Below are 72,089 nucleotides of genomic sequence, written 5' to 3' on the forward strand. Positions count from 1 at the left end.
AATCAATAAGTTATTTTTCACTCAATTAGTTGTTTTTCAAATCAATTAGTTGTTTTTCTAACAAAATTCTATTATGAATTCCAAAATATTTTTAAATATTTCTAACTGCTTTTGATTAATGATCTAATAGTTTTAATCCTTTTTTGAGTCCATATAAAAACTGTTTTATGATCATTTGAAATGAACAAGAAAGAGGGTTTATTAAAAACATTTTCAAGAGAATATTGAGAGCTTTTGGATCATTGCTTGTGTGTGAAATGGGAACTGGATTTTCTATTCATTTTTACTACTTCTTTGTAAAACCCAGGTGTATTCTAATTCCTTCTTTGAATACTATAATTGTGTGTAAGTCAGTTTCTGAAAGGGTTTCTGGAAACTATGGCGTTGCTAAGGAGTGTTGTGTGTTCTTGAGGGGTTCAAGATTAACATTCTTGGTTAAGAGTAAACCAGTATAAATCTATGTGTGAATCTCTATTTCCCCGATCTTATACACTACTTTATATTCCGCTCTTTGTTTTCTGGTATAAACAATTAGTTGTTTCGATAAAACAACTAATTGATTTTTCATAAAGAATTGTTAATATGAAATTTTATCCATTTGAACAGAAAATCTATTGACTACTTTTACAAAACTTTTCATTCTACTTCCAATCTTTGCGGAAATCTTGTGAAAAAATTCACCCCCTCTTGTTTGGCCATACATTCTAACACATACTGATGCAAAACTAGCTTGTTTTGGCTTTTTCTTTGTTGTAGTTTTGTATGTTGCGAAAGAATGGACTTGAAAGTGACATCAATGGTTGAATTGAAGTGTGGAGAAGATGAAATGAAAAGAAGAAGTAGAAGCTTAGAAGAGGTGAGGCCAACTTCTAAGAAGATTCAAGCAAAATAGTAATAGAAGTGCAAACTTGAGAGTGAAAATTTGAAGATAAATGAGCTAGCAATTTGGGCAGCATTTCATTATCAATTCAAATATGAAAATTACATGTCTAAGCACCTTTATTTATAGTCTAAAATGGTGCCAACAATCTGATTATACTCTCCACTTAAATCTTGACAAATGTCACTCTATAATTGGAGCAAATCCTCTCCATTCATAGTGAGACAAGTGACGGTTTGTAAGTGGAGAGGAATCCTATCAAATGAGGTGCAACTATGTGTCACTCATGCTTTCCATGTGTTGGTTCAGCTGGCCATTCACACTTCCCTTGCCATGTAAGTCCCACCCATGCCTCCTTAGAATGCTTTCCAAAACCCTAAATTGTCTAGGTTTTATTTTGGGCCAAAAGAAGCCCAAATGTGACTCTATCTAGGTTTTTCTATCTTATTTACATCCTATTCTACTAGGCCCAATACATGGCTAAAAAAAATAGGCCCTATACCTGGCTCAAATACAAGCCCAAATAAATCCTACACCACTCTTTACAAAACTTACAAGGCTAAAAATAAGAAAAAGACTTTACAATCTCTTCAATAAGTCTCGATCTTTGTCTGTCGTCTTAGCCGAAAGTTTTGAGGTCGGATGATTTTCATCATCTACAACTTCAAATGGAGAAATGTTAGTAGTCTTATGGACCACTCTATTGTATGCAAACTCTATATGGGGAAGGTACTCATCCCAAAATTTGTGATTTCCTTTCATGATTGACCTTAGCGTAGTTGATAGAGACCTATTGAATACCTTTATTTGTCCATCAGTTTGAGGATGAAAAGAGGTTGAAAAATTAGTTTTGTTCCTAGCCTTTCCCAGAGAGTTTTCCATAAATGATTAACAAATTTTGGATCTTTATTTAAAATTATAGTGTTAGGTAGTCCATGAAGTCATACCGCTTCTCTAAAGAAGAGTTTAGAGATGTTGTTAGCATCATCCACTTTATGGCAAAGTATAAAACGTGTCATCTTGCTAAATATATCCACTACCATACAGATGGATGTCTCAGAAAGCCCTAAAATAAAATGCATGATGATGTCTTCCCATGGGGCACATGCAAGAGGTAGAGGAATATAAAGTCCATGAGGCATTGTCTTAGACTTAGCTTTTAAACAAAAAATACATCTATGACATTGTCTTTGGACATCTTTTCTCATATGGAGTCAAAATAAATTTTCTTTTAAAAGATCTAGAGTTTTATCAACTCCAAAATGATTCATAAGACCTTCTTCTTGTGACTTTTTGACAAGGAATTTTCTATATGTTCCTTGAGGTATACACAATTTTCCTTCTCTAAAAAAATACCCCTAAAAAAAATGTAGAAATCTCCTTGTGCCCTATGTGTGCAATTAACAAAGGTTGCTGCAAAATCTTGATCATGCTCATAAAGCTCAGGTATGTTTTCAAATCCAAGAATTTGGGCTCCAAATTAGAAAATAAGGCATGTCTCCGAGATAAAGCATCAACCATAATGTTTATATTTCCCTTGTATTTGATAACATGAGGAAATTGCTCTAGAAATTCCATCATTCACTTTGCATGGCGTTTGTTCAATTTACGCTGACCCTTAAGATACTTTAGTGATTATTATGAATAAAAAATTCTTTTGAAACCAACTAGTGTTCCCTAGTATGCAGGGTCCTCTCAAGTGCATATAACTATTTATCATAGGTGGGGGTAATTGAGCGCTGCACCATGTATTTTTTCACTAAAATAAGAAATTGGGTGCCCACCCTGCAATAACACTGCTCCTATGCGTACTCCCGATGCATCACACTCTAGGTCAAAAGTTTTTGAAAAGTTTGGAAGTACTAGAATGAGTGCATTGATGAGTTGAGCTTTCAGCCATTAAAAGACTTTCTCATGTTTCTCACTCCAACATAATGGAATGTCTTTCTTCACCAATTCATTGAGAGGTGAAGCTAGACTTGAGAAGTTGGGAACAAAACGTCTATAAAAACTTGCTAAACCATGAAATATCCTAACATCTCCTATATTCTATGGTGTTGGCCACTTTTGGACGACTTTGATTTTTGCGGGGTCAACATGTACCCCATTTTTGTTAACTATAAAACGTACAAAAACTACACTATCAACACAAAAAGTGCATTTCTCTACATTAGCAAGTAAATTATTATTCCTAAGAACTAATAAAACTTCCCTAAGATGAACTAAATGTGATTCTAGACTATGACTAAAAACTAGAATATCATCAAATTAAACTACTACATATTTACCTATACAATCCCTAAAGACATGATTCATAAGTCTCATGAATGTGCTAGGTGCATTTGTAAGACCAAAAGGCATTACTAACCATCAAATTTGGTCTTAAAAGCAGTTTTCCACTCATCACCCTCTTTAATTCTAATTTGATGATAACTACTTTTGAGATCAATTTTAGAAAACATAGTGGACCCATGCAATTCATTAAACATATCCTCAAGTCTAGGAATTGGATGCTTGTATTTGATGGTGATATTATTGATGGCTCTACAATCACAACACATTCTCCATTTTTCCATCTTTCTTAGGCACCAATAAAACAGGTACAACACAATGACATAGACTTTTTTACACTCAACCATTCTCCAACAATTCCTGAACTTAGGATTCTATCTACTTAATTTCTTTTGAATTAGTTTTGTATGTTGGTCTATTTGGTAGACTAGCTCCAAGCACTAAATCTATTTTATGTTCCATGCCCCTACAAGGTGGAAATCCAATTGGGCCTTCCTTAGAGAACACATCACCAATTTTTTTAAAAGAATTTTGACTCCAGGAGGTAAAACACTGGATTTTGAAAGTGTGGTAGTGCATGTAAGTGCTCATTTACAAAGAAGAAGGCTTGGAGGTTGTTAACATAGAATAATTTTCTTAATTTTTTTTATCACATTTGTTTCTATCTAAATGACCTCGTGGGAAGGGACACTCTTCTCCCACGCCTCAGCATTATCCCTAAGAACTACCCTTTGATTTTCGAGGATTTTTTTTTCTTCAGTCTTTTTATTTTCATGTGTACTTGATCCTCCACTACTTGTGAAGGTGTTAGAGGAAAAAAAGTACAAACTTTTTATTATTATGGGTAAAAGTAATCTTGTTGGTAAGTTCATTATGCATAATTTTCTTATCAAATTTCCAATACCTTCCTAATAAGATATGACAAGCTTCTATGGGTACTATATCATATAAAATGTTGTCATTATACCCACAAAAAGATTGACTTTTACCTCTTTATTTACAGTTAAATCCCTCTCTTCATTTAACCACTATACTTATAAGGCTTGGGGTGGGGAATAACTAGTAGGTTAAGTTTTTCAACCAACCTAATGCTACAACAATTGCAACAAGAGCCACTGTCAACAATGAGATAACAAGTGTATGAAAGATGTTCTCTCTATGACTCTTGTTTCACAATAGGTTGATTGTTGAAGGTTCTTTTAATCATCAATAATTCTTTCTCACAAGGATATGCACCCTCACTCTTTTCTTTATCAGACACTACAATATCACTAGTTTTTTCCTCTTGGCTACTATATTCATCTTTGCCGCTTAAGATCATAGTTTTTCTATTGAGACATTGAGATGCTACATGACCTCTACCAAGACATTTAAAACATTGAATTTACCTAATGTGTGTATGTGGGGTTTGCACATCTTCTCCCTATCTATACTTTTGGGAGTTTCTAGTTTGGTTTGATCTTTAGGATAACTCTCCTCCCTTTTACACTCTCTTTTATACTTTTTCTTGGGATAAGAGTTAGAGTAAGAACTTTCTTATGACTTAATCCTTTTCTTAAATTTTGTTGTTCAACTTTGATACAAAGTTGGACCAAGTCATTAAGATCCCTCTAGGGCAGAAGTTCTACTTTATCCCTTATCTCAAGACTGAGACCACCTAAAAACCTATATATGGTGGTAGTTTTTTCCTATCTAATGGATGCTTTCATCATATACATCTCCATTTTTTACTTATATTCTTTTACACTCATATGCTTTTGTTGGAGTCTTTGGAGCTTGTCCATTAACTCCCTATTATAGTAAGAAGGAATATGGTGACTCCTCAAGGCTCCCTAAGATCATTCTAATATGTAATGGGAGGTTACTTATGAAGGCGTCTATCTCTTTCTAGGGATGTCCACTAATACATAGTATTATTCTGAAAGCTTAAGGTTGTCACATGTACTTTTCTTTCCTCACTAACATGGTGACATGCAAATTGTTGTTATACTTTCATTTCCCAATCTAAGTAGATTTCAACATTTTCCTTCCCATAGAAATGTGGTAAGTCAACTATGGTTTCTATTCTAGTGCTTTCTCTTCTAATTATTCTAGGTGTAGTTTGATAATAGTCATGCATTCTAAGACTCCTTTCTTCAGAGTGGGAATCACTAAACCTAGAACTAGAGGGTTGAGTTTTTTTAAGTTTTTTCAATATAATCAACTCTTTCTCTGATCATTCTTAACTCCTCCTCTAAAATTACAAGATGAAAATCTCTTTCTCTTTTCCCTTCAATAATTTGATTCTCATGTTGTAATTTCCTTAGCTAAAGTGACAGGAGATCTTGAGCCATTTCTTTTAAAAAGGTTTTTGTAGAACTTAAGTCACTTTCACTAAGGTGAGTAGTATGTTTAAACATGATAAAAGCTTGTGTTAAAAACAATTCCCAAAGAGAAAAGCTAAGTTTAGTGCACTAGGTAGTTTCTCAGAGAAGGGAGGTGGACCACTGAGGATCACTAAAGTACCAAGACTTTCCTAGCCAAATACTATCCCAATACACTTCACAAATTTCTCTCTAAGCAAATTATGAAAAACACAACAAGATGTAAACATTAATAAAAACAAGAAATTGAAAGCAAAAAAGAAAAGCTCTAATATTATATGGATAACATATTAATTCATATTTCAAAAGTATTACAAACTCAAGTAGTATATCAACTGTGAATATGTCTCCTCCAACATACCATATATTTGATGTAGTAACATACCTTGAATCACCTACATTTCCATATTGAAGTGTATTGCAAACTAGTTAACAACGTTTAAACTATGACAATGTTTGGGTTTCAAAACACATTTGGTACTTTTGTGTTTTGAATTTTTCTAACTTTTTCTAAACTTTCTCAAAATTTTATATGTTGCAGGGCCTTAAAGAGGTATCTTGTCATGATAGTGTTGGTTTGAAGAGAATGGGGGAGCTTGATAGTAGACCATTCCTTGAAGCTATGAAGAAAAAAAAATACAATGATGAGGATGCGAAAGATAGAGCTTTAGAACTATGTTCATTGTGGGAAGAGTTTACAATGGAAATAGGGTGGTATCCATTTACAATTACCATAATTGAAGGGAAAGATCACGTGTGCCTTACTTAAGCTTATAGATATTACTATTTAGTCTTAATCAAATATGGCATTTTCTGTTACAAGCACTTTGAAGTCTACTTAATTAGAAATAATGAATATTGAGAAGTTTAATCCTTGTACCTTTGATACCTATATACTTGGTTAAAATTATTTTGGCTCGGGAACATGTATTTCTTTGATCATATGTTTGAAGGGTTGATTTTACCTACCTTCATCCATATATGTACTTTTCATGGTTACACAATTAAAAGAAAAATAATGTAGAATGACATTGTTATATGAACTATTATGACCAGTATGTAGATTATATAATGATGTTAGATGATTAATTTTAGAACTAAGATAAACAGTGCCTATATTTAGGAAAGTCAGCCAGAATGTCTTTAAATGAGGTCATAATATGTTTGGAACAGGGTATCTTCAACTTTCATTCTGATGTGCTTAACCAACTTGCATGACTCATTACCCTAGTTTGGGACCATATCTTTTCAATATAGTGATTTGATCTATACAATGGTTTCATTATTTTTTCTATTATATGTTTTTCTAGCAGAGATACATGGCGACTCCTAAAGAAAAAGTGGTGAAAAAACAAGAAGAATTTGTCACACCAGTAACATGCTACGGAAAAAGAGTAGGCAAAGGAAGATGATGATGATAATAGCACACCAAAGCAATTACAATTAACAAGTACACCATGAAAACAACTCAACTCATAACTAATCAGTGTCAGAACAAGTAGAACACATACCTGAACACATATATATCAAATCAAGAAATTCCAAATGCTATCTCACCTCCAAGTGATCCCAGTCTCAATTCAAAATCCCAAACACTCCAGATCCATTTGGCTTCCAAGGAGAAAATGTCCTAGCGCGTGAAAAAATTCAATTCAAAATACTAAAATCAAAGTATCGAAATCAAAAAAACAATAAATTTTTTTTATTCAAACAAACCTAACAAGTGAGGAACGCGAGACACACGGAGAAAGATGGTGAGGAAGAACGTATAGTGAGAACAGAGGAAAAATGCATATTTAGTGAGAGGGAAACGCCGTGTATTAAATGCATTTTTCACGAGAGTGTAAAAAAAAAATGTGTTCGCAAAATTGTATATATTTTAATTCAGATTTTTTAACCCATCATAAGGTCACACATATAATCATGACTTAAAATATCAACGAATTTATACTAATGACTTAAAGTATCAACATTTTTATATTCGTGACTTAAAAAATTACACATGTGTGTATAGTCTTTAAGCCAAATCTCTACAACTGAACCTCTTCTATATTTAGGCAACCATCTTTTTTTAATGTTTTTTAAAATAAAAAATGTTGTAGTGTGTGATGGAAGTGGAAATTGCTTTAGTATGACAACTATCTTGTAATGGTGCTAAATATTGTGCCATTGTCATTGTGCTGAATTTTTTTTCCTCAAAGCATCTTTAGTTTTTTATTTGTTGCTTCTAAGTTGTTGTTCATCTTATTATCTATACATACTATGGTTAACAGGTGCATTTGTTTATTTATTCTTGTGTACTTATTGATTCATTTCTTTCTATCTTTTAATATGGTGTATTTTTTTTTTTAATTTGTGGAGCATTTAGTTATTTATTGTTGTGTACTTATGACTCATTTCTTCCTATCTTTCAAAATTATTTAATTTTTTTCTAATTTGGAGTTTGATAAAAAAAAAGAGATTTTATACTTTGATAAGGGATTCTTTTTCAAAAAATTATTTATGTTTTAAAACTTCTCCTAAAAGAAATCTAAACGTGGTCGTTTTCAAAGGGGGAAAATTGGGAGCGTGAGCGAGAGAAAGAAACGACAGTGGTGGTATAAAAAGGTAGCTACATTTCTTGAAGAAAAGGAGATGAGTGAAGAAACGTCGCAGCGAGCGATGTCGGAAGAAGATTTGGATTTCGAGAAGAAGGTCTCGTTAAAGGAGACGATGGAGGTTGATCCACCCAAAGTCCTTCTGCTGCTTCGCGATTTCCTTGCAATTCAGCAACGCAGGGCCGAAGCATATTCCAAGCTCAAAAGGTTAATAAATTTCTTACAAAGCTTTTTGGATTCCGTCAAATGAAGTGTCAAATCAGTTTTTTCTGCCAGTTATTTGAACCCATGGCTCCGTTAATGTTACTGATATTTAGGGTTCATAATTTGAGCTTTAGGGAAAAATAGTTATTTGTTTTCTATTTTCATTTTCGTTTTTTCAGTTTCTCTTTTTAGTTACACATCCGCCACTTGTTCTCACTGTTCCCTGTTTTCAGAGACTTGTACAGAGAACAAAAAACAAAACAAGAAAAAGTTTCTTTCACATTCTTGTAAATCTTTGAAAATGGGAAAATATATCATATTAAGGTGACAATTTTGTGATTAAAAAGTGGAAATAGAAATGAAAAAGGAAAATAGAAGTACAAGGAAATGAACCCTTAGGTATCTTTTTTTCCATTTAATTTATTTTTTCTTTTACTGAATTATAATTCGTTGTCATCCAATCATAGATTAACATGCATTGAAAGATTGCTCTTTGTTAACTATTACTTTAAAAGTTATGAATATAATTTAGATGCCGCGGTTTACGCAGTTATCCTATTAAAGTTTGACATGTGAGGTAAGTTTGTTGAGTTTTATAATAACTGCTTTAAATTTCGTCGCTATAATGAGTTTTGATAATTTGAGAATGTAATTTTTCTATAGAAATTAAACCCCTAAGCTAGCCAATGTTACTTTTCCATGACAAGTTTAATAGTTAGAGTTTGTCATTATAGTGTTTACTAGCTTTAATTACATTGGAATTTGAGACTTTGGTTGGATGTCTAACTTGTCAGGGGGTTTTCTGACTACATGGCTAATGGAGGGGAATTGGCTTATAAGCAGCTTTGCAGTGAAATGACAATAGAGTTTAATGATTGCTCGAAAAAAGTATGACCACGATCCAAACATTATTTGTTTCTTAACTTAACAAAAAATGGGGTTTTGTTTAATTTTACTGCATTTGTTCAACTCTTTTCTTTTTTCTGATTTAGCATAGGTCCTTGAAATGGAGGGATTGTTTAGGAGCTCTGATTACTGCCGAGAAGATCTAGCACAGCTCCTTAGAGCTGTTCAAGATCAAGAAAAGCAGAATCTGCTTCTGGTATGTAACTGGTTCATTTTATGAATAGAATAGTTCCTTTATTGAAATAAAATTCAGTTTTGTAATTGTTTTTATTGTTTTAAAAAATCTATCTTGTACTTTGCTTTACCTTCTATCTTTCTGGAAATTGATTATCAGACTAAAGCATGTTACCAAAGATGTTTTGGATTTAATTTGTTCTGTGCTATCTGGATATCAACTAAGCATACTTTGTCCATTGATATCCAGCTGTTGTTATACTGTTTTAATTTGTTGAAGTGTTTCATTTAGGTTTGTAAGTGTAGAAATCCTGCTTAATTCACTATAAGTAGTTATATATTAAATTTATGTTGTTAGAGCGTTTCTTCCAGGTATACACACCTAAACCTAATATTATTTCTATTTTTTTCTTTCTTGGGACATCCATAACCAGTGTAAGCTTCAAACTACCTCTGTTGGGACGAAGTTTTTGCTCTCAGTAATACTCTTGGTTGGACTAGGTTTTTCTCCTACTTAATAACTGAAACCTGTCATGATTCAAATTGAGACAGCAGCACTTCAGGCATATTTTATTGTGTAGTAACCTGCTTGTGATTTTAGAATTGTTCCATGTACTTGAACTGCAATTTTTCAAAGAGGAATACACTGACCACTAAATCTTATCATGAGTAATGAAGATTAAAATACATTCGCGAGTTCTTAAAAATGTCATAAAATTTTCAAGTGATGTAATCACGTGGGTTTAAAAATATGGTTGTATTTAGTCACGTAAAATTACTTTCTGAGCAGATACATGCCCTAGTATTAGTTTATAAGGTAAAAGAAGGATAATTTTGTTGAATGGAATGATTTTATTTTGTCTGTCCTCTTTCTGGTTGGTGGTGTTAATTGTGACTTGTACAAAAAAGTCTTTGCTGACAGATGACTTTACTTTATAGACTGTCACCATTCAGATGTTAAAGAAAGCAGGTCGCCCATCTGAACGTCTGGTGAGCCATGAGAACTGCAAATTTACAAAACCAACAGAGCATGAGTGTGTTAATGTTCAGGAGATTACTGAAGCTTCTGGAACTGAAGAAGCAGAAGCAGATGCTGAGTATGATAATGCTCTAAATGAATCTATTAGAGGTGTTCAGGATGTTGTGATGACCATAAATGAACACCTAGAAGAAGTTAGATATGAAATTGCTGCCCTTGATAATGCAGAGTGATTCTTTTCGAAATATTTTCGAAATATTAGTGACTGTTATTCACATTCAATCAATCATTTGCTCATTTGTGGGTGAATGGATTGGTTCAGACGAACATTTGTATGTCTCCTGCAGTCCGTGAAATGTATATACACCTGAAAAGAAATGCAGCTCATGAATCTTGTCCAGTCGCCAACAAGTTAAAATGCATTTTGGTACTTCTGAGTTTTTTCTGTGTCAGAGGTTAAGGTTTGTTAATTTGTAAAGTCAAATTTGTACAATGTGTTTTATATCGACGGAAGACTGAACGAAAAAAAATATTTACATTCTTTTTTGTGACGAATTAACTCAGTTTGTGTGGGAAAATCACATTTTATGTGGTTTTGACATTGTGAGCTGGTTTGTTATTCGTTTTTTGGCATTTTGATTTATTACATTAAATAAGAAGAATAGAAAATTTTTGGGAAAAATTATAAAATAATTAATTGAAAAGTATTGTTTGAAGGAAATATTAAGGAAAATAAATAAATAATTATATTTAGTAAGTATATAAGATTTAGTTATTTAGAGAAGTAAATGAGATAAATAATTTTTTGAAAATATATATTTTAAAGAAATATAAATAAGCAAATTTTGTAAAGAATTAGGAGGTAATGGAATCATGTGATATAATTGAATGATTAAGTTAAAAAAATATATTAATTTTAAAACATAAGTGTATGTAATTGTACTGTTTGATCTACGACTCGATGAGGGCATGTTTGGCACATAGTGTAAACATTTGGGTTCCTAGTCCGGTACATGTGAGTTCCTAGTCCGGTCAATGTTGAGAACACCATAACTTTAGAAATCGGTCCAAACATGATAAGGCTCATTATCTCCAAAAGAACGTCCATTCTTCACTTCTGGTAAAATTAACACGGCCTAAACACCAAAAAGAATATTTTATCTGATTTCAGTTAGTTGTTGAAAGAAGAAGCAAGAACATTTACCCACTCTGAGACCATGCTCTGCAAAAAGATGTAACCCCAAAATATAAAATATTAAAGGATAAATTCCGCAGTTATCAATGTTTGACGACTACTATAAAAGGGCTGTGAGACCTTAACCACTATGTAAGTTGACTCTATGCTATATACATTGCATACTAATAAGTGTTCTCAATGATTTGATAGTCGAATTGTAATTTACAGGTGCAACATCATCGGTTGAGCTTTGAAGTCATAGTTGCGACAAAGACATAGTAAGGTAGTATCCACCACCAGTGCCCGACCCAGATCAGTTAACAAGAATAGTAATATATTAATATAGAGAAAGATGATAAAAGAAAATTATGTAGGTTTATTTTAAATGTGGAATAATAATGCGAGTAGGTCTTTTTATAAATAAAAAATGTTATTTAGGAAATGTTAAAAATTAGAAATTTGGAGTTGAAAAATAAATGCATTAATTTTAATTAAGGAATTAAAGTGAATATTTTATGGTATGTGTAATAGTGTTTTTCTACACATAAAAATGTTGAAAAATAAAATTTGTATGTAAAATTAGCAGTTGTAGTTTTTAATTTTGAAGAAATTGAAGTTAAAAAAACATGATAAACTAGGTCAACTTGCAGAACTTTCCTTTTTTAAAAATATGATGAGAACTTTTACATAAGACAATTACTCTCGCTATTACTGTATGATGTTTCATAATTCATGTCTACTGGTTCAACCTTCAGCAAATTCACAAAGAGTGGCAGAATGTAATATTGGAATGAGGAAACTTGGAATGCCACCAAATTATGTTTTGCATATTTTCATCTCTTGCAAGAAAAAAATATTAGAAGGTAGTGGTGACATGATAAAAAAAATATTCGTTTTTATATGTCATTTAGGAACCTATACAATGTAGATTTCTCACTTCCACAATCAATCGATCCAGGCACAAAATGAATGAATTATATGTGTTAAGGGTACCCATGAGTTACCCTGTGTATAAATTACTGCTTTATCAACACATTGTAATACACATCAGTTAATATGATAACCTTTCATTTTCTCTCTCTGAGTTACAATAACATGGTATCATGAGCTAGAGTTTTTTTTTTTCCCTTTTTCTTTCATGGCTTCCGATCCTTCTTCCTCCTCTTCTTCTACATCATCATCTTCGTCCACCCAGGTTATCTCCACCAAGAGTTCCTCCTCCGTCTCCCTACATCACCTTACCACTCCTATTCCGCTCAAACTGGATGACGAAAATTTTCTGTTGTGGAAACAACAGGTTCTGGCCACCGTTGATGGGTTGCTGCTCTCCTCGTTTCTTGACGGAACTAACGTTGCTCCGCGCTGTCTTTCTGCGGCCGATGGAACCCTCACTCCCAATCTTGCATTCCTCTCTTACAAGCAACAAGATAATTTGCTGATTGTGTGGCTTCTGGCGTCCATGACCACTCCGATTTTAACCCAAATGGTGGGTCTTACCTCTGCAACACAGATTTGGCAAACCCTAAACACATATTTTTCCTCTCATACGCGAGCCCAGATCAAGAAATTGAAACTCCTCTTAAAGAATCCAAAGAAAGATCGTTCTATTTCAGCATATGTTTTGGATATCAAACGCGCGGTGGATGCGCTGGCTGCCGTTGGTGCCCCAATCTCTGTTGAAGATCACATCGAAACCATTCTTGATGGTCTTCCTCCTGATTTTGATCCCTTTGTTGCTTCCATTCTGTCTAGAACTGATCCTTACAAGGTTGCAGAGATTGAAGCTCTGCTTCTGGTACAAGAAGAACGTCTTGAACGCCATCATCACCTCGATCCTCTCAGTTTTCCGGCCACTGCCGCTCTCTCAACTTGGACGCCTTCGAATCCCACCAATGACAGAGCCAATTTCAAGTTCCATAGCAATCGTGGTGGTCGTGGGTTTTCTCGCTCCCAAAATTTTGCACGTGGTTCTCGCTTTTCCCGTTCTCCAGCTCGTGGTTCTTGGACCTCTCCCAAACCAACGTGTCAAGTTTGTGGCAAATATGGTCATGCGGCTCTCCAGTGTTGGCAATGGTATGACCACAAACCCAATCCACCTCCTCGTGCTAATTTTTCTCAAGTTTCGATCTCAGATCCTGAACCCAGCGATGCGTCTCTTCTGGGCATTCATTCCACCACTAAGGATCCCCTTTGGTACCCTGACAGTGGTGCTACACATCATGTAACGAAAGATCCCACTGTCTACACAACCAAGCAACCTTACAACGGCACTGAAACTGTTAAAATGGGTAATGGCTCAGGTTTGTTTATTGCTAATACTGGGTCTGCAATTTTTCGTTCTTCTCTCACGGATAAACCCTTATTATTGCGCAATCTATTACATGTTCCGCTGATAACCAAGAACTTACTTAGTGTTTCTCAGTTTGCTCGTGACAATCATGTGTATTTTCAATTCCATGCTAACCATTGCTGTGTTGTTGATCAGGCTACGAACAAAGTTCTTCTTCGCGGCATTCTTAAGGATGGCCTCTACACCTTTCCAACCATGCACACTCCTCATATGTCCTCTGTTTTTCATACTTCTTTTGTAGATAATAAACTCACCGCCAATATCTGGCATGAACGTTTTGGTCATTGTCATTATGGCACATTAAAACAGATTTTACAGCATTGTAATATACGTTGTTCTTCTGATATCAAATTTTGCTCTGCTTGTATGCTTGGTAAAAATAAACAGCTTCCTTTTACTTCTTCTATTACCATTTATTCTCGTCCTTTGGAACTTGTGTTTGCTGATGTTTGGGGTCCTGCTCCTATACCTGCTTCCAATGGTGCAAGGTATTACATCTCTTTCCTTGATGCTTACACCAAATATACATGGATATATGTTCTGCATACTAAATCTCAGGTTTTCTCTGTGTTTAAAAAATTCAAAAGTTTTGCTGAAAACCAAACAAATTCTAAACTTTGCTCTATTCAAACTGATAATGCCAAAGAATTTCTTTGTCTTAAACCTTTCCTTGAAAATTGTGGCATTCACCATAGACTTACATGTCCCTACACCCATGAACAAAATGGATCTGTTGAACGAAAGCACAGACATATTGTTGATATGGGCCTAACGCTTCTTGCCACTGCCTCTTTGCCACGTCGTTTTTGGGCTGAAGCCTTCATCACTTCCACCCACATTATCAATGCTCTTCCCACCCCTGTGTTGAATGGTGATAACCCTTATGCTAGGTTGTTTAAACGCCAACCTGATTATAATGTTTTCAAAGTGTTTGGCTGTGCTTGTTATCCAAATTTACGTCCCTATAATACTAATAAGTTTGATTTTAGATCACAGTGTTCTCTCTTTCTTGGATACAGTCCAACTAATAGAGGTTATATCTGTCTCCTGCCCACTGGTAAGACTATTGTTTCTCGTCATGTTCGTTTTGATGAAACTACTTTTCCATATAATGAAGACTCGAATAATTTTGTTATGCCTGCTGTTTCTCATAAGCACACACATGATATTTCCCCCACTTTGACTGTTGTTCATACCAATACTGATTCTGTTAATGAGCATGTTGTTTCTGATAGCAATTCCACTCCTGACATTGGTGCTTCTGCAACTGGTACCATTGGCAATTCTGTTCCTGACATTGGTGCTTCTGCAACTGGTAATATTAATTTTCTTCCTTCTGTTCCTCCCCCTACTAACACTCATCCCATGACCACTCGTGCCAAGGTAGGCATCCTTAAACCCAAAATTTATACTGCTGTTTCTACTATTCCTTCTCCTCCTTCTTCTGTCAAGGAAGCTATGGCTTCTCCTGTATGGTCCCAAGCAATGACTGATGAGTATCAAGCTCTCCTCAAGAACAAAACGTGGACTCTCACTGCTCTCCCGTCCAATGCCTCTCTGGTAGGTTGTAAATGGATTTTTAAAACCAAATTGCATGCAGATGGTTCTTTTCAACGTTGCAAGGCACGCCTTGTTGCCAAAGGCTTCAATCAAACTGAGGGACTTGACTACAGTGAGACCTTCAGTCCTGTAGTCAAACCCACCACGATTCGTATTGTTCTTTCGCATGCTGTTACAAATAACTGGGCTATTCGTCAAGTGGACATTGATAATGCGTTCCTCCATGGTGATCTCAATGAACGTGTGTATATGCAGCAACCACCAGGTTTTATCTCTCATGATCCCACTCTTGTATGTCAATTACACAAGGCTATATATGGCCTTAAGCAAGCACCCAGGTCCTGGTTTTCTAAACTTAGCACAACTTTATGTGATCTTGGGTTTTGTCCTACAGTAAGTGATACCTCTGTGTTTACTAAATTCACGTCGTCTTATACTATGTTTGTCCTAGTTTATGTTGATGATATAATCATCACTGCATCTTCACCTACTGAAATTACTAACCTCATTACCACTTTGCGTTCTTCTTTTGCATTAAAAGATTTAGGTAGTCTTCATCATTTTTTAGGAATTCAAGTTTCTCGAACATCTACTGGTGACATGCATCTCTCTCAGGACCAGTACATACGTGAGCTGTTACAGAAAACAAATATGCTCCATGCTAAACCTCAACCCACGCCTATGACATCCTCTTCGCGTCTACAACAAGATTCTTCTGAATCATTCAATGATCCCTCCCTGTATAGGTCAGTTGTTGGTACACTTCAATATCTTCTTATAACTAGGCCTGAACTCTCTTACTCTGTTAATCGTGTTTGTCATTTTATGCATGATCCGAAACTTCACCATTGGCAAGCTGTGAAGAGAATTCTTCGTTATCTAGCTGGCACCATTACACATGGATTGCTTCTTCGCCCCAACTCGACGACCTCTCTTATTGGCTTTGCGGATGCAGATTGGGGTGCTGACGTTGACGACCGCAAATCCACAACTGGATACTGTATTTACATGGGGTCTAATCTTGTTTCCTGGTCATCTCACAAACAGAAAACAGTTTCCAGAAGTAGTACGGAAGCAGAATACCGAGCAGTTGCAGCTCTCGTTGCTGAAATTGTGTGGATTCAATCTCTTCTTTCTGAGTTGCGCATCCAAGGTTCCAAACCAAAGTTGTATTCGGATAATCTTGGAGCAGTTCTGCTAAGTGCAAATCCTGTTATGCACTCTAGAACGAAACATTTTGAACTGGACCTCCACTTTGTTCGTGATCAAGTTCGGAATCAAAAAATTCAGCTTCTTCATCTTCCAGCACGCTTTCAAGTTGCTGATCCCCTTACCAAGCCTGTTTCTGGCATATTGTTTCTGCATGTACGGGATAAACTCATGATTATGGCCAATCCAACCATGAGTTTAAGGGGGGGTGTTAAGGGTACCCATGAGTTACCCTGTGTATAAATTACTGCTTTATCAACACATTGTAATACACATCAGTTAATATGATAACCTTTCATTTTCTCTCTCTGAGTTACAATAACAATATGTATTCATTTCTTCAAAGTGAACTTTGAAATTACACATTATTCCATTTATCCAACTACACTCTTTTATAGTAAAAACACTTAAGGTGAGATATGATATAACTTTGGGTGGTTGTATAGCTCAAGACATGTCTTATCAGATAAACATATACATTTCCACATGTTTATAACTTGTCATAGTCATAGTTAAAATAATTTCTTTTGTCAATTTGAAGGAGAAATGAATAAAAGGAAATAAAACATAGATATGCAGATATGCTGTTGTTGAAAAGACTTTGAATTCATGGTGACTTGAAGTGGTGAGAAATGAGTGAAAAACCTTATAGCGTGTGTAACAAAAATAAAGTGTGGATGGAACTGAATGGTAACTGACCTGCCTAAAAGCTTTAATTTTTTTTTTATCAACAATAAATAAAAGAATTAATAGGAACATTTCAGGATGTCCCAATGGATACATGCTCAAAGGTTTATGCATCTTTGACAGAATTTAAGAACAGATATACCAGGAGCAAAATAGAACAAAACTCCTATAACCCGCATGACAGCTTGCAGTACCAAAGATACAAGTCCAGATCTTAATTCCTTTGGATAAACAAAAGCTAGATAGACTAAACTAATTCTTAGATCCATATGACTGTATCCGGGAAGTGCTGATGCTTCAGATCCATATTCCTACTATTAGAGCAATCTTCCATGAGGATCAAACTTCAAATTAATTCCTTGCCCCAAACAACGTTGTTAACTTGGAATCTAGATACCTCTGGAGTGTTGTCATACTGGACAATTTTGCTAGATCAATCCCAAGAACTGTGAGTCCTTATCACAACTTTAATCTTTCTACATGCATCGTGCAAAGAGCTTATTATTAGTATCAAGAACATCTAGCAATTTTGCAGCATATGGGCTTTAACTAACTGTGATATTTATTTTGTACATCCACTGAATGGAAGAGTTTTCTACCCCATTGAATCTATACATTGAAATCCCAGATTACGAAACAGCAAAGGCCAGACTGCTTCCAGATCATGTGATTGTAAAGAGTCCAGCTTACTCTTCTTTCACTACGTGGGTGGATTGGCCTGATTCGGGTCATTGCAAGCATGTCCTTATATTCTCCCTCTATTGGTAGCCAGGCTTTCTAGGATTACACCAGGATTCTTAATGATTTTCCTATTGTTCTTCAGCGGCAGCTATGCAGTTTGATGGTCTTGACTTGACTACACCAGGATTTCTCCTCTTTCACTAGCCCTGCTGTTATCCTTGCTGCTGCTCACTACTGCTGCTATGATTTATGCATCCCTCCTTAAAAGTGCAGAGCCTTGTTTGGTTTAAGAGACTATGGTTAATTTCTTCTTCCATTGTACTACACGATCCCTTCCTTCCACTTCTTCACTCCTGCATATATGAAAAACCTTTCCTAGCCTTTAGCTAAGACAGAGTATATTACACAGACACAACCCTTTAGCTATTGCTTTAATTGAACATGATAAGTTCTTCATGGCCTTGTGTACGCAACGGAGAGAAGAACAACAACAAAGAACCAAGATGGTTTTGGGTTTTCTATTAGAGATGTATAATATAATTCAACAAAATAGATGTTACATTATTAATTGTACTATCTGCACAAAGAGATGGTAACATTTTCTCAGTTTATCGATGGTGCAACTACAAATGTTTCTGTAACTACATTTTATTCATCCCCTACCCTTTAACTACATCTTTCTTTACTAGGCTCTGGAAGTTTAATTAGTTAATCACAAATTCAGTTCAAAACATATTATCTTAATTTGGCTTATTTATGATAAACCATAAATTTTGCATTCTGGCTTGATCTATTGGATTCACTCGATGAGCTTATTGATTTCAGTATAAATCTTATGCATGGTAACAAAATTGTAAGAGAGCAATTCTCCAATGTAAAAATGCATTCAATTAAAAATGTTTGGTTAAAATATTTTTTTATACTTATTCTTAATTTAAGTTTTAGTAGTGTTCTAATTTAAAGCTCAAGTGACATTGAACTAAAATATTCATAATTGAGTCTATTTGATCATACTAAGATATATGTATTTCATAATTAGTTTGTATGTTATCTTCTCAAAACTAATTAATATTATTTAATTCTTAAAGTTTATATTTTTCTCAATTAATTTCAAGTAACACAAGTATATATTCTCTTATTTTGTATGATTCTGCTTAGTTTTATTGAATCTTTCTGTTAATTATTAGTAGACCTTAACTCTTTAGATAAGTTGCATTCCCTTTTAATAGGAGATAAGACTAACTAAGTGACTCTTATCTTTCTATTGATTGTCCTTATTTAAATTATCTTACAAACTAAGGTTTCATGATTGTCTAATTTATGAGAATTCTAACTTAGATTTTAAGAAAAATAAACTTATGAGCTTAAGGCAACCAAGAAAAAAAAGAAAACAGGTTAGTTCACAACCACCAATAATAGAAAAAAAGGACGATTATAAAAAGGACTTCAAATTAAACCACCTCTACAACGTAACGTAAGTTGTGTTTGTCGCACAATGTTATATTTTAAACAAATGTAATTTTTTTTTTACTTTTTTTAAAACTTTCCAGCCAAGTCTGGGTCGATGTTTCCTAATAAGATCAATCTTCCAACCAAGTTAGGGCAATGCTGCCTAATAAGGTCACTCTTTGATGTGAGTTGATTTTAGAATTACACATGTTTTTAGGATTTTCACTTAATTATGATTTTGATTAACAAAATATGGTGAGACTTAGTGAAGATTGCCACTGGTCACGAACTTAACCAAGTAGTTAAGTAAATGTGAAGGCTCTCTTCAAAAGAACAAAGAGAAAAACACAATTAAGACGATGAATGATGATGAACATGAAATTAATAGCAAGATAAGGAGAAGATAAAGAGCGGAAACAATAAAAGAAATAGCTAAGCAAAGAAGAATAATGGCGGAACGGAAAAGAAGACAAAGGAAAATAGTAAAGAGAGAAGGAAGCTTATGGAGACGATGGAAATGGTGATTTCATCACGCCACTTGGAATAGGGAGAGTTCCAAGATGACTGAGGAGGAGTCACCACTTGAAGTATTCTCTACTTAAGATAAGACTAAAAAATAGCTTAGAAACCACACAAGGATTCACTTTGACAGAGTTTCTTTACTTCAATTTCAATGTCCATCACAATGAGGCAAGACACTCTATTTATAGGTGGGAGTGTCTTGGGGAATAAGACTGAAGGGTAGGGGCGACATTTACACAAAGCTTCTAGAATCTAGGTCTAGCTTAGGTAATGTCGCACCATGGGTGATGTTTCTAGAAGGTAGCTCAAAGAGTGATGCATATGGGCGACACATGGGGGAGGAAAGTCTTCTAGAAGCCAGGTTATTCTACTTGGGCCAATGTGAGCCCATTTGATTACAATTTAATGTGTTTTAAAAATACTGGAAGGAAAAACAAATGATGCTCTAGCCCATGTCCGGGTCTTCTTATGTTGAAACTCCTCTAAGGCCTAGTGGAACCTTGTCTTTTATTTTGTGAGGACTGAGCTAGGTGTGAAGTGTGCTTTAGGCCCTTGGTCATCTGCTTGTGGAGTTGGGTTGTATCATTCTTGGTCACCTAATAAGGTTAGCTTGTTGCCTAATAAGGTCAGCTTGGTTGATGTCGCTTGGTAAGGTCGACTTGCTGCCTAATAAGATAAGCTTTTGTTGATGTCACTTGATAAGATTGGCTTGTTTCATGATAAGGTTAGTGGCTTTCTACCTGACAAGGTTAACATTCGTTGATGTCGCATAATAAGGTCGACTTAATGTCTGATAAGGTCAACTTTCGTTGATGTCTCTTGATAAGGTCAACTTTTGTTGATGCTGCCTGATAAGGTCAATTTTTTGTTGATGTCACTTGATAATGTCGACTTGATACGGATAAGGTTAGCTTTCTAGGGAGGCTTTATTTAGTTGGATGAAAATTGTTCTACAAAAATGCATGAGAAAATCTGAAAAAAGGTATTTGTCACATTGGGAACCCCACTAGACCACTACAAGGTAGTTCCCGTGAAGGTATTCATGAACCCTTTACATTGGATCGCATCTGATCCCTCCGAGATCAGCATTTGAGCTAAAAAAAGCTTTGAGGTGGCTCTTTAGGTCTCTTGATCCATATTTGAGTTTTGGTATCATGTGTGGTGGTATTGACTTATCCATAATTTCTTGGAATAAAGATTATAGGTCTGCTTGAGCGGGATGTCCTAGATGAATCATTTGTTTGTGCATAACTTGGATCTTTTATATTTGGCTTTTCTTTTGTTTTACCATAATGTCTTTTAAGTTAATTTTAACCTTTTTCTGATAATAATTTTGATAATTCTACCAGAAATCTTCCTTCCAAAATCCTATGAATCCATCTTCTTAGTTTTGATAAAAATTATCTTTATACCATGTATAATATGACATGGTTGGGTTGTATAGATTTGTTACTCACTTAAATTTATTTTTGATAAAATTATCTTTATACCATCAATAAGACATGGTTGGATAATATAGATTTGTTACTCTCTTACATTGATTTTTAACAAAAAACACTACAAAAAAACGTGTATAATGCGGCGGTTATTTTCACAAAAACTGGCATTTTTAACCGCCGCCTTATACGTCTGTGGCGGTACCGCGTACCGCCAGAATTCTTGCCGCCACAAAGTTTAATGTGGCGGTCAATTAAGAACCGTTGTAGCAGACGCCATATTATGCATTGTATAAAGTGGCGGTTTTAAGCGTATAATTGACGTCAATTATAAATGTCGTAATTTTAAAACTGTGTAAACCAATTCTAACGTAAATAGTGGCAGTTTTAACCGCCACTTAATACAGTATAGTATGACATTTATAATACACTTTATAACTGTCATAATTTGAATATTAAATATTTAATTTTATTTTTAATATTTATAATAATTTATTTAATTCTATTTTATAATTTGATTTCATAATATTATTTAATTTCATATTATAATTAAACTTTAATTTTATTTTTAACATTTTTAATAATTTATTTAATTCTATTTTATAATATTAATTAATTTAATATCATAATTAAATTTCACTACACAGTTATGTTTTATACATCTTGCATAATATAATTAAGTTACAACATAAACTAATTTCATAATACAACTTCATAATATAATTAAAATAGATAAATATAATAATAAAAAATGATTTCATTCATAACTAATCCAAACAAGTAAATTACATTGTCAAAATATAAATTGTTTATATTTGAAGTAAACTCCCAATCCTAATTTGTCATAAATTAGGTCAAATTGCTCCTGCTCTCTCCCTATTAATAATGAATAGTATGTGATCACCTCCACTCCACATATTTGTAGTACCTGTTTCATCAAAATACCATAAATTTATCAATACAAAACATCTTCTCAGAACAAAAAAAGTGCTTAATTTCGTGGACAAATTCCAAAATATCATATTAGAAATTAGATGGTTTAGTAGCATCTTCAATGGAATAAACTTACAAAAGTTGTTATTTTAATGCGAGTCTCACATGCATGCATTCTCTTTAATTTTAAAGAACTCATATACTTGAGACCCACAATAAAATAATATTTTTATTCATAAAAAATTCCCAGCTATCAAACTCACCTATCAAACTCAGTAAGAGCAGAGTGAGACTCATCCCCAGCTTTGTCGAGCTTGTAAACCTTTTTGTTCAACTCAGTTCTGTGATGGTATCCATTCTGACCAGCCCTGGCAACAGTGAATGAAACTCTGGCAGGGTGCCAAGCACCAATACAAGCCACCTTCCTCAAACCCTTGTGAGTCTTACGAGGAAGACGTGTAACACCCCAACGAGTTACAACACCCTCATAACCCTTACCCTTTGTCACTCCGATGACGTCAATCATCTCATCTTTCTGGAACACAACATCAATAGGGACCTGTTTCTCAAAGAAACTGTACGCAAAGTCCACCTTCTGTGCAATAGAACCACCATTGACCTGAATTTCCATGACGTGGGCTTTCTTCTGCTTCAACCCTTTCATTTTCCTGATCTGTATGATTAAAGGGAACAAACTAAATTAGAATTATATCACAATAATAAAAACGGTTAAAAAAGTAAGAGACTCTGAAATTGGAATTTCACAACACAACATTAGAAAGAAACCAACATTAAAATTCTACAGCATTAAAAAACAGTGGCAAAAAACAGACAATAAAAATTAGAATAGCTAGGCACAAGTCTTAACAGTCAAAAGGACCAAAAGAAGTTAATGAAACAGTAGAGTCAGAAATCTCGTGTGGAAAGTGCCGCTCATAGCACCAAATTCTATGGTACTGCGTTTGCACATGAATCTCATCATTCTCATTAGTCAAGAAAAAATGTAAACATGATAATGGGGTAAATGGTCAAAACGATGATAATTCCAAACTTTCATATATACAACCACAAATACATAAAATAAAATAAAGATAAAAAGAAAAGTATGTGATCCCATTAATATGTGAGTACCTGGGTGTGAGCCAAAACACGAATCACGGTAGAATACTTCTTCAGTTTCTCCAGCTGAGTCTCAATGTTTTTCTTTCCCTCGTCAGTTTCATACTGCTTTGAGTACTTGGTGAAAGGCTTCTTCTTTGACTTGCACCAGTTCTTATAGAACCTACGTTTCAAATTCCTAATAAAGATGTTCTTGATGCAACTTATAAAAAGAGGTCATTACACTATACTGATATCCTGGGAACCAATTTAGTAGACCATATAGCTTTAGATATAACAAAATAATGCAAAGCTAAGCCAAAGGCTACAGGGTTGACTATGTTATGAATTATTATGGGAAAAAAAGTATATAGGGTGCTAGTTTTACGGACCAGATGCCAGGATATAAAGGTTTGCAATCTGATTCCTTTTCAACCAAGCAGTTGGGGTGTTCAATTGGCAGGAGAAGATGAGTCATGGATATTGCGTTTAGTGCTCCATCATTATCTTGCCAGTCAACATCCCTGCACAATAAAAAGTAACATATTAGTAAAATAATTTTTCTAAAATATTTTTCAAGGAATCTTATAAGTTTTTTATTGATCATCAATATTAGTTAAACAACAACTTAACAACTCTTTAAAATATTATTGATGTTTTTAGATGTTACTATCATTGTATTATTACCAAAAAAATGTTAATAAGTTATATATTAGAAGGGGAAAGAAGAAGAAGACATTCATAAACTACAAAGCATATCACTTTGAGGTTGAAATCACTTTTTCCCACTTGAAATCCATCTTGACTTTTTGTATAACTTTTGTGTAATGCACGGTTGGATACTATTAAACATTTATTTTCAAGTAAACACAAGGAAACATCCCACTCAAGAGTTAAATTGACAGAAAATAATGATAAAATAAATAGTTAATGACCCCACTAATGTGTTTGAAACTGTACTTGTCAAAGGAAGCAAAAAATAGTTTATCTATTGCATTTAAAAACCAACCTATATCCCTTATAAGGGGAGGAACATCTGGAGGATACACCACTGACTCATCTGCAAAACTTTTATGAAAAGCATGGGGTAATTGACTCTTGTAGAGCCTTGAATTGTAAGATCAGGGAGGACCCAATCTCCAGAACCAAATGGACCCACATTCCCCAATAGACAGTTAACAAGACCCCATATGCCCATCTTTCTCCATGACATGTTAAAGTGATCAAACCCAAAATTATAGTCTCAGAAATGTTAAAGTGAAAGTCAGCATCCTTATGATCAAGGTGTAGTCTCAGAAATGCAAGCCTGTCACCTTTTATGCACATAATATGCATAAGTTCTCAACTAGTTTATGTCGGCAAGAATTAGAGAGGAATCTAGTTAAGGATGAGAAGTTTATTGGGATTTCTGGGGACAGAAGTGACAAAATGGTAGATAGATGATGCAGCTGGGTGGGGCTTTATAAATGGCCACTTATAAAAGGTGCAGGGGCGGGGCAGAGTTCTGTGGGTTTAAGTAGGAGGTGGGTGAGTACAAGCAAGTATTACATTTCTGAATCACTGGAACAATCAAGGCATCAGATGCAAAGCACAAGAACACTAAGCAATAGTCCTAGGGGCTAACACAATGCACTAGTATTATGCAAGTGATGTTTTATTTAGGCCATGCAACTAGTTTTTAATGTTTATACACCAGCCGTAACGGAGTATTGAATGCTTTGTGGTTGTTGGTCGTTGTATAAGGGTTGGGACACCCCTGGAGTGTCCCTTTTAATTCATTTTTATTCTTTGCTTTTTTTTTTAAAAAAAAACCCAAAATTATAGTAGTTCTTCAGCCAGGAAATGTCAAATAAAATCATATATAATCACTCAAATGCGGCAAAGTTGTAGCAGGCAAATAGGTTTCAATGTTTTCCCATCTTCTGGCCTGAAACAATCTCAAATTATAGACAAGCTTAGCATTTTAGTTTTGCTAAATGTAGCCAACACTAATAATTAGCGAGATATTGATTCTAATTTTATGTTTGCAGGAGAGAGCTTGTAAAATTTAGTTAAAGCAAGAATGTAGATAATGTTCTGAAAAAAGTTGCATAGCCAGATAGCCTTTTACATGTATCGTCTTAGTTATTTAGCAACAACATGATAAAACTAAAAAGCATGAATGAAAAGAAAAAGTGAAAGTGAAATTCCGAGGTTTTGTGATGACAGATGGATAAGTACCTCCTGGTGAAGGGGAAGTTTTGTTGGATAGGGACAGGGTCAACCTGGGTGATGTCGCTGATTTAGTTGAGTACGAGAGAATGGAACATATCCATGGTTTCCTTGTCCACCTCGATGTGGTCGGTGTTGATGGCGGAGATGTTGGGGACGAAGTCCATGAGTTGCTCCCACTCCTCCTCCTACAGCTTGAGCGAGATGCCGCGAAACGAACCCTTCTGGATCCGTTTCATGAGATGTGGGGAGAAACCTGCGATCTTGTTCCGCAGCCTCTTCGAGGGTACGATCGCCAAGTTTCTGCTAATCGATTGAGTCTTGGCCTTGGCCATGGCGTATGAGCAAAGAGGAAACAAATTGAGAAGGGGTGACACCCTCGTTCGCCTAAGACCTAACAGAGTGCGTGTCAGATCCAACAACGCCTCTGCATCTGCAACCTGCTCTCTGGGCTTCTCAACTGCAAAATTCCATCCAACCAGACCAATCACTAGAAAGTTAAATCAGATGTCCAGCGGAGAACTTAAGATTATAACAACGAGAACGAGAACAAGAACAAAAGCAAAGGAACAAGTACAACTACCTACCTTGGTCCAAAATGGTGTCGAAGTTGTCGGACTCCGTGTTCAACAAATCATCTCTTTTCTCTGCTAGGTTTGTTTAGGGTTAGCTAATTAGGGATAAAAATTGAATTTAGTGTTGTAAATAAATTGAAGAGTGAGTGGTAACGTTATGTACCGTTGATGAGAGTCTTGAGTTTGAGGAACTGAGAGCGTATGACCTGCGAGTGGCAGGGTTATGCTCGCTCATCGTTTTATTCTTGGCACCTCCCTCGGCAGCATTGCCTCTGCGCGAACGTTTCCGATGAGAACGACTGCGGGGAGAACGAATGCGATTGAAAACCCTAAATCGATAGAGAAGAGAACGATTGCGGTGAGAGAAGGGGAATACGAAATTGGGAGGTGAGTGAGGGTTTACAAAATACAATTGGGAAGGGAACGATTGCGGTGAGAGTGAGGGCGAGGGTTTTCGAAATGGGGCTGAGAAGGGAAGATTACGATGAGGGTCAGAGTGAGGGTTTAGAGGTTTAATGTGAAGATTGAAAGAAGATGAGGGTGAGAGTGAGGGTTTAGAGGTTGAGTGAATGAAGAATATGAAGAGTGAAAGAGGTATATTTTTGAAGAAGACTAAAAGAGGGGAAAAAAAAAAAAAAAACTTTGTGAAAGATGAAACTCATGGAGGGAACGAAAAGCGGGAGAAATTTTATTTCGGAAGCTAATTATGGCGGTTCTAAATGCCATATTTTGAAGGAACATTATGGCGTTTACGAAGCTGTCGTATTATACAGCTAATTGTGGCGGTTTTTAATAACCGCCATATTATAACCGCCACCACATACACGATTTTTTGTAGTGAAATTATCTTTATACCATCTATAAATATTACATGTAGTAAATCTTTCTTTCAATACATTTGGATCTTCTACAAAGTTTTCAATTATTGAATAAATTGAAGTGTTTCCAGATTTTACAGTATTGAGGATAAATATTTTATCTTGTTCACAACAATATCAAGATAATAAATATTATTTATTAAAATGGTTTTTAAAAAAAAAACAATTTATTTTTTCAATAAACACTCATTTTTATTTGTTGAAAATACAAAAAATTCTCTCAATAAATATTTGTCAATAAAATAGGAATGAAGAGATTGATATTTTACTAATATGTAATTACAAAAGACATTAATATATTAGTTAATTTGAAATTTTTAAAGATTAAAATTTACATCATTTAATATATAATTAATACTATTATACTTCTGCAATTAATTATTATTAGTTGTAATTTATGATTCATTAATTGAGATTATTTATTAAAGTTATATTTGTTTGAAATTAAAATATAAAATGCAATAAAAAATTCAATGAGAAAATGAGTGGGAGTGGATTCTTTATTAATAGGTATTGTCTACCTATGTATCGTTTTTGTTAACATATAAGTTTTAGTTTAGTCTCCTATATTTTTGTATTTTTTTTTAATAATACTTTTTTCATGTGATGACAAATGATTGTTGTTACTTGAGGTATCAGCCTACCTGAGATGTCAAGTAGCATAGTGATGCCTAACATGAAAAATTTTTACAAAAAAAAAATGAGTGAAAGTGTAAATAAGATTCTTTATGGCGGTTTTTCAGAACTTTTTATGATGGTTTTTCAGGATTTTTTATGACGATTCTTATAACAACATAAATCCAGGTGACATAGAAACTTTGCACTTTTTATGTCTGTTAAAAATATTTATCATAATATATTCAAATAGAACTTTCTATGACTGGTATTTCTAGAATAATCATAGAAAATATGACTTATTATGATGGTTCTCATCAGAACTGTCACAATAAGTGATTTTCTATGACAAATATCTCTACCACCCGTCATAGTAAGTGATTTTCTATGACATATTTCTACCACCGGTCATACTAAGTCAGACTTTTTATGTTAGATAGTAGCATTAACCTTCATAGTAAGTTTTTTTTTTTTTTTAAAAAAAATGTTTGCTTTATTAATTTTATTTCATTCTTTAATAACAATCATTAAACAAACTCATTCATTGATAATTCAATGGTTTTCAATAAAAATTGTAAAAAAAAAAATTAAATAATAAATATAACATTCATCGTATATTTAAATAAACTAACAAATTTTACATATGATCATAAACACTTAGAAAAATGAAGCACATTGGATTGTAATGTCTTCTATATCTTTATCCTTAAATGGAGATGAATAGTTGAATAAGTAAAAAAAAATTAACTTAAAGTAAAATTCACAATTAATTGAGTAAATTTTTTATTACCTCATCATAACTTCGTGATGTGAAATCTACAAATTAAAATACAAATATAAAATATTTTTTTTATCATAATTAAACATATTGAATGCCTTCCAAATATAAAAATAAAATAAATTACATTTAAAGTAAGTAAGATGATTAATAGAAAAATATTATAAGAAGATTTAAAATTTTTCATTTTCAACCTTTAACTTCCTTATAAGATTTAAACTTGAACTTACTAACCATAGACTAGCACTAACACACCTTTGTGTGGGTAAAATAGAATGACTCAAAATATCAGTTTCGGGTTGATTTTCTTTTAATCATGTTTATGCAATAATAATATAATTCCCAATATGGATATATTATGTTTTTATTAATTATACTTTATTTTTTATTTAATATTTTTATACATATAAATAAAATTCACACTTATGTGAATATTAAGTAACATTTTTATTATACATTTCATTTAAAATTTTATCAATTAAATGATTTCATCACAAATATAAACACATTTTCATTTTATGTAAATAAAAAATATTATTTTATTTAATTGCTTTTCAATCATTTTTAGTTTTATATATGACAGTAGATCTCATTATAAGAACAAAATTTCATAACAAAATGCTTTTAATTATTGATTTGGGGTGCCAAAAATGTTCACATGTTTAAATATAGCCTCCGCCAGTATCCGCCAGTATTACTTCATTAGGTGTTGGGAAAACCAAATTCTGTAATCAAAATTAACAAATATGACCCATGACTACTTATTGTCATTTGTCCCCCTTTCTTTTAAAACCATTTTATGACTATTCTTTCTATTATGGCACATGCATAAACTTATCTGGTAACTCCTAACCCAACATTGTGAGGGAAAATTGTAGCATTATAGACATTGTTGTGGCCATGAATTGCATCTATTCCATAAATCATCGGAATTCCAAGGAGAGTAGACAATGCTAATTTCTGTATCTCAGTCACCATTTTTGCCCAAGTCTCAGCAGATGCCTTTGGTGCTGGAACACTCATACTTATTACGTTCCACTCATACTTTGGAGTAAAAATAGAGAAGTTTCACATGTTTCAAAAAGTCAGAAGAAATTACAGAGATAAGCATTAAGGAACAAACTAGAAAGTGATAGGAATACCGATACATAGGATGAATCTTTGAACAAAAAGTTCTCATAAAATATCTTTATATTCTAATTAATTCTTACAAACTCTCAATATTTAGTAGTTAACAAGATGCCAGTCATACTCGAAATATGAAAAGAGAACCAATAATCTGCTATCCACACTGCTTTTATACCCTGTACTGATCAGGTAATTGAAAGTGATGACGTGGCAGCAAGCGATAATATAGGCGTGTTGAACGGAACACCTGGCTGACAGAAGGGAAGCACATCGGGAAGTCTGTGTAGTCGCCAATTGTTGGCTTGGCGTTCTCCGATCTCTAGTATGTATAACCGGCGGTCACCAGGCTTGCGTCATGTCGCCGTATGTGAGTTTTAGGCGATCAAGTGGTTAGAGACCGCCGAAAGGGGCACATCGCCGAAAGATCAGGAAGGCTTGCTTAAGGCTTTCAAGGGATACAAGTACGAAGGACGAGGTTATCAGATGATCATTCCCTAGCCAGAGGTCGAGGCAAGGGAACAGTTTCCCAGAACATGCACGATGCAAGTGAAGCAGATCGTGATAGCGGCAGGCGAGACCACAGAGAAGGTGTGCATGGTGACACCCCGTACTCGCCACTTAAGGGGTCGCGCTCCAAGGAAGCTATGCACCAAGTTACTCTTTGCATGGGTAACTTAGTCGAATAGCTTGAAGAGTAGAGGTGACGCTCAAGTAGAAGGGGGCTCCAGATGGCAACACGTGTACAACTGGATGCGAGCCACGTGTCCAGAGGTATAACCGTCAGGAGAGAGAAAGTGCTCAGGTATATAAGGAACTCTTAACAGACTTTGAGGTACGCTTTCAGAACACTTGAGTACGCTTTGAGAATACTCTTGAGTACACTGAGATTCACTGCGCACGGTTCCTTGAGTTTAGATTTTCTCTCTTAGTATTTGGTGATTCCGTCACTGACTTGAGCGTCGGAGCGCGATCGGCCGCAGTGGCGCCACTCTGTTTTCTGCAGGTTCTTGCGAAGAATTGAGACGCGAAAGACAAAGGCTAACGTGGTGCGAAGCTGATCGAGAAGGAGAAACCTTTGACGTGGCAAGGCTCTTGTACTCAGGTCAACCGGCAGGATCATACCCCATTACAAAAAAAAATATGCAAAGAGAAGTAAAAACGATTAATATGCCATGGATAGATAGTAAGATTACTCAAGACAACATTCTCTTGATCAATTATTCTCACCTTACACTTTTTTATGGAAAAGGTATATGGTTAATATAGATATATTTGTATTTATGTTCTTGAAAATTTGTATCTATTTATCAAATTGCTATAACCATACCTTAGCCTCTTTGACTTATCTTTATCTTCATTTGCTGCTCGGACTACTGCCATGACTATAAAATTGTTGGAAGTGTTAGTAATCAAAATACAGTAGAGGAAACAAGATTTTCAATTACCATAAATCATGATATGCTCTAATGTCGCTCTTATTAACAAAAAAATATTGTTGCCAATCTGCATACACTCTCTATCTTCTATATTTAGCAACATATGCTAAATTTGGTTAAAACTGTTGAACAAGATGCTTTGATGCCTACAAATTTGTGTGGAAAGCTTGAAGATCCTGCTGTTATGTGTGTTATCTTGTAGTTTTTGACTTGATAATTCACTCCTTATATTGATCTAAGATCACTTGATTTATCTATTTGAAAAGAAATGTTTTCTAAAAAGTTGTAAAATTTCAACCTGTTGATTTGTTGAAACAATTGGTTCACTTAGTGGTTTTTAAAATGATTTAGAAAAACTTTGCTTTGTTTTCCCTTTGCTGTCAAATTGAAACAATCGGTTATTTCGATAAAACAACTTGTTTTTATGAAAACCTTAATAGAAAATTTATTTCAATTTGTTGTTTGGAAAACAATATGTTGTTTTTATAACAAAATTTTGTTAAGAGTTTGAAACTGTTTTTAAATGATTCCAACTGCTTTTGATTTATGATCTAACAGTTTTGACCACTTCCTTGAGTCTATATAAAGACTCCTTTATGTTCTTTTCAAGAACCTAAGAAAGAAAGATTATTAAAAATGTTTTTCAAGAGATCAAGATATTTGGATCATCACTTGTGTGTGGAATAGGATTGGGTGTTTGTGTACTTTTGTACTATAGCTTTGTAAAGTCCATGTGTATTCTATTCTTTTTTCTTTGAACATTGTATTTCTGTATTTGTGTGTAAGGCAGTTCCAAAAAAGTGATTATGAAAATTGTGGTGTTACCAAAGAGTGGTATGTGTTCTTGAGCTCTTGGTGTATGTTTTGTAATCTAGGTTTGATTACATAGTGAATTCCCGATGGTTAGTTGAGGATTGGATGTAGTTCTTGGTTAAGAGTGAACCGTATAAACTGTTGAACTTGAAGCTTTGATGTCTCCAAATCCATGAAGATTGCTTGAAGACTAGGTTGCTGCTTGTGGGCATGGGTTCTGGGTAGATTAGAATTTGTCAATCCACTCTTAGCTTAATCTAAAACTGAATCAATGAGGTTCTTTCAAAAGAAAAGTATTTTTCAAAGTAAGTGAAAAACACCCTTTTGATTTGTCGTTTCAATCGGTTGTTTTACACTTGGTGGTTTTGGAAAGGATTTGAAAATGCTAAAATTGGCTGACCTCATAGTCAAAGAAAATTCAATTGGTTGAATTGTGCTTTCAATCGATTGTTTTTTAAAAATCTTAACAGAATTGGTTAAGTCTGTTAAATCTGTTTTTTCTTGATTCAAATTTGTTTTGGCCCCTGACTGAAAGTTTAAAACAACTATTTTTTAGGCTACATAACATGTTTTTAAATCTAAAAAATGAGAGATAGATCATATTACAAAAAGAGATTAAAAGTTTTCCAAGATTGCAAGATTGCTTAAGGCTTTGCATTGGTTAAAAGTGGAATAGGATCTGTTGTATTTGTTTTGTATCAGGTGTGATCTTTCCTGTTCTTACTTGTGTTTCAATTCATATTTATAAAATTGTAAGATACTGGTGTCTACAATCAGAGGGTGTTCTGGCTTGTAGTGTTTGTGTTTCAAAGATGGTGAGTATTCTTGAAGGGTTCAAGATCACCTCTTTGGTGTTTGTGTTGTGTAATTTGTGGTTGATTACTTAGTGAAATATCCAAGGGTTTCTGGGACTGGATGTAGCTTAGGTTAAGAGTGAACCAGTATAAACTTTGTGTGTTGAATCTCTCTATCCCTCAATGCTATTAAAACTGTTTGATCTGTGTTTTTGCAAAGTGCTAATAAAACAATAGGTTGATTCCCATAAACAACTGATTGATTTTCTGGAATCAATTTAAAACAATTTTGTTTTTTGGCTTATTTGATTGCTTCTTCTGTGATTCTGCATTAATCTTCATTCTTGTCCAGAATTTTTGAAAATCTTTCATTAAATAATTCATCAACCCTCTTGTTTAAGACATTTAATTCTAACATAAACCTCTTTGTGTGAATCTCTCTATCCCTTCTCTTTTACATTGTTTTAACACTGTTTTATATTTTTCTGGTATACACAACCTGTTCTTTCGAGAAAACAACTGGTTGATTTTCGAGAAAACATATTTTTGTGTGAAAATGAAAAAGAGAGTTTATTTAACAAAAATAAATAAAGTGCACAAAATTAAAAAAATGAGTTCATAGCTTTTTGAAGAATGTTTTCAATTATAGAATCGTAGTACATGAGTCAAGAATACATTCCGCAAGACCCTCAAGAACAATGTGCAATTAAGAGTTGTACTCCAGAATCCAATTCTGATCATTCCCTTTGTGACTTCATTCTTTAATCCAGTGATTTTTGGTCTCTAAGTGTACCTGCACAAAAACAATATCAAGTAGCAAGATTTGGTCCCCTTACAAATTTAGGTCCATTGGCATTAATTGGATCATTTGAATCCTTAGAATTCTTAGGAACCCATTTAAGAATACCTTTGGAAACAGAAAACTTTCTAATTTTACAAAATCTGACAAAATGACCATTTTTCATACAGTAAAAACATGAAACAACCGGTTGTTTCAACTTTTCAATTGGTTGTTTTTCCCTGATGGTTGAATAAGGCTTTGAAATACCACTTTTCTTGCTATGTGGATTGAAACCAATTCAGATTTTCCAGTAACACAATTTTGAGATGCCAAAACAGTCTCAAAATTTGATTTTCCTTTTGAAAGTTTATCCACAGTTTTCATAAGATAGTGAACCTTCTTTTCAAGAGATTCACAATTTTCACAAACATTTGAGTCACACTTGCATGGAGAGTTTTTGTAAACTAATTCTAGATTTTCAAAATCATTTTTCGAATTTTCTAGCTCTTCTTCCAATTGACTCTATTTTTTAGCCAATTATTCAAGCCTTTCAATAAGTTGTTCAAAAGAGCTAATCTATTAGCCTCTTCATGAGTTTCTTTGAAAGCATCAAGAAGTTGGCTATATGTTTCAAAATTAATTGAAGTGCTGGAACTTATACAGCTCATGAAAGATTCTCCCTTGGCCATTAAGCAGAGATTAACTTCTTCACCTCCTGAAGATGAATTAGATGAAAAAACTTCATTTTCTTCCCAAGCAATATAGGGTTTCTTAGCTTTGCCTTTCTTTTCACTTTTCTTGCTTGTTGCTCTTTCTTTACTCTCATTATTGGGGCAATCAACTTTAATATGTCCTTGTTCACCACAACCAAAACAGGTATATTTGTTAGAGTTAAAATCATTTAGTTTCTTGCTATTATACCTCTTGGAAGATTGATTCTTGTTGCTGATTTTCTTCAGGAATTTGCTGAATTTCCTGGTTAGCAAGCTTAGTGTTTCTCCTTCACTGCCATCACTTGAGTCTTGATAGTTTTTGTGTCCAGCAACCTTCAGGGCAATGTTCCTCACATGCTTATCCTCATTTTCTTGAACATTCAGCCGATTCATCTCTAACTCATGTTCTCTGAGCTTTCCAAATAGTGAGATAGTGGTCATAGAGTTTAAATCCTTAGACTCAGAGATAGCAGTGACCTTGGGCTGCCAAGATCTGTCTAGGTACTTGAGGATTTTGATGTTAAGTTCCTCTTTTTCAAACATCTTCCCAAGATTCATGAGGTGGTTGACAATATGGGTAAACCTCTTTTGTACTTCAACAATTGTCTCCCCTTTCTGCATCCTAAACATCTCATATTCTTGGATGAGAACATGCTTCTTTTCTCTTTTCACGTCATTTGTTCCTTCATGAGTGACTTCTAGAGTATCCCACATTTCCTTTGCTGATTCACATTGAGACACCCTGAAAAACTTATCAGAACTTAAGGCAGATGTAACAATGTTCTTTGCAATACAATCATATTGAGCCTTTTTCCTTTCATGCTCAACCCATTGGGACCAAGGTTTTTCGGAAATCACTTTGTGATTTTCAACCATAGGAACAAAATGACCATTTTTAATTGCATCCCAAATTCCTTTATCAATTGATTCTACAAATATTTTCATCCTTATTTTCCAAAACCGATAATTTACACAACAAAATAGAGGTGGTCTATTAATAGATGCACCGTTCCCAAAATCTAGTTTATCAACCATGAAAAAGATTTTTGGATCAAAACTTGAATGATTTCAAGAACCTAGCTCTTGATGCCAATTGTTAGAATTTAGGCCTTAAACAAGAGGGGGGAGAATTGTTTATGAAAGATTTTCTCAAACTTTGAAGGTATAAAGAAAGCCAATGATGAATCAAAGAGAAAGGAATCAAGTTAGCCAAGAAACAAATTTGTTTTATTATGTTTCCAGAAAACCAACCGGTTGTTTATGCGATTCAACCGGTTGTTTTTATCAGAAGTTAATAAAAACAAACCAAAACATATTTAAATGAGATTAAGGATAGAAAGAATCACACAACAGATTTATACTGGTTCACTCTTATACCAAGAGCTACATCAAGTCCTAAAAAACCACTAGGTATTCCACTAAGCAATCAATAACCTTGATTACAAACCACACACCAAAGAGGTGATCTTAAACCCTTCAAGAACACACACCTCCTTTGGAATACAACACACCACAAATCACAGAACACCCTCTGGATCTTCACATAATATGTTTACAGAATTACAGTATTCAAGAGAAAAAAAAGAATGATCACATCTGATACATATTGAATTCAAAAGTTATAAAGCAGTCCTATTCCACTCTTAGAAAAATCAATCCAAAGCTTGAAGTAAATCTTGGAGAAAACTTATTTGAAAGATTTAATCTAATATCTAACTACCAGGAGCGTAAAACTGATTATTTAAACTCCAAAAGGCTGTTAAAAATGTTTAATGAAAGAGCCAAATCAGTTTTGAATCAATTAAAATAGATTTACCAAACTTAACAAATTTTGTTAAGGATTTTCTAAAAAAAAAAATTGGTTGAAATATCGAAACAATCGATTGAATTGGTTTCACAGCAAAGTCAACCAATTTCAAGCTTTGTCAAAACTTGTTTCAGAAACACTAAGTGTGAAACAACCAATTGAAACGATAAAACAACTGGTTTTCTTTCCACTTCTTTGTAAAACACTCTTTTTCAAAAGGATTTGATTTAAACCAACTTTGGATCCTAACTAAGAGTGAATTTACAAATTCAAACTATCCAGAACTCACACACACAAGCAGCAACAAGGCCTTCAAGCAATCCACATAGATTTGGAGACATTAAAGCTCTTGTTCAACAAGAAAAAGTAGTAGAAATGCGACAATTATAGATTTTCATGGAATTAATCACAAGCCGCAAGAACTAAATCACCACAAGTAGTAATTAAACCATCATCAGTTCAACTCCAGATCAAACCATTATACATAAAGATATAACAATTATATATATTTATAATATACACTTGAATAACATTATAGAGAGTCCTAATGAAGATAACTTATAAATTTGGAAATCTTACGATAACACAAGCCATAGGAGTTGTTTGGCTAAGTAGTCCAATGGATAATTATAGTAGTTGTTCTGCACAAAACTAGCAACGAACGTCATTCTTGACTTTCTCCACGATTTTGTCCTTTTCGAATTTAAGCCTCTCCTCTAGTGGAACCCACCAAGAGCTCCAACAACAATGCCATGGAGGTGGATCTTATCGTGGGAGCTTTACAGGGGAACTTGCGGAGGCGCGTGGAGATGAGGAGGTTGTGGAAACGTAGCTCGGGAAATAGAAGATGTCGTAGTGCTTCAGATTGTCTTTCTTCTAATTTTCGTTCTTGGGGTGCTTTGTCGGTGGTGAGGTCCAAATCCACTGATTTCAATGGTGGAGGATTGGAGAGATCATCTTTATTTCTTCTTTGTGCGCTTCTTGCACGATTAAGGTTTGTAGTTGGAGAAGAGAGTTTGGAGATTGGGAAGAACTTTGGATCATTAATGGTGAAATTTTTTTATTATATTTATTTAAATTAGAACTAAGTTATTATGATGAGTTTAAAGAAAACTGTCATATTAATTATTTATTATATTTTTTTATTTTTAACTGACATAAGTATATTAATTATTACAAAAATGTATCATACTATTTTTATGACTATTTCTATTTTTTATACTAGTAAAAGCAAATATTTCTTTTATTTAATAATAAATAGTTATGTTCTTTTGTTAACCCATCACAATTTTGTTATTGAATTGATATTTTTAACTTATCAGCATTTTTAGTTAAAAGTTAAAATAAAAAATAATTTAAAATATTATTTTTTATATTATATTATTTAAAATATAAATATTTAATATTTTTATAAGTTAAATTATTAATATTTATAAATTAAATTTAAATTTCTAATTATCGTAAAATAATTTAACATATAAAAATCATAATAATTTAATTTAAAAATATTTACATGCAGTACAATAATATTATGAAATAGAAATCAATCTTTAGAGATAAAAAATAATTATTTGCTATAGTGGCTAAATTAGAGACCATTTTAGAGACTACAAAAATTTTGGTTTCTAAATTAATTTCTATTATTGTTAATTGATTTCTAAATTGGTGTCTAATTAACAACCAAAGATTTTGCTACCAATTATTTAGATTCTAAATTTGGTAGCAAAAACTTTGATTGCTAATTAGACACCAATTTAAAAATCATTTAATAATAATAGAAACTAATTTAAAAATTAATTTTTTTTTAGTTTCTAAAATGGTCTCTACTTTAGTCACTATAAGAACTAATTATTTTTTTTGTATCTAATTGGTTTCTATTTCATGATATTCTTGTAGTGATAATTAAGTATGCTTTTAATATATATATATATATATATATATATATATATATTAAAATGAAAATTAAAAATAAATTTAAGAAAAGCAAATATTTTTAGAAAAATTGACAAACTGACATCAGGATGGAACAAGATCTTCATTCTATCCAACACACCACGCCAGCCAGCTTTATTTTGTTTTTGACTTACTAATAATAAGAGTTAAAATAAAAAATTATTTTGTTATTGGATCACATGTTTCATTTCCCACTTAGATATGAGAAGAAAAGAAAAGTGGAAAATTTAGAATAATTAAGTACGTTTTGAAATTACTTCTTTCACATCTCTCGAATACTGGTTAAGCACGTTTGTGGTAAAATAATATTATTTTATTAACTTAACTAAGCTCTAACATTTAAAGAGTTACAATTTTTTTCCTAATTATATATCAAAGTATAAATATATTGGAAATAATAAAATTTTCATTTAAAGATAATAATTAAAAAAACTATTTAATTCATAAAAACTCAATTCATAATTATAAGAGTAACTTTATAATTGTATGATCAATTAATTTTAATTCATGTATTTATTGTTTTTGAAAAACACAATTTTTCTTCCTTTTTATTTATTTTATTTTGAAACTTCTAAGTATATTTTTAACTTTATTTCATCTTCTCAAAAATTTCCATTCCAATATTTAAGTAAATCCTCAAGTAAAATTCAGTCACCATATTTATTATATGTTAGGATTATTTAAAAGTTTTTAATTATTTTTGTAATTAAAACAAGAAGTTAATTAAAAAAAGTTGTTACAGTTCACACATCTTTGTTGTGACTTGGAGTATGAGAAGCTCTTCCCTTTTTGTTATTTTTGCAGGATGATTCGTCATGAGCTGTCCAACTATAGAAGACAAAAAACTCTTTTACAAAAAACTCCTCTCTAAGAATGTTGCACTATAGATCAAAGAAAGCAACACTCATAAACATGTTTTTTTCCTAAAGAATCCTTCTAAGATCATCAGTGATTTAGCTAACAATCAAACTCCTCAAGTGGCTGGAAAACCTAATGTGACAGCCACTAATACAGAACATGTTACTGTTTCTATTGACCCTAAAAGACATCTTGATGAAATTGTTACTTTTGCTGCTGGAGCTACCATTGAAACTCAAGAGGATGAGTTAATGCAGGAGAAGCTAAAAAGAAGTGGTGGAAGTGAGATGCTTGTTTTGGAACATTAGGGGTGTGGCAAACCAGAAAAATAAAACAATTGTTGGGAAACATTGCTTCTATGAAAACTTTTGATATGCTTAATTGGGATTTCTTCCAGCTAGTTTTGAAGTAATTTGGTTTTCATGAAATCTTTTATAAATGAATCAAGTTATTCTTTCTTTGGCTATTTGGCTATGCTATCTACCAAGATAAATGTTAATCTGGTTATTTTTTTCCTAGTGGAAGAGGTGTTCATCAAGGAAATCCTCTCTCCCCTTTGCTTTTTTTTTTTTTTTTTTTCTTGTTGAAGAATTATTGAGTAGAGGGATTTCTTACCTTATATCTTGCATAAAGAAGCTTTCCATGAGTGGTCTATAAGGTTTTGAGAGTTTCATTCTCATGTTCTTTATGTAGAAGATATTCATCTTTTTTTCAAGGCTGATTTTAGGACTTTAATTAACCTTATGATTTTAGTGTTAGAATATATGACCTTAAACAAGAGGGGGGTGAATTGTTTATAAAAGATTTTTGAAAACTTTGAAGGTATAATGAAAGTCAATGAAGAATCACAGAGAAAGAAACTAAGGAAAGCAATGCACAAAGCTGTTTTAGTTGATTTCAAAAAAATCAATCGGTTGTTTTTGCGATTCAACTGGTTGTTTTTATTAGCAGTTATTAAAAACAACTTAAAACAAATATATGTGAGATCAGGAAAAGAGAGAATCACACAAATACATTTATATTGGTTCACTCTTACACCAAGAGCTACATCCAGTCCCCAGAAACCACTGGGTAATCCACTATGCAATCAAAACCAGATTACAAACACCACACACCAAAGTAGTGACCTTGAACCCCTCAAGAAACACACTACCTTTGGCAAACCACACCAAGAATGTTGATCTTGAACACCTCAAGAACACACAACACTCTTTGGCAACACAAATATAGAAATACAGTAATCTAGGAAGATGAGAATAGAATACACATGGGTATTGCGAAGCTTAAAGTTCAGAATTACAACCCAATCCTATTCCACACACTTAAGAATGATCCAAAGCTCTTTCAAATCTTGGAAAAACTGTTTTTGATAAACTCTTTTTCTTACTCCAAGATTAGGAGCGTAAAACCCCTTTATATAGACCGTTGGTCAAAAACATTTAATAAAGGAGCCAAGGTAGTTAGGATCATTTAAAACATATTAAAACCACTTAACAAAATTATGTTCAGGTTTTTAGAAAAACAATCGATTGTTTTGTCGAAACAATCGGTTAAATTGACTTGACAGCAAAGTCAAGCTTTTCAAAGCCTTTTCAAAAACTACTAAGGTAAAACAACCTGTTGTTTCAAAATTTCAACCTATTTCAACTTGTTGAAATTTCAACAACATTTTAGAAAACTCATCTTTTCAAAAGGTTAAAGATTCAAATGAACTTGGATCATTTTAAGGAGTGAATTAACAAGTTTCAAACAACTAGACAACACACATCCAACAACAAGGTCTGCAAGCTTTCCTCTTGGATTTGGAGACATCAAAGCATCTTGTTGAACATTTAGGACTTTAACTTTTCTCCTAAGATGGTAGGTGGTCTCTAGGTTACTAATTTTCAGGTTGAAAATAAGACCTATCTTCTCAAGCTAGTTTGGGATTTTGCTTACAACAAAAAACATTTGTCTCTTCTTATGCAAGCCAAGTTTTTGAAGAATAAATATCAAAAGATTCTTAATTTTAGACCCTTTCCATATGTCTAGGTATCAAAGATTTATGTGATGTTGTTCTTGAAAATACTTTTTGGACTGCGAATTTCAAGAATGACCTTTAGTGCTCTCCTAGATGTTTCTTCTTTATTGCAAGTGTTCTCTATTATGACAGGCTTAAGCTTTCTTCTAATGTGGTTGAGGCTTGGAATGAGAGTTCTTGGTCTCTTTTCTCTCCTTTGTCTGATATACATTACAAGAAAATTGTGAAATAGAAACTAATTTTAGATACCAAAATAATTAGTTACTATATTAACTAAATTAGAGACCATCTTATAAACTAAAGAAATTATTGGTATCTAAAGTAGTTTCTATTATTAATAAAAATTTATAAAGTAGTTTCTAAATTGGTATCTAACCATTAGCTACTAAGGTTTTATCTACTAATTACTTATGTTCTAAATTAGTCTTTATTAGCCTTTTAGAGACTAATTTAGAATCTAAAATATTAGTAGCTAAAACCTTGGTAGCTAATTTAGATACCAATTTAGAAACTATTTTATAAATTTTTATTAATAATAGAAATCACTTTAGATACCAATAGTTTTTTACTCTCTAAAATAGTATCTAATTTAGTTAATATAGTGACTAATTATTTTTGGTCTCTAAATTTGGTTGCTATTTAATGATTTTCTTGTAATGATATTTGAGTTTTCAAGTTTGAAGAATATAGTTATTTCCCAGGAGAAGGATGTTCCTAATTGAATGCCCGAGGATTCTAACATTTTAAATTAGAAGTTTGTTCGCTTTACTTCTCCCCTACTAGAAAAATCTATGATTGGGGTAACATTATTTGGTCATCTTCCATTATATCACTAAAAATTTGGTTTTATGGAAACTCCTTCAAAATAGATTGCCTACTTATTTATAGGTTCAACACAGAGAGATGATTTTATGCTCAATGTGCTCTTTATGTAAATCTCACGAGGATTCTATCTCTCATCTCTTTTCTAAATTCTCTAATGTTGTGTATGTTTGGACTTGACTTTATCAAGTTTTCCCTAGGATGGTTTATTATTCTTCTTCTTCTGTGGACCTTATATCTTTTGTTAAGTCACCAAGGAGCCCTCTTATTAAATTGGTTAGACTTGTTGATCTCATTTTCGGTTTGGATGATTTGGAGGATGAGGAATTATTTCAGATTTCAATAGGAGATTGATACCCATTTTTCCATTGATTTTATTAAAAACTACATTAGAATGTCTTGTAACTTTTCTAATAAATCCATGTATAATGAAATATCTGACTTTTCTATCTTGAAGGTTTTTGGTATCAGTATTAGGCCTAGAAAAGTTTCCAAGCCTATCCAGGTTTTATGGAGTTTTCCTCTTGCTAGTTATATTAAAGTCAACATTGATTGTATTGTTAGAGATTTTATTGGCCTTGTTGCTTGTGCTGAAATCTTTAGAGGAGGTATGGGAAAGTTTGTTGGATGTTTTTCTTCTTTCCCTGACATCTAGTCTTCCCTCTTTGCCGAGTTTATGAGAGTTATCATTGCTATTGAGCATGCTAAGGAGACTGGTTAGAAGTGTTGTTTATGGCGCTTGAGTGATTTTACCTTGGTCCTGCCTTGCTTTTTCTTCCAAGCATCTTGTTCCCTTGTTCATCCGAAGTAGATGGAATAAATTTGTCTTTTTGTAAAGATATTGAGTTTAAAGTTTCTCATATTTTTTTTAGAGGGCAACCACTATGCTGATAGGTTGCTTATTTAAGATTTAGTAGTTTTTCTTTGTATTTTTTCATAATAGGTATAAACTCCCTATGTATCATTTTGCTTAGGTTGTTCTAAGGAGTTTTTTTTATATTTCTTTACATCAGTTTGGTATAGTCTTCCATGTTTAATTGTTCCTTTTTCTTTTTTATATTATGTTTTATGTGATAATATATCATTGATAAAGTATGGAATGTCAGTCTAACCGAGATGTTAAATTTAATAATAATATTTAACATGGATTTTATAAAAAAAATGTGAAACCCTATCAAAAATAAAATTATATTAACATAAATTTTATTTTAATATTTGTTTGTTGACTTTAACCCAATTAAAATTTTATTCGGAAAATTAATAATAATTAGTTTTTTTTTCAAAATGTGTACTCAATAATAAGGGAATAATATATGACAAAATTCACTTTTTTTATAAGGATTATTAAAGTCTTTGAAAGAAAACGTAAAATGCATTTTATGTTTTTGAATTTTTTAACTATTAAATATATTCCTAAACTTTTCTTATTATTTTATTTCTCTACAATTTTATTACATATTTATCTTCCTTAAAAATTTAAACATATATTTAAATTTTAATATATCTTTAAGTCTTTTTTTAATAATAAAATTAAATTTGGAGTCTTTATTAATAATAACATTAATGAAAAACTTGTGCAAATGATGATTTTATAAACATCCAGTAAAATTAATTTTAATTGAAAATTTCACATATTAAAATAGTCATGAAATCAACTCTTTTTTATCAACAATACAAAAATATATATTTAAGTTTCAAAATAATGAAAATAAGTTTTTGTTCATGTTCACCAAATAAGTTAGTAATATGGAAAATATTTGAATTTAGATCAAAATAGAAAATCCAAAAGATAAAAATAAAATAAACCATATAAGATAAAAAATAAAGAATTAAAAAAGTTAAAGAGAAAAGAAAATAATAAAGGCTCAGAGTTACAAAAATGACACTTGCTGTTGTCATTGAAGCTCCACCATGACTTTTTAGAGGTGTGCGTCTCCCACTTTGCCATGTGTCAATCTTCATAGTCCTTGGATTCATAAAATTTCATCTGAGTCTCTTTACCGTTGGATTGGTAAAACCCCATTTCATCATAGTCGTCAATTGTGTTCCTCTTTCTTTTGTTTTTCAATGAATTTTTACACACTTTTTTTTTCACTTCTATTTTACAACCCCTATTAACAATAAATTATTATATTTAATTAATACAAATGAATAAAAATAAAATTTTAAAATACAAATAATATTATTAGTTCTGAAGTAAGAGTTTGACAAAAATTAGAATTAGATAGTATTATTGTCGTTTTCAATCTCATATATGAAGAAAAAAGTGGTTTGATATCCTTAACAATAAAAATATTTATTTAACATTTATTTTTTAGTGTTTGGAGTACGAGTTTGTTTTTAGGTATGTGAAATGAGGAGGGAGAGGTGAGTGGTTCTTTTTCTTTATATAACACTATTTTTAGTTTTATTTCTTCATCTAGTATCCTTTTGTTTTTATTTTCCTATCTAACACCATTTTATTCTTATTTTCTTAAGTAGCACCGTTTTTTTCCATGATTTTATTTTGTATTTCTGAAAAGAAAAGCTCTCTTAGAAATTAATTTCTGATAATGGTCGTTTTAGAATTTTTTTATTTCTTTGTCTAGAGTGAATGGAAAAGAAAAAAATATATAAAATAGAATAAAAATAAATTTAAGAACCAATAAAATAAAATAAAATAATTTTTAAAAACCTTTTTAAGTAATAAATGTTTTTAAAATTTTAATTAAAAATGGGGAGAATAAATTTTAAATATTTATAAAATTGTAGTGAATTTAAATATTTATAAAATTGAAATAGAAGAAAATTTGAAATTTGAAAACTAATAATTAAATATATAAAAATTTATGAAGAAATATCAATACAAAGAGAATGAAATAAAATATTTTATAGGTATTTTGATGTAAGTAAATATTCTGGGTAAAATAAATGTAAAATTGTAACATTATTTTGCTTTTATTTTGTATTTTATAGTAAATTTGAATTGTGGAGAATAAATTATAATACATTTGTAAATATATTTTTATAATAAATGTTGGTATTTTTTTTGTTAAAAAGATATCAAAATAAGTAATAGTAAAATTTAAATTGAAAGATTATGTAAATAATGAATTATATATAAATATATGTCATAAATTATAATAACAAATATTATATAATCATATTTAATTATAAATAAATATAAGAAATTATAAAGATAAATGAAATATGTGGTGAACATTAATTAAAATACAATTTATATATTAGTTAAAGGTGAAAAAAAGACAATAGATGAGATTGAAATAACATAAATGTGAATTATTTTTAAATGTTTTCATGTTTATTAGTAGTGAATTATTGTTAATTATAGAAATGATGTAGTATATGTTGAACATTAAAAGAAAAATAAATTCTAGATAGTCATTCATTTAATATTATTTGTGGGTTCATTATTACTTAATACTAATTGACTTTGGTTTTTTTTATAGTTATGAACTGTATTTTTTACTTGAAATTAACATGATTACATCATCAATAGTAATAAAAATAAATACTAATTTATGTTTATTAATTCAACTTTTATGTTGTTATAGGGTTTAATTTTTTATTTTCTCAATTCTTACAAAAAAATAAATTTTAAACTAAACATTTTTAATTTATTAATTTTTATTTTTATTTTACAAAAACTCATTTCTTTCTTCAATAATTATATTTTTAACTATTTTAAATATTTTTTTTACAACCAATATATTTATGTTTTTAATGTCTCCAAAATTAAAATTATCAATTGTTTTTAATTTATTAATTCCTGTTTTAAAAAAAATTATTTTTATTCTATTTTATATATTTTTATTTATTTTAAGTGTAACATTTGCATTAGTTTTTTTTAGGATTTAGCATTCAGGGTAAACACTTCAATATTATCTGTGTCCACTACTAATTAATACTAATTGACTTTGGTTTTTTTTTATAATTATGTAATGTATTTTTTACTTTAAATTAACATGATTACATCATCAATAATAATAAAAATAAATACTATTTTATATATATATATATATTCAACTTTTATGTTGTTGTAGGGTTTAATTTTTTATTTTCTTCATTTAAAAAAAAAACTAAACATTTTTAATTTATTACTTTTTTTTTATTTTGTAAAAACTTATTTATTTATTCATTAATTATATTTCTAACTATTTTAAACATTAATTTTTTTTAATACATTCAAAATTAATTTTTTTACTTTTAAAATGGTGCTAGATAGGGAAATAAAAAGGAAAGAGTGTTAGATAGGGAAATAAAAACAAAAGGTGGAAAAATAAAAGTGTAAATAGTGCTATATGAGGAATTGAGTCGAAAAAATGATGCTAGATAGGGAAATAAATATAAAAGGGTGCTAGATAGGGAGATAAAAACAAAATGGTGCTAGATGGGAAAATAAAAGTGAAAATAATGTTATATGAGGAAAAAAAAAGTCTTGTTTAAGTGGGGGAGAGGGTGAGAGCATCTTATGATTCTTAATACAAATGAAGAGATTGACAGTGATTCCACGTGTTATATTATTGTATTTTACTCAAATATCTTTTTGCATGCATTTTCAAAACATAATTATATATATATATATAATATAAAAAATTAAATATTAGATAAATTTATTTAACAATTTCAAAAATATTTAATTAGACTATTAATAACAACATATAATTATAAATAATGAATATAAAATTATAATATCAACAAAAACATATATAGTTATCTAAAATAATAGATGTATACAATAATAAATATTATTTTCATAAGTTTTAATATATTTATTTCAATTTAACACAAAATTATTTTGTCTTATATTTTTTAATTTTTTATTAAAAAATAAAAATAATTATGAATATTATATATTAGAAAAAGTTAATTAACTCAAACCTAAAAAAAATGGCTCAATTCCCTATATAGCACCATTTACATCTTTATTTCCCTATCTAACACCCTTTTGTTTTTATTTCCCTATCTAGCACCCTTTTGTTTTTATTTCCCTATCTAGCACTATTTTATTTTTTATTTCCCTATCTAGCACCATTTTAAAAATAAAGAAATAAATAATAAATTATTATTATTTTAATTTTGAATGCATTAAAAAATAAATATTTTTAATGTTTAAAATAATTAGAAATATAATTAATGAATAAATAAATGAGTTTTTACAAAATAAAAATAAAAAAGTAATAAATTAAAAATGTTTAGTTTAAAATTATTTTTTTTAAAAATGAAGAAAATAAAAAATTAAACTCTACACCAACATAAAAGTTGAATCAATAAACATAAATTAGTATTTATTTTTATTATTATTGATGATGTAATCATGTTAATTTCAAGTAAAAAATACAGGACATATTTATAAAAAAAACCAAAGTCAATTAGTATTAATTAATAGTGGACACATAAATAATATTGAAGTGTTTACCTAAATGCAAAATTCTAAAAAAAACTAATACAAATGTTACACTTAATGCTTAAAAATGAGACCAAAAAAATAAGTATAGAAAATAAAAATAGCAACAATAAAATAAAAACAAAAAATAGATATAAATAAAGAATGACAGAAAAAAAAATAACAACTAAAAACATAAAAGATATAAAATAAAGGCAAAACAAAATAAGATAAAGATAAAAGATATAAAAAAAATTCAAACAAGATAAAGATAAGAGATATAAGGCGATATTAAATAAGTATATGTTGATCATAAAAAGGAAAATAAATAAAAGATGATCATTCATTTGATATTTTCTTCAGTGGTACATTAAATAGTTTGTGCAAAATGAAACATAATTAATGACGAGAATTGCACAATCCAGTAATTTTTTTTATAATTTTAATTTTGAATGCATTATTTTCTATACTTATTTTTTTGGTTTCATTTTTAAGCATTAAGTGTAACATTTGTATTAGTTTTTTTTAGAATTTTGCATTTAGGTAAATACTTTAATATTATTTATGTGTCCACTATTAATTAATACTAATTGACTTTGGTTTTTTTTATAAATATGTCCTGTATTTTTTACTTGAAATTAACATGATTACATCATCAATAATAATAAAAATAAATACTAATTTATGTTTATTGATTCAACTTTTATGTTGTTGTAGAGTTTAATTTTTTATTTTCTTCATTTTTAAAAAAAATAATTTTAAACTAAACATTTTTAATTTATTACTTTTTTATTTTTATTTTATAAAAACTCATTTATTTATTCATTAATTATATTTCTAATTATTTTAAACATTAAAAATATTTATTTTTTAATGCATTCAGTGTAGCATTAAGCGTAGCATTTGCATTAGTTTTTTTTTAGAATTTTGCATTTAGGGTAGATACTTCAATATTATTTATGTGTTCACTATTAATTAATACTAATTGACTTTGGTTTTTTAATAATTATGTCCTGTATTTTTTACTTGAAATTAACATGATTATATCATCAATAATAATAAAAATAAATACTAATTTATGTTTATAGATTCAACTTTTTTGTTGTTGTATAGTTTAATTTTTTATTTTCTTCATTTAAAAAAAAAATTTAAACTAAACATTTTTAATTTATTACTTTTTTATTTTTATTTTGTAAAAATTCATTTATTTATTCATTAATTATATTTCTAATTATTTTAAACATTAAAAATAGTTATTTTTTAATGCATTCAAAATTAAAATTATTAAAATAATAATAATTTATTATTTATTTATTTATTTTTAAAATGGTGCTAGATAGGGAAATAAAAAATAAAAGAGTGCTAGATAGGGAAATAAAAACAAAAGAGTACTAGATAGGGAAATAAAAACAAAAGGGTGTTAGATAGGGAAATAAAGATGTAAATGGTGCTAGATAGGGAATTGAGCCTCAATATCATAATTCATTATTCAAATACTTTTTAATAACAAGGGTAAATTTGTACACTTACATCTTATACTTTTAAAATAATTTCAAAATTCCTTTCCAACTAACCGATCACTTACAAATTCTAATAAATTATCTTTACAAATCCAATCTAAATTCTCTCAATCCAAACAATTTCAGACATCTTCACACTTCTTATCTAATTCTTTCAAAATTCACTCTCTCCCTTTTCTACAAATTCCATCCCAATACAAAGAGAGGACAACGAGAGGAGTGTCATGAACATTGTATAAATATATTCTCACACATAAACAAGAATATCGAATTGCCTTCGGTGACTCAACTCAATGTTAAAGAGAGAAAGAGTGGGAAAGGAGAGAGAAGAAAAGATAGCAGGTGCGTTTCTTTTTCTTTTCTTTACCTATATGTGAAGTTGTTTCAATTATTATTTTCCTGAATAAGGTTCCAGCTATTTTGTTTCAATTTCAATTCTAAATGGGAATTTTCTTATAAATTTTTGTCTCTTAAGTTTTATTTTCTTTCTGAGTTGTTTTCCTTTAATTTTGCTTCATTTGAGTTTGGTTTATTAACTGTTTAGAGTTTGATTTTTTGTTGTCTTTTTTGGTTGTCTCTATTTTTTTGAATTGGTTTTTCTTATTAACAGTTTGTAATATCAAAGGTTACACAAAGAGTGAATGAGTGAAAGTTAAGATTTTTTTTATCCCTCTTTTTTTTGTTAAAGTGTTTTTAAAGTTCTATCATGGGATGAATAGAAACCGCTTCAATTTCTTTAAATCTGGAATTGTTGTAAGTTTTTTTTCTATCTTTTCTGTACTTGTGGCAGATACAGTGAAAAGAAAACAAGTCTTGACTCTTAAGTTTTTCTTTCTGGGTTGTTTTTCCTTAATGAGGTATCTATGTTGTTGCATTAATTAAGTTTGGTCTATGAATTGCTAGGGAGAAAATTAAGATTTTTCTATTTGGATTATTTTTTATTGGTTGTTCTTCTTGATACCTGCTTGTAATGTCTAAGATTATAAAAAGAGTAAAAATTAAGGTTTCAACATTTCTGGGTTGTTTAGTTGGCTTTTCACATTGAGACCTGTTTTTAATATCCAAGGTGATTGTGAAACTTAAGATTTCAATCTTTGTGAATTTTTTTTAATTAGTTTTTCTTCTTCTTGAGAGTTGTTTGTAAAGTTATCCATAAGGAAAACTTAAGTGAAATGAAAATTAAGATTTTTTTTTGTTGAAGTGTTTTTTTTTATAAAAGTTCTACGGATGAATAGAAAACTATTTCAATTGTTTCTCTTTCTTTAGATATTATACTGTTGAATTTTGTTATATCTTTTTCCATGTGTCACTTCTTGCGGAAGATATAGAATTTTTTTCCCAAATTAATCCTGTGCTGTGTAAGGTGACTTTTCTTTTTAAAAAATAATAATTAAATAAAAACTAAATTTAATGAAAAAAAAAGTTATTATATTAATTAAATTATATATTAATTTTTTTATTAGGTTCTGTTATTTTTAAATAATTAAATTATATATTTGTTTTTTTTTATAAGGGTTGGAGTACCTCATTTTATTTTATTTATTCTTTCTTGATAAAAAAATCTAATTAAAATATAAATAATTGATAACTAAAATTTTGATAGTTAATTAAATATCAATTTAATTTTTTTTATCAATAATAAAAATTAATTTAGACACTAATAATTTTTTACTATCTTACATAAGATTTAATTTAGTCAATATAACCATTAATTATTTTGTATCTTGATTTCTATTTAATGATTTTAAAGAAATATTTGTCCAGTGTTTATTAATTATTGTTCATATTTTAGAAGAGATGTTTTGTTTTACAGTGGGTGAGCTGTCTGGTTTTCTTATACCACTATTTGCATTTCTTATTATTTTTTAATTTTCCTAATTAATTTCATTTAATGTTTTATTGAAGGTTCTTTTAATTTCTGAGTTGTCAATTAATGCACAATAATATTCTTTATCAATTTGTTAATATGTTATGACAACGGTTAAGTTATGTTTTACATTATTCCTTCTAAAGCCCCCACATACTTCACTTGATTATTGAAATTAGCACGTTAATAAGTGCAGAGTATATTTTAAGTTATTTGCGGTTATACTAAATAATATAAATAAATAGAATTTATTAAAAAAAATATAAATATGTATTTCAATATTATTTTATATTTATCTGTTATTAGCAATTTCACTACCAGTTATGCGTTATCAGCTAGTTTTGCTAAAGAGATGCCCAGTGAAAAAGGTTTTGACTAAAAAAACTTATTTGTATGTTTTTCCTAATTTAAAAAAATCTACCAGAGGGCACCACCCCTAGTAAAATTGAAGGGTACCCCTTATAGAATTGAAGGGTATGGAGTGTGACATGAGAGAGGAATTTGGGATAAAGAGCCTCATAGATAGAAATTGAAGTATTGCTTTTGTTGCAGGTCCTTAGCTTCTGCTAACAAGGAACTTGGTGTGGTGTGTGAACAACATTTGTGAAGCGTGAACACAGTGCAGATTAGTATGTTTGTCTATGACCAATTTCGAATTTCATTTTATGCATATATGTTTTGCATGAACTACATTATGATTATTTTTTTCTCTCTTCAATTGCTTGAATTGACCTTATAGGCTATGCTTGAGAAGCTCAGATTGTTAAAATGAAGACAAAGACAACTACAAACTCCAAAAAGAAAAAGGGAAATTACCCTCACGTCTCTCCGAGTTCAAAAAAAATATATAAAGCACCATGGTCCATGATTAGAGTAACTAAGACAAAAGAAACATATCAAAATGGTAATCCTCGATAACTTTAGATATTGGAAAGATTGAAAAGTGTTAAATGCAAATATTATAGCATAAATTTAGTTTTATCCCCATTATTTGAACATATTGTACAACTTAGTATTTAATTGGACATGTTTGATGCAGATTGTTGCAAAAGTGAAGAATCTCTCGAGGATAATGTGATGGAGGATACCTCTTTTTATTTCAATAGATGCACAAATTCAATAGGGGAGTCCTATATTTCTTTCAATGGATGTATAGATTCAATGGGGCAGAACTCTCTTTCATTCAGTGGATCTACAGATTCAATAGCAGTAACAGTAAAAATGAGTTTTGATGTTCTTCTTTTATTTATTTACTTATACATCTAGCTTTCCACACTATACTGCTAATAAATTTGGTGTATTGCATGTGTGTTTGGTTTGAATGTTGCTTCTGATTACTACTTTCAATCAAAACATTAAGATATATCTCTGATTTAATTCTTAATGTGTAAACTGTAAAAATTTATTATCTTGTAATATTAGTTTGGAAGTAGGAGTTGCGATGGCTAGATTAATTATTTTCTTATTTTATCCCCTTCATTTGTAGCTTTTATTTGTGTGTGAAATCTAATATATTATTTTATATGTGTATATTGGTGATTATAGTATTAGTTACTCTTTTATTGATTCACTTATGACTTTTTTTATATCCTATATATATATATATATATTTGGTTTTGGTTGACATTATTTACACTTATTGTTTGTTTATGGCAGGACTCTGTACTACCTTCTGTATCCTCGGGTCTAGAAACATTGTTGCCTTATATTGATGGGAGTAACTATCCCCTTAGTCAGCAATTTGAAATAGGTACCCAATTTGAATATTTTGAGATGATAAAGATAACAACATGTAAATTATCACCATAATTAGGGCAAAACAAATAATTTTTTAGATTAATATTTGTTATTTTAGAATTCAAGACTAGTTGTGTAAGTTTGGAACAGTGACCTATTAATTCTAGTACATCCTTTTTGATACCTGCATACTATAACTTTATTTATGTCAGTAATTTTAATTTTTGTCTATCATTGCAGTTAAGAGGGAACAAATAACTTGGGAACCTGATCAGGTGGATAACAGTTCCTTCACCCCTTTACAAATGTCTGCCATGTTAGACTCCTATATATATGAAACATGTGAGATTGGGTATCCCAGTGATGAACCAACTGTATTTGACAACAGTCAAAACTATGTTAACCTTCATGATCTTGAATTTCCTGGGATAAATGTTGATGGAAATATGGTGTTTCCTACTTTGGAGGATACGTTAGGAGTTTCATATTACAATTATGGGTTTCAATATTGTGATCCTTTGTGGTTTAATAATCTCTTGTGTGAGCAGGCCATTCCATTCACTCAAGAACTTGATTCAGATAGAGTGGATCATATTCATCAAGAGACATTTACTGGGAATTGTTCAGTGCCATCGGATGATGAAGTTCACATATTGCCTGCATTAGTAAACCAGGAAATAAGCAAAAAGAAGAATACCCTTGTTCTTGATTTGGATGGTAACTTTCTAAAATCTCATATTGTCCTAAAGTAATTGTAATTAGTATTTGATGAGGTTATAAACCATTACAAAATGCACTAGGAAGACCAAAAGTGAATGTATTATAGTTTTCAAATTTGAAGGATGAAAGAAGAACAATTTTCTTAGAAGACTAAAACTTATCTTCAGACAATTTTATGATTTGTAATTTGTTTGTAAACTATATACTTCTCTGCAGAAACCTTGGTACATTCTTCCTTAGAGAACTGCGATGCTGACTTCACATTTCAAATGATCACAAATAGATTGCTCACTGTGTATGTGCGAAAGAGACCCTTTCTCCAAGAATTTCTGACAAAAGTATCCGATATGTTTGAAGTCATCATTTTCACAGCTAGTCAAAGCACATATGCTGCAAAAGTGCTAGATGTTCTTGATCCTAATAATAAGCTCTTTGCACGACGCATGTACCGAGAATCATGCACCTGGAAAGATCATCGTTGTGTTAAGGATCTCACAGTTCTTGGGATTGACCTAGCAAAGGTGTTCATAATTGACAACACTCCAGAGGTATTTTTTTCTTTCTTTATTTTTCTATTGCCACATTTTTTTTCTTCCATTTACTGTATTTGTTTTCTTAGCAACAACATTTGTTTTAATATCATATTTAACATGCAATCTTATTATTTAGAATTTAGATAGATTGAAATTTTATTATTTTTGTACTAACTAGAGTGTGCTTTTATATTCATTTACTTCACATATTAATAAAAAATAAATGTATTGTGACCATTTCCATTTTTGATTTTGATTCCAACACCCTCATTTATATTGTTACTTTGTTATGTCCTTTTCAATATCATAAAACTTCACTAGATTCATCATCTTCCTCTTTTGGAAAATATATACTTCAGAAATTTCACAAATAACAATGTTTATTGAGAAAAGTGTGAAAATATGTTGTGCTAGGAATTTTTCATTTCAAAGGTTTATGATACTGAAACCTAGAATGTGTTTTGATGACAGGTATTTAGATTTCAAGTTAACAATGGGATTCCTATCAAAAGCTGGTACGATGACCCTAGTGACTGTTCTTTGCTTGCTTTGCTCTCATTCTTGGAAAAGCTAGTTGATGTAGATGATGTAAGGCCAATCATTGCAAAAGAATTTGGGGCAAAGAATTAATTTGCATTTTGATCCTCTTGGAAGCAATAGATAGCTCTAATATTAGGAATCTGGATCCATGAAACTAGTTAGGGTTTATAACTTTTGGTTATTTAGATGCTTTTACTTTTTTAAACATTTTACTTGAATTTTGGTGAAATTTTATACAAATGGCTGTATGATTTTATTGTGGCCAAATTGCTATATCCTAATATAAAGAAAATGGGAATTGCAAATAACAAGTTTGACTTTTATTAAAAGTTTAATTGATGTCACGTACTATCTTCAGTTAGCAGTTAGATGAATTATATTTTATGCTTTGTGTGGTAAAATATTGAATTTGATTTTTGAAAACATCTAACCAATGATATTATACTCATTGTGTTTGTGAAAAAAAATATTGAATTGTTTTGAAATTTAAAATGTTTAAAGTTGTTTAATGTAATTATTTATTTAAACCATTAAAATAGTTTGATATATATTATCACCTTAATTTTACTATGCCTTTTAGTGATGTAAATTTAACTCCATATAAGTATTTTTTTTTTATTAAGAAAAGCAAACCATTTACACTCATCTTCCTTTCTTCTTAAGAAAAAAATTAATCCACTCCAAACACTATTTTAACCTCAATTTTAGTAAGTATTTTGTAAACACATGTGAGATTTTCTTCTAAGGCTATCTTCTCAATTTTAACATTTATGAACTCAACAACATCTCTCACAAAGTACATTCTAACTTTTATGTGTTTGGTTCTCTTATGGTGGTATATTTGATGATCAGGTAGATGAAAAATATTTGGACTATATCACACTGAATAGTCACACAATCCTACATTGTACCCAACTCTCCCATCATTCCTTCAACCATAGTGCCTCCTTCACCCCCTTTGTGAGTGTGATATATTTTACCTAGGTAATAACTGATGCAACAAAAGATTGCAAGATGGCCTTCCAACTAAGTATAGTTCCAAACAATGTACACATACCTAGAAATAGCCTTGTTGGTATTAAAATTACCTTTATAGTCAACATTTATAAACCCCTCTATAACAACTTTGCTATGGGTAGACTTTCTATACACTAGACTAGACAATATTGCTTCATTTAGATATATCATCACCCATTTCAAAGTCTCCTAATGAGCATGTCCTATATCTTCCATGAATTTTCTAACCACACTAACATGCACCAGATTCAATTTGCTACAGGTCATCTCATACACGATGCTCCCTACTCCATTAGCATATAAAGTAGTCTTCATCTCCCTCATAGCTTCCTCTGTACTATGAGCTTGGGTAACATAGAGCTTTGTGTGATGTCTTAAAGTGTTCCAACAAGTTTAGATTCATGCATCCTAAACATCTCAACCACCTTCTGCAAGTATCCTAGGCTCTAAATCTTGTATCTCTTCAGCTATTGTCAAAGCATAGCTAATAAGGTGAGCATTTATGAGCATATGCTTCTAGTTTATTCTTGTTGACATATGTAAATGCCAAGGCTCTAAACACCTTAAAATTCACATAATTTATGTTCTTCCACTCCATACTTTCTTAGGAGTCTTACACTTTAGATGCATTCTTGTTTATCAAGTAAACAATAGTGTTTGCAACATTTCACCAAAAGGAATTATAAGGCAATCCAACTCCCAACAACACACATCTCATTATCTCCAAAATGATTTTTTTCATTCTCTCGACTATTCCATTGCTATAGTATACTTGCAATTGTTTTTTTGCTTATTTATACCTTTTATCCTACAAACTCATTTAACTCCCCTAAAACAAACTTCAATCGATTTTCTATCCTGAGCACTTTAAGTTTGGCCTCAGTTCGATTACTCATCATGGTGTGTCACTCCTTAAACGTCTAAAAACTCTCAATCTTACTGTTTAAGATATAGATCCTGTGAAAAATCAAGACAAAACACAAAAAGGGAGAGTTGAATTGGGTTTAAAAATTTCTTTGACTTTCACAAGTATCATTTGATGTTTCATACTCAGATGATAGATTCAATATTTAGAGCAATGGAGACTTTTAATTTTTACAACTTCTGTTTTAACAGTTCACCCTTTTAAGTTACTTATGCAAATAACATGCAATATACAAAGAGGTGAATGAGAGTGCTTATAAAGTATTTTTATACTATTTTGTTTATTGCAACAGACTATGTCAAATTCTTGACCAACCAGTCAAGTTCCATTGAGCAGATTAATGAAAATCCATCCAACCATAATATCCACAAAATAAGGAGAATGAAGACCTAGAGCTTTGTTCAAGAACTTATTTGTACATTTGATCCTAATTGGGTTGTTGTCTATCTTTTGAAGGCCAAATAAAAAGGACAACTCTAGGATGAAGGATTGTACATAACATTTCAGAGGAGACTTTCATACCATGAAAGAATATTGGAGCCTTTGTTAGAGAACTACAAGAAGACTGAAACTCAGTTGACTCCAGTAGGGACTAGTCATCATCATTTTGGGCCAAAATTTATTTTAAATAATTTTATAAAGTAGTTTAGGATTTTTATTGAGCAATGTATTGGACCTAGTAGCTAGCATAGAATAATTGGACCATGTATTTGGGTCAAGTAAAATAGGATTTTCTAAAACCTAGCTTGGGTTCCAGTTGGGCCTCTAATGACCCAATAGAAACCTTAGCTAGGAAGGATATGCACGGGATGCGGTGCAAAGCTTGAACTCCAATTTAGGGTTAGAAGCTTTCCTTCCAAGTTTTCGTTAAACTTGGGCTCCAAGCTAGGTTTAGAAGCTTCCCTCACATTCTCCCTCTTTTTGATAATTAAGCCTCCTATAAATTGGAGTTCTCCTCTCTTGTAATTTTTAACTTGAAATTTGTACATAATGAAACAATGCCTATTTTTTTGTCATTCTACTTGTTTCTAAGTTCTTCCTAGGTTAGTCTGTTTCTAGACTTAGCCTAGTCTCTTTTCTAGTGATTTGACCTCACCTCTCATTCTCACAAATTCCTTTATTCCACTCAAACAACCAAAAAGTCCTCTTATGTTTTAAGAATGCTTTTGGTGCTCAACTCTCCTTTATCATCCATCCAAAGAAGAAATCATAAAAAAGACTAGTAGAAGAAGAACGTTTTCCATCATTTGGAATCAGAATTATGGTTGTAAGAGCTAAGTAATTCTTCTTCTATTTTTTTTTTTTAATTTCCACGTTGTTCATATGTTTTATTGAATGTCTTGAACTTGTTTAATAATTGAAATTGTGTTCTTGACTTTATGTTTGTTTCAAATTATTTAGTTAATCTTTAACCTCCATGTGTGTGCTCCAATAGTCATGTGTTCTTTTGATTTTTTTTTAATCTTCAAATTTATTCAGTAATTTTTTTTATGATTGTTCATTTTGATTTTACATGATCATGAATATTTTGCCTAGAGTCATGTTTTGTCCTATGTCATAAACTCAATTAGTTAAACTTTTGAATTTTCAATTTTTCAGATAGATTATAGTTATTGAGTGTTTTTAATTTTTATATTCAAATTCTTAAATTGCTATTAGATTACTAAAATTTCTTTGGACTTAGGTTTCCACTATCATTTTCTTGAAAAAATCAGTTTCGAAAATTTGTTGACAAAATTTCCATGGTGCAAAAGAAATTCCAGAGGTGTGAACAGTAATTTGTTGTGTTCAAAATTTTCACAAAAATTTGATTGCGCTTTCATTCACGTTCATCTTGTGCATAATTTCTTGTCGCGTTTGAAAATGAAGTTCCATGAGAGAAGCCGCTACAATTTCATGAAGTCTCCACGTTGATGAATTGAAGAACTGAATTGGATTTCAGTGGTAGAGTCGATATTCATAAACAAAATTATTAAACGCAAAGCAATTTTCATCACATGAATTGAAATTACTCCATAATTGGTGAGATTTATTAGAATCGGTGCTAGTTTCTTCAAATTAAAGATCATTGAAATAGCGCATAAGATCCGTTAGCTCATCCACGACCCTCTGGAAGATTTATCAGATTGCGAATCCCGGCTTTGGAGATTCTCAATAAAAAAAAACAAACGGTGAAATTTGCTAGAAGAATGAGCACGCGAACCTGTTTCAGAGTTGAACCCAAATTAATTGAAGCATTATCGGTATGATTGTACGGTGCAATTCTTCTTTTGCGATTTCCATGTTCGATTAAGATAATGAATAATGATCAGTTTCAGTTGATGTTCACTCACGCTCATTAGTGAACTACTCCGGTTGACGTTCAACGTTTCTGAATTTTTTTAATATGAACATGATCAGCTGTTTTTTTAGTTCGGAGAATGAATTTCCTGGTACAATTGATACATGTGTGGTAGCTGAGTTATCATTATTTTGAATCAGTGATTTGAAGCATTCGGTGGACGGATTGAATTGTCTTGTGATTATTTGAAATTGATTTGAAGCAGATAACATGTTTGTTAAATTGATTCAGTGAAAAAAAAATCTGAAGTGGTAAAAGCTTGTCACAAATCTGGTTTAGAAATTGACTTTGACCACGAATTAATTGAAAGACATTGGTGCTGATATTTTGTTAATGCAACAATAAAGTTGATTTCTTTAGCAGCTGCGTTGAATAGTTTAAGCCACTAGATATTGTCGAAGCTGCTAGTGTGTGTTAAAATTTTTTGACCGTGAGGATATATTGGTGGTTGTTTGAGTGTTATTTGAAGTGAATTGTTGATTGGAAGTAAATTGATGCAATGCAATTGAAGCTAACCAGTGCAATGTAAATTTTGTGCATTGAGCAAATTGAAGGCCAGCGGTGGAACAATGTTCTAATTCTTATTTTTTTTTTTAAATTTTGTAATCCATTCTAGTTCCAATCTCTAGGTAATTCTTTTTGAGTGCCTACTTACTTCATAACCTTTAATTTCTTGCTTCTCTATAATTTTTATTATCATCTTTGAGTTTGTCTCATTTCTAATTTTCCATGAGTTTTACTTTTCAAAATTGAGCTTTTATTACTTTTCTTATTGACTCTTGAAGTGGAATACACTTTAGATTTGTTCTTTGTGAGAATTAAGCTAACTTCTAGGTAACATCTTAAAAATACAAAAGACTTTTGTAAGGGGTATTCACACTTCGAGAGCAAACAAGTAAGGCTTGAAGAGAAATACTTATGAGAAATGAGAAGAAAACTTTGAAGACTTTTAAATTTTATGTTATTTCATTTTTTTACAAAAAGCTATCATGTTAGGGATCACTATGAGACTTGACATCTTAGTTAGACTTGACACCTCAAACTTCAACAATCATCTGTCACCACATGAAAAAGTATTATTTAAAATAACAGAAAAAAAGGAAATACAAGCAAATATAGGGGACTAGGCCAAAACCCATAAAATAGAACCTAAGAAAAGTGATACTTTGGTAATCTATACCTATTAATAAAGAATTATAAAAATAGACTAGATGGAAACCTATTATATCAATGAAGTTGTTCCCTATGAATAAAACCTAAGTTAGCAAGCTTGTCAACACAAGCATTGCCTTCACGAAAAATGTGAGAAATATGATTTAATATTTTTATATTCGTTCTCTATATTAAAGACAACTTTAATTAAATATGATTTAAAATACCTACAATTAAACACCATGTTTGTATTATTTTAGATCACACTTTTTCAATGTAGTTTATTTTTTTAAAAGGTCAGGTTACATTGTTACTTAAACATCCATTGATGGATTTGTGCCTTTCTAGTTTCGGATTTGTAGGTGAATTGCGGAAGCTTCATGGATTGAAGATGGAACAAGGTCCTCCTAAGAGTGGTGGTGACCTTGAAGGTGCATGAGAAGTAGGATTTGAGAGTGGTGAGGCCAACTCTACTTGGAAGGTGACAGTTTAGGAAGATTAAAAGCCTAACCTAGGAGGTTTTGGGCAAAGAGTGAGATTGACACAATTTTGACAGCAATTCACTCATGTATTAATCTTCAATTTACATGACCCAAGCTCCTCTATATATAGCAAGAGAGGGCTGAATATGAAAAGAAAATTGGAGGGAAATTCAAATGTTGGCACATGGGAAGGTGGCTCCTAAATTTAGCACATGTGAGGTAGGTTCTAGAATTCTTCCATGTGCTAGGAGTTCTAGAACTTACGCTTGATAAGTGCCTAATTTCAGTAATATTTCATATTAAAATATAGGCACTTATGAGGATTTATTTCTAATTTACATATAAAATAATCCCTAATTTATGAATTTATACCTTTTTATATTTTTTATGATCTTTATTTGAATATGAGTATTTTTTTCCTAAATTTGGTGTTAATTGCAGATTTCTAAGGAAGATTGGAGATTTAGATTTAAGATGAATGATTTGAGGTAAAAAGATAAAGATAGAAGGTCCTAAAATTGAAAAAGATGCAAAGAAAGATTGAGCATTTTTTGTATGTTTTATCATTTAGCCCATTAGCGCGACATATGAAACAACCTAACCCTAGAAAACTAGGATAAATAGAGGGCTAGAGACTCAATTGTAGTGTGTCAGATTGAGAGGAAACCACCATAGAGTGAATTGTAACTCAATTGGGAGAGATGAAACCTAACCCCTATTTTTCCAATTGAAGCAACTAATTCTTTGTTTGTTTTTCTTATTTATCAATGCCAACACAATCACTTCTAAACTCTTTTTATTGTTATTGTTATGTTGTTATATTTAGCGAATATTGTACTTGATAATTTACTGTTCCTTGTGGGATCGATATCCGTCCTTATAGACAATTATTACTTCTGACAAACGCGGAGCACTTGCCGTAAAAAGTCATCAAGTTTTTGGCGCCGTTGCCGGAGAATAGGTTGAGTAGTTGAGTATAATTTCCTAAATATTGTAAATATTTTAATTGTTTTGATTTGTTTTAATTTTGTGTTTATATTTGTTACTGCTTTTATTTTGTTTTAATTAGATATTGTTTTGATTTTATTTTTAATTTGCAGATTTGCTGTTATTATTTTAATTCTATTTTCATTTTATTTGTTTCTATTTATTTTCAGATTTATTTTGATTTTTCTTTGATTTGGTTTTAATTTATTATATTTTATTTTAGTTAGTTTTTATTTTTATTTTATTTTGATTTGATTTTGATTTTGATTTTGTTTTGTTATATTTTATTATATTTTTTTTCTACGTTCAGTTTACTTAGTTTATTTAGTGTTTACGTAGTTATTTTAAATTATTTTAGTTAGTTGTTAACAATTATAATTTTCTTTTTTATTTTATTTTATTTTGTTTTTATTTTATTCATATTTTTTATTTTTTTATTTTAAGTACGTTAGTATTGTATTTTTAAGTTTTTGTTTATTTTTGTTTTATATTTTTTATTTATTCATTTTCTTTTATCTTATTTTTAGTTTTTATTTTGTTTATATATATATTTTTTGAATATTTTTGTTATTTTTCTCTTAACGTCATTTTAGTGTTTTATTTTGTTTTTGTTTTATTTTTATTTTATTTTGCATATTTGTTTTTATTTTTATCTTCAAATTTATTTTGATTTTTTTTTTCTAAAAAAAAAGAAAAAATATACTGTTTTTTTTTTTCTCCACTAATATGTTTTAGGAAGAAAGCAACATGACAGAAGAACATGCACCACCTTCTAAGAGGACACTTGGAGATTATGTCATGTACCAAGGGCAAAGACATTTTTCTAGTATTGCAATACCGGCTACCACCAAGGCCTTGAAATAAAACCCACTTTTCTCACTCATCATTACCCATCAATTCAAAGCAATGGAACATGAGGATCCATGTTCACATTTGTCTACATTCTATGAATTGTGGGAACAATGGACTTTCAATCAGGTGATCTTGAAAATGTTTATATGCGCTTGTTTTCTTTGTCATTGGCAGGAAAGGTTAAGGATTGGCTCAGATCACTTCCAAATCAAAGTCTCACTAGTTGGAAGGATGTAGAGGAAAAATTTCTGCAAAGATTTTTTCCAATTTCTCGCTACATCAAAGCAAAGTCTGAAATTTCTGTGTTCAGACAAGGAGCAGATGAATCACTCTGTGAGACATGAGAACGATTTAAAATGATACTCAGAAAATTCCCAAATCATGGGTTTGAAGATATTGCTCAACTGAGCATATTTCTCACCGGTTTTAGATCTGACACAAAGATGCTCCTAGACGCTGCAACTGACGGCACAATGATGGCTCTTGATGTAGAACAAGCGACAAGGATTATTGTTGCATTGGTGTCAACTGATTATCAAGCCCAACAAGATAGACAAAATACTCAGAAGGAAGGGTCGTTAGAAGATGCACTATTGGCTCAAAATAAAATTCTGACACAGCAGATTGGGCAACTAACCGCACAAATGGCTAAATTGCCCCAACAGTTATATGTTGTTCATTCATCTCAAAGCAAGAGTCAATCAATCATGTGTGATTTTTGTGGAGGTGATCATCTTAATGGTCACTGTTCTTATCTGAACAATTCACCTGAAGTTGAGGATCCATCCATGCTTGAAAGAATGAGTAAAGTTGAAGAAGCCCTAACAAAGATTGTGATAATGGAAGAAAATAGCATGTCAACGATTAGGAATATAGAGATCCAAATGGGAAAAGTGGCCAAACAATTTGAAGAAATACAAAGTGGCCAGTTTTCAGTCGACAACCAAACCAACCCAAAAGAGCATTGCAATAATGTAATAGCTGAAAAAGAAGATGTGACTAAGGAGTTAGAGAGAGAAACGAAAAGAAGTGAGGAAGAAAAAATTAAAAATAAGGAGAGAAGTGTTCTTGAAAAAGATTTATCATATCCTCATCCTCCTTCAAAAAAAAAAAAAAAAAAAGAGAAGGAAAGAAAATTCTTTGACAAATTGCTCCCTAGGAATTGTTTTGCAGGAAATCTGAAGCAAGATTCAACATTTGAGAGATTTTTGAAGAATAGGAGCTATATTGAAGAGAGAAATAGAGAGTTGGAGGCTAGATGCAGTGTCATGACTCAAAAGGACTTGCTTCAAAATTCAAAGAACTTAGGAGGTTTTAATCTTTTTGTGTCTATATGTGTTTTATCTGTGGACAAGGTTGCACTGTATTTAGGTGATTTGGAGGTTCAACCCACCAAGATGCAGTTGGCAAACAGATCCATCAAAGATCCTTATGGTGTGGTTGAAGATGTTCTAGTAACGAGGAAGAATGCATACAACATGATGCAACAAAGAGAGTTGTCCATCTTGAAATAAACAGGCGTCAAGTTAGATGACGTTAAACGAGCGCTTACTAGGAGGCAACCCAGTCCACATTTTAGTTTTATGTTGTTTTATTACCTTTGCTGATTTTATTTAAAGAAAAAGAAGTAAATAATATAAAAAAAATCCTATATGCCTCCTAATCATTTTGCAGGTTATGTATTTTTGACCTAGGGACAGGTTCTATTATTCAGGGGGCAGATCCAGCAAATGAAGCAAGACTGTAGATAAAATTTTTAACAAAATGCTGGATGACTTCTTAAGAAGAGAGGATTGAGCAAAAATATGGTTTTATCTTTCTAATTCTCTTTTCTTTTTCAGTTATTTGAATTTTGTCTTATTTTATTTATTTTATTTTTCGTTTATTTTGTTTTATGTTTATTTGCTTATTTGTTTAGTTTGTTTTTATTGCTTATTTTGAATAAATTTCCTGTTTTGTTAGTTTGGTAGTTTTAAGTCTTGAATTATCTTTCTTGAATAAATTTCAATTTCAATTTGTTTGTTTTCTAGTTTATTTTTTTTTCAAATAAAAAAGAACTAGAATATTAATTTTGAATTGTGGAAAAAAGAATTTGTGTTTAAATATTAAATAGTGAGATGAATTAGACAGAGGTTCGAAAAGAAAATATGATTGAATCCTTATTCAAATGTAGTTAAAATTATGATACATGAAAATTTAACAGGATGATTGATTAGGACAGATAATGACAAGACAAGAAGGAATGAGACCATTTAAACCAAGTGAGTGTGTGAACCTTAAACAGTTTTGAGAGTTTTACTGATGAATTGACAGTTGTGGTTGCTTAATTTTTATTTTTGTTGCATCATAAAAGAGCATGAAGATGACTGAGGCATTTGTTTGTGTTAATTAGGAGTCAGGGCCAAAAAGCCAACCTTTATATTAGAATTCCATTTTTTTTATATCCCCTTTGGGCCAAGAAATTCTTGTTACTATTGCACCTTAACCTTTAATGATATATTTTCCTACCCTTTAACATGTTTAAGGAAGGAGAACATAGATGCAATACATATAGAAAAGAGAATAGTTGGTTATGATTGTGAAAGCTCAAAAAGTTGAAAATAGGAATAATATTTTCCTATTATTGAAAAAAAAATAGAAAAGAAAAAAAATCATCATGAAAATCATGAAAAGTCAAAATGAAAATGAGGAAAAAGGATATTGAAAGAAAGTGGTGATTAGATAACATATATGTTCTCTATAATTGAATTGTAGGTATGTTCTTCTTCTTTAAGATGTGCATTTTGTTATCTATGAAAAACCAATACTTTTTGGAAGCCTAGCCTCATTACAACCCTGGAAAAGACCTCAAGATTCATGTTTCTAATATGTTTGTGATTTGAAGATGAAATGAAAAACAACCGTGATTTGTTATGATTCAGTGAAAATAGAGAGAAACCCTTACTTGTGAGGCATATGAGAAGATATTCCTTGATGAATTGTCATTTGTTTGTTTTGATTTGATCTTGGAAGTTGATTGTGTCTATATTTTTCTATATTTGAATTTGGAAGCATCATAAGTTTCTAATTTGATCAGTTGTTTAGTGAATTAAGCTGTTTGATATTTAAATTCAAATATATTCATTTACTTTGCTTGAGGACAAGCAAGATTCTAAGTTGGGGAGAGTGATAAGTGCCTAATTTTAGTAATATTTCATATTAAAATATAGACACTTATGAGGATTTATTACTAATTTACATATAAAATAATCTCTAATTTATGAATTTATACCTTTTTATATTTTTTATGATATTTATTTGAATAAAAGTATTTTGTTCTCAAATTTGGTGTTAATTGCAAATTCCTATGGAAGATTGGAGATTTGAATTTAAGATGAATGATTTGAGCTAAAAAGATAAAGATAGAAGGTCCCAGAATGGAAAAAGATGCAAATAAAGATTGGGCCTTTTTTTTATGTTTTATCATTTAGCCCATTAGCGCGACATAGGAAGCAACCTAACCCTAGAAAACTAGGATAAATAGAGGGCTAGAGGCTCAATTGTAGTGTGTCAGATTGAGAGGAAAACACCATAAAGTGAATTGTAACTCAATTGGGAGAGATGAAACCTAATCCTTATTTTTCCAATTGAAGCAACTAATTCTTTGTTTGTTTTCTTATTGATCAGTGCCAACACAATCACTTCTAAACTCTTTTTATTGTTATGTTGTTATATTGAGCGAATATTGTACTTGATAATTTACTGTTCCTTGTGGGATCGATATCCGTCCTTAGGGACAATTATTACTTCTGACAAACGCGGTGCACTTGCCGTAAAAAGTCATCAACGCTCCACTTAGGCTAAATGTGGGCTGGACCTAAGTTTAATTAGGAGTAGGAAACTTTAATTAAACTTAGGTTAGCATTTTAGGTACCACTTTGCATGTTTCAACAAAAATACAAAAGAATTAAACTATGCTACTTTTGACAAAAATGTAAAAACTATTCTACACTAGAGTTTATGACATGTACAATGCGTCCTCTTGACCCCTCTTTGACCATAACTCTAGTGGTTGTCTCAATTTGACATTTTGGTGGCCTTTCAATGGATTGGTGCTAGGGCCTTTTCCATCATCCCCTCCCTCTTGAAAAGGATTTTTCCTCAAATCCAAGGCTTCGTCCTCGTCATTAGTAGGGGGGTGAATGTGGCTAGATGGTGTCCATCATCTCCTCCTTCTTGAGAAAATCTATCCTCAGATCCACAGGGTCAATCTTGGATAGCAGCCTCTTACTTTGACAACTATGCTCGTCCTCCCGGATCAAACGTCCATCTATGGGAATCATCAAACAAAGCAAATGTGTTAGTTTGAGCAATTGTATAAAAATCAATTTTATGAAGTTGCCATTCTTTTTGTTTTTCTATTGTTTTGGACAACTTTTTACAATATTTTTTTAGGGAGGAGTTCTTAATTTTCTTTTCTTTCAAAAGCTCAAGAGTTTTATCAACTCCAAAATGACTTATGAATCCTCCTTCATGTGACTCATTTACAAGGAGTTTTCTATGTGTTATTTGGGGTATGCAAAGTTTTTCTTCTTTAAATAAGTACCCCTCATAAACATAAAACCCTCCATGTGCTCTATGTTGGTACTTAGCAAAAATGGGTGCAAAATCATGATCTTCTTTATAAAGTTTAGGTATGTTATCAAATCCAAGAATTTGAGCTCCAAGTTTTAAAAGTAGGGCATGTCTCCTTGATAGAGAATCCACCACAATATTTGTATTTTCCTTCTTGTATTTGATAACATATGGAATTTGCTCAAGAAATCCCATTCACTTTGCATGTATTTTTAACTTGTGTTGACTCTTTAAATATTTTAAAGACTCATGCAGGGTCCTCACAAGTGTATAAAACTCTTTGTTATAGATGGGTAGCTGAGGGTTGCACCATGAAGTTTTTAAATAAAATATGCAATTGGGTGCCCACCTTGCAACAACCCAACACCTATTCCTACTCCCAATGCATCACACTCTAGCTCAAAAGTTTTTACAAAGTTTGGTAAAGCTAGAATGGGTGTATTGGTGAGTTGAGCTTTCAACCTTTGAAAGGCTTGCTCATGCTTCTCCACCCAACAAAATGGAGTGTCTTTCTTCACTAACTCATTGAGTGGTGAAGCTAGACTTGAGAAGTTAGGATCAATTCTCCTATAATAACTTGCTAGACCATGAAAACTCCTAACATCTCCTACATTTTGTTGTGTTGGCCATTCTTGGATGGCTTTGATTTTCTCGGGGTCAACATGTACCCCATTTTTGTTAGCTATAAAACCCAAAGACACTATACTATCAACATAGAAAGTACATTTATCACTATTAGCAAATAAACTATTAGCCCTAAACACTAAGAAAACTTCCCTCAGGTGGCTTAGGTAATCATAAACTACTACATATTTACCTATGCAATCCCTCTTTAAAGATTCTATTTTTACTATGCTTGTAAGGGGTGTTGTAAGATATTCCTCATTCTTTGTAGATCCCTCTTCTTCTTTTTCAAACAACCCCTCACTTGACTTTTCTATTTCTTTCTTCTTTTTTTTCTCATTTTCTTCACTCTCACTAGTTTCTTTTTCTTGGCTAATATTGTTAGCATTGTTCCTTAAGATCATAGATCTTTCATTGGAACAATGAGATGCTAATTGACTCTTACCAAGATATTCTAAACATTGAATTATTCTAGTGTGAGTGTGTGAGATATGCTCGGATAGGTTTTGGGAAAGTTCTAGAGATGTTTCTTTTATATGTTCTTCCCCTCTTTGGAACTCATCCCTTTCATAAGATACAAAGTATGAACTTTGTTTTTGACTTGATTGTTTTCTCAATATTTGTTTTTCAACTTTAATGCTAAGTTGAATCAAGTCATTTAAATCTCTATAAGGTAAAAGTTCAACTTTGTTTCTTATCTCAAGTTTGAGACCACTTAAAAACCTAGATATGGTGGTTTGGTTTTCTTCGTTAATCCTTGCCCTTTTTATTTATAACACCATCTTTTGCCAATATTCTTCTACACTTAGATTTTTTTGTTGGAGTCTTGGAGCTTGTCCATTAACTCCCTATTATAATAGGAAGGAAGATGGTGGCATCTTAAGGCTCCCCTAAGGTCATTCCAATATGTAATGGGAGGGTCCTTATGAAGGTGCCTTTCTCTCTCAAGGGCAGACCACCAATACATAGCATTTCCTTGAAAACTTAAGGTGGCTAAGGGTACCTTTCTTTCCTCACTTACTCTATGGCAAACAAACAATTGTTCTACCTTCATTTCCCAATCTAGATATGTTTCAACATTTTCTTTTCCATAGAAATGAGGTAGCTCTACCCTAACCTCCTTAGGGTTTTCTTTTCTTTCCTTTCTAGCTTTCCTAGGGGATGGTTGATAGTATTCGTTAATTCTAAGGCTTTGTTCCCCAAAAGAATTATCTACCCTAGAGCTAGATGCATGAGAACTTGTTTTTGATTTGTTGGATTCATCTCTTTCTTTAACCATTTTCCACTCATCTTGTATCAAAGCAAATTGAGCATCCCCTTCTTTGAGTTGGGTCTCATATTGCAATTGTCTGTATGAAAGTGTTTGAACATCTTGTGCAACTTTTTCCAAAAGGGTTTTAAGAATTGTTACATCACTTTCATTAGAATCGCGAGATGGAGAAGACATGGTTAAAAACTTGTGTTCTAAGTATTTTACCCCAAAAAGATAAGGATAGAAGTGAAGGTAGCTTTCGAGGAAAGAGAGGTGAGTCACTAGGACTTCTTAAGTACCAAGTCTTTCCTTGCCAAAACCTATCCCTCAAAACTTACCACAACCCTTTTTCTAAGTAAACTACGTAAATCACAAGTAGAAATAAAAACACAATTTTCATGCAAAGCAATTAACAATACAAAACAAGTAATTAAAGCAAAACAATTAATAAGCACAAATTAAAGATTGCTAACTAGAAAGCTTTAAACTAGACGATTCCTAAGGTGAGGCTTCTAGACACTTGGAGCCATTGAAGACACACTTACCGTCTACACGTAATTAATCCACTAATTAATCAAAATTGAATGTAATTACAACTCAAAGGAAATACAAAAGAAATTGAATTACACAAAATAGAATTCAAAGTTCCTAAACTATGCACTCCTTGGCTTGTGATTGATCTTCCTTGTTGTGTTCTACAAAGTATATGTATTTGTGTTTGTATTTGCTGCAGCTCCTTGCCTTAACCTCTTATGGTTAGCCAATTTAAATCTTCAAAACAGTACCTACTAAGTAGGGATGGACTCACCACAAGGTTCATTTCCACTTAACAAGCACCAATTTGAATTTTGTTCACCAACAATTTAGAGGTCAAGAAATGAAAGCAAAGAACAATTCAAATTTAAAAATTAGGACAAGAACAAATGGATTTGATTTATAGGACACAACTAGAAGGAGTATTGAATAATATTGGACAAGTAATAAAAATAGGCACTCAATAAAAGGTGACACACAAATTGAACCTAGACAATGGCACTAGAATTGATTAGAAAAACCAAAACAGTACTACTGGAAATTTTAGTTCCAAAAAGTGTGACTTATAAATTTATGCTGAGCTGGCTATTTGAAATTTGATTCTGAAATTGAACCACAAATAATTCAAGGTCTTAGAAAACTTTTTGCGTTGGAATCACACCAAAATTATGCACCAAATAATTGTGATAAATTTTTCAAAATTCTTGTCCGATTACCGTTTCTTTTGGCGCCAGGATGCACATTTTTTTTGTTTGATTTATCATTTTTTTTTCTGTTTTGTCTTTTGATCTGATTCTTTTTTTCTTGATTTTATAATACATCAATCTGTGTAGATCCAGATTTTCATAATTTTTCTTCAACGTATTTTAATTTCATAACAAAAAAACAGTCAGCACAGAATTTGAAAAACAGAGTAATCCTAATTCTGGAATTAAAAACAGATTGAAGAACTTCAAAAACACAATGGAGTGAATGTATATGAATTTGTATGGATCTAACATACAAATAAGAACTCAAACTAAAAATAAAAATGCACTAAAGGATCAACAAACATAGAATTATAAATCTGGACTCAAATCAAATAAAAAAACCAAAATTATCAACAAAATCAGCACTACATGGAATTGATGACAAATTAGGAGAAACATGACTTAGACAAAACACAATTAGATTTAGAAATTAAAATGACTCAAGACACACAATATGAACCGAATAGAATTGAAAATAAGACTCAAATAAACTAAAAACAGAACAACAACACAATTCTATATGGATTCCTACACAAATGTGAAAATTAGAAGCTCAAGAACAATTTGAACACAATGCACTGATTGGATTTCTCCAAACAGCACCTAAATCAAATTAAAATGTAAAAAACAGCAAGACAATATGGAGAATTGAAGAACAACATGAAAATAAGAAGAACACAAAAAATTAAAATGAAAGAAGACACTTAGCTCTTGAAGAACCATAGCTCATGATACCAAATGATGGATTTGTGCCTTCCTAGTTTGGATTTGTAGGTGAATTGCGGAAGCTTCATGGATTGGAGATGGAACAAGGTCCTTCTAAGAGTGGTGGTGACCTTGAAGGTGCATGAGAAGTAGGATTTGAAAGTGGTGAGACCAACTCTACTTGGAAGGTGATGGTTTAGGAAGAGTAAGAGCCTAACCTAGGAGGTTTTGGGCAAAGAGTGAGATTAACACAATTTTGGCAGCAATTCACTCATGTATTAATCTTCAATTTACATGACCCAAGCTCCTCTATATATAGCAAGAGAGGGCTGAATATGAAAAGCGAATTGGAGGGAAATTCAAATGTTGGCACATGGGAAGGTGGCTCCTAAATTCAGCACATGTGAGGTAGGTTCTAGAATTCTTCCATGTGCTAGGAGTTCTAGAACCTTACGCTCCACTTAGGCTAAATGTGGGCTGGACCTAAGTTTAATTAGGAGTAGGAAACTCTAATTAAACTTAGGTTAGCATTTTAGGTACCACTTTGCATGTTTCAACAAAAATACAAAAGAATTAAACTATGCTACTTTTGACAAAAATGTAAAAACTATTCTACACTAGAGTTTATGACATGTAGAATGCGTCCTCTTGACCCTTGTTTGACCATAACTCTAGTGGTTGCCTCAATTTGACATTTTGGTGGACTTTCAATGGATTGATGCTGGGGCCTCTTCCATCATCCATGACCCAAAAGATAGTAATTTATATGCTACATTCATAAATGTGTTGTATTTTCATTTTCCACCTGCGCCAAACCCAAAACAAGCTACTCCTGCGAGAAATAAATGAATTCCAAAAATTTTTGGCAAATCCAAAGAAGGTTTTCCCGTACGTTCATCACAAAAGATTTCTAGATCCCAATAAACCCAAAGCTAAATAGCCGCTTGCACAAGTCTGAAAACACAATATGTGCTCTGGCCACACCTTCGTAACTCCAAATACTCGAATTCGTTATAGCCTCTCCTGTGATATTTAGGTCACGTTGGCCATTTCTAGACCATTCTTTTATTGTTTAGCGCACACATTCTAAAACTTAAAAAATATGATATAAATAAGAAATTATTTTGCAAACGTTGGTTTTTTATAGTCCTTAAACCATACTTGTAACCATTGCATTTTTTTTATGTTTAGACAACAATTATATAAGTATGACCTAATTCAATATTATCTAAAGTAAAAAAAAAACGATGTAGTAAATATTTTTCTTAATTTACAGAGTAGAAAGAAAAAATAATATTCGAAAGAGAAAAGGTACACAATTTCACATCCAAATATACCATAAAAAAGTGGTTATTTTCATTAATTTAAACTTGTATTTTTATTAGTGAAATAAACAACCCTTCAAAGAATACACAATCTTACAAGGAAAAAAAATACAATTCTCTCTTACTTTAAGGCAAGAACACATATTTATATATATATATATATATATATATATATATATATATAAATATGACAAGAACACATATATACTTTTGTTCTTTTGAATTGAAAATTATGTTTTTCTTCTGAATTGAAATTGGTATAACGTCACAAATTGAAAAGGGTACACGTGCATTGAAAATTATGTTATTTTAGATCGCGAGGCCACCATGTTGATATTGCCATTTATATAAATTTATTGTTAAGAATCTGTTTTGTATGGGAAGAAAAGTACACGCATACAAAAATATGTTTGTTCTTCTGAATTAATTTAAGGTCAAATATAATGTTTCTTTTTGTTCCCCTTTGTTGACATCGGACACAACTTAAGTGGTCGAAATACAAAGAATCAACGTGAAAAAGTTAGAACTTGGAAAAGTCTACAAATTTA

The 72,089-nt window shown here is 31.4% G+C and overlaps 4 protein-coding genes and 1 pseudogene across 5 annotated transcripts; 2 read left to right on the forward strand and 3 right to left on the reverse strand.

The window, feature by feature from the left end:
- Window positions 1-7,900: 7,900 nt before the first annotated feature.
- On the forward strand, window positions 7,901-10,836 carry LOC137823823 (uncharacterized). Its single transcript, XM_068629108.1, has 4 exons — window positions 7,901-8,339; window positions 9,131-9,224; window positions 9,334-9,438; window positions 10,356-10,836. The coding sequence occupies exons 1-4, from the start codon at window positions 8,170-8,172 to the stop codon at window positions 10,626-10,628; spliced, it is 642 nt and encodes a 213-aa protein (XP_068485209.1). The 5' UTR covers window positions 7,901-8,169; the 3' UTR covers window positions 10,629-10,836.
- An 11,369-nt stretch (window positions 10,837-22,205) lies between these two features.
- LOC137826669 (large ribosomal subunit protein uL3z-like) lies at window positions 22,206-26,862 on the reverse strand. 2 transcript variants are annotated; one of them, XM_068632735.1, is made up of 7 exons: window positions 26,447-26,862; window positions 26,296-26,355; window positions 25,718-26,168; window positions 23,890-24,021; window positions 23,531-23,681; window positions 22,663-23,072; window positions 22,206-22,394 (listed from the first exon to the last, which is right to left on the reverse strand). In XM_068632735.1, the coding sequence occupies exons 4-7, from the start codon at window positions 23,973-23,975 to the stop codon at window positions 22,367-22,369; spliced, it is 675 nt and encodes a 224-aa protein (XP_068488836.1). In that variant the 5' UTR covers window positions 23,976-24,021; window positions 25,718-26,168; window positions 26,296-26,355; window positions 26,447-26,862; the 3' UTR covers window positions 22,206-22,366. The 2 variants fall into 2 exon arrangements, with proteins under 2 accessions (XP_068488836.1, XP_068488837.1); XM_068632736.1 differs by lacking the exons at window positions 25,718-26,168; window positions 26,296-26,355; window positions 26,447-26,862 and adding an exon at window positions 24,507-24,650.
- A 7,144-nt stretch (window positions 26,863-34,006) lies between these two features.
- On the reverse strand, window positions 34,007-35,164 carry LOC137825199 (uncharacterized). Its single transcript, XM_068630872.1, has one exon. The coding sequence runs from the start codon at window positions 35,162-35,164 to the stop codon at window positions 34,007-34,009; it is 1,158 nt and encodes a 385-aa protein (XP_068486973.1).
- Window positions 35,165-51,478: 16,314 nt separating this feature from the next.
- Window positions 51,479-54,072, forward strand: LOC137825200 (uncharacterized). Its single transcript, XM_068630873.1, has 5 exons — window positions 51,479-51,667; window positions 52,109-52,202; window positions 52,430-52,906; window positions 53,126-53,457; window positions 53,914-54,072. The coding sequence occupies exons 1-5, from the start codon at window positions 51,479-51,481 to the stop codon at window positions 54,070-54,072; spliced, it is 1,251 nt and encodes a 416-aa protein (XP_068486974.1).
- A 7,948-nt stretch (window positions 54,073-62,020) lies between these two features.
- Window positions 62,021-62,126, reverse strand: LOC137827314 (small nucleolar RNA R71; annotated as a pseudogene).
- Window positions 62,127-72,089: the final 9,963 nt, after the last annotated feature.

The sequence above is a fragment of the Phaseolus vulgaris genome, chromosome 8 (assembly GCF_000499845.2).
Source record: "Phaseolus vulgaris cultivar G19833 chromosome 8, P. vulgaris v2.0, whole genome shotgun sequence".
In the NCBI taxonomy this organism is placed as follows: Eukaryota; Viridiplantae; Streptophyta; class Magnoliopsida; order Fabales; family Fabaceae; genus Phaseolus; species Phaseolus vulgaris.

Bases quoted from the DNA above. Each gene is read 5' to 3' on its own strand.
- LOC137825200 (XM_068630873.1), top strand. From the start codon at position 51,479: ATGTTTGATGCAGATTGTTGCAAAAGTGAAGAATCTCTCGAGGATAAT. The intron at 52,203-52,429 runs GTACCCAATTTG...CTATCATTGCAG, and splicing joins TAGTCAGCAATTTGAAATAG to TTAAGAGGGAACAAATAACT. The intron at 53,458-53,913 runs GTATTTTTTTCT...TTTTGATGACAG, and splicing joins TAATTGACAACACTCCAGAG to GTATTTAGATTTCAAGTTAA.
- LOC137825199 (XM_068630872.1), bottom strand. From the start codon at position 35,164: ATGAAAATATTTGTAGAATCAATTGATAAAGGAATTTGGGATGCAATT.
- LOC137826669 (XM_068632735.1), bottom strand. From the start codon at position 23,975: ATGACTCATCTTCTCCTGCCAATTGAACACCCCAACTGCTTGGTTGAA. The intron at 23,682-23,889 runs GTCCGTAAAACT...TTTGAAACGTAG, and splicing joins CCTTTATATCCTGGCATCTG to GTTCTATAAGAACTGGTGCA. The intron at 22,395-22,662 runs GTGAGTTTGATA...TTGATGAAACAG, and splicing joins GCTCTTACTGAGTTTGATAG to GTACTACAAATATGTGGAGT.
- LOC137823823 (XM_068629108.1), top strand. From the start codon at position 8,170: ATGAGTGAAGAAACGTCGCAGCGAGCGATGTCGGAAGAAGATTTGGAT. The intron at 9,225-9,333 runs GTATGACCACGA...GATTTAGCATAG, and splicing joins TTAATGATTGCTCGAAAAAA to GTCCTTGAAATGGAGGGATT. The intron at 9,439-10,355 runs GTATGTAACTGG...TTTACTTTATAG, and splicing joins AAAAGCAGAATCTGCTTCTG to ACTGTCACCATTCAGATGTT.